Source organism: Pelobates fuscus, chromosome 2 (assembly GCF_036172605.1).
Source record: "Pelobates fuscus isolate aPelFus1 chromosome 2, aPelFus1.pri, whole genome shotgun sequence".
NCBI classification, from domain to species: domain Eukaryota; kingdom Metazoa; phylum Chordata; class Amphibia; order Anura; family Pelobatidae; genus Pelobates; species Pelobates fuscus.
The window spans coordinates 201,045,369-201,117,457 of record NC_086318.1 but is presented as its reverse complement, the minus strand read 5'-3'; the positions used below and the strand labels follow the sequence as shown (position 1 = coordinate 201,117,457).

Here is a 72,089-nt window from a genome sequence, read left to right as displayed (position 1 = left end):
GGCCCTGTCCAGGGTTGCTTTGTATCCCCAGTCCGGCCCTGCCTCTTGGGCTCCCATAAAACAAGGCAAACAGGGTATTTGCCTAGGCATTTGGGGGCGGCGTTTTTTGCCGCCCACTGGAAATTGCCGCCCAAGGCAAATGCCTTGTTTGCCTCGTGGTACACACATCCCTGACTACATCAGAAGCTACTCAGTATTCACATATGTCTCGAGATCTCCCATCAACTTTAAACACCCCCTGCAACCTCATGTCTTGAATCCCCATTATTACCTTTAAATTGTAAGCTCGCAGGCAGGGGAGGGGGCCCTTTGTTCCTTTTGTGTCAATTTGTGTTTATTGTTTGTAGGTATTCTATATAATTAGCTACGTTCTGTTTTCACAAATTGTACAGCACTATGGATCAGGGCCCACTTTTTTTATTGGTCTATGAATATTGTACTGTCTATTTTTAACTGTACAGCGTTATATATGTTGGCACTTTCTAAATAACAGTAATAATGATAATAACAATATTACTAATAATAATTTACGGTAAAAATTAACAAACTGGAAACATTCAGCTATGCTTTCAGTTCGGCTACTCTGTCCTTAAATTTGAAATTCACTTTGAATTGTCACATTATTAAATACCCCTGAGGGTTTAGCATTGTATGCTCAATAACAACCCAAATAGGAAAGTTTTCATGAGTGCCAGTTCATTTTTACTTTTTCTGTAGATAATGAACAACTAGGCACCAAGCATTAAAGGTTGTGTGGAACTGTGAGTGCAAGGTACTTTGTCTGTGTATTTATATATATTTTCTTCATTTACATATAGCCAATCCACTTTTGTATTACTGTGAGCAGATGGAAGAGGTAGACAGAGATCTATTGTGGATCACTACCCTTCTATTCCAACTAATTCTGTTATAGAGACCCAATGTGTCCACCAAGTGCCGTTTGACTCATCACTTAGGCTAGAGTGAAATTAGCATGCAAACTCTATTGTGGTTGATTGTGGAAATAAGTTAGCTCAGGTTTGGATCTGTGACTGTTTACAGACAGAGTTTAATGGCTAGAGATATTCTAGAGACTTGTGGTATATTTATCTGACTCATTTTGTATCATGTTGTAGAAAAACCTGTGGGAAGCATGATAAATTAATGTCCAAAGTTCTAACTTCTATAAGATAATGCATTTCTTTCAAACAGGTCACACCCTACTTGCAACATATGTGCTGTCATTATGTCACCTCCAACATTCATGCACATTGTGAAAGATTTGTGGCAAACCGAAGGGAACCAAGTACCAGCAAATCTATCTTTTTGTTCTGAGTTTTCAGAGAGATGAGATTTCATAATTGTACATTCCTGTACAAAGTTTTATTTTGTGTTCAGTTACATCTGCTGAGTACAACAGTACCCCCATTGTATGTCTTTGGCACTATTTTGTGAAGCTACAGTGCCAAATAGGAGACCTGCCCTTTTCAGTATTCACAGTCGAATTTTGAGAGACAGATTTAATGAGCTTATGCTTCCATTTGGGGTATTATAACAGTTTGACTGTTCAAAAAACCCCCACAAAGGCCTACCATTTGTAAAAGTAGACACTCCAGGGTATATCATAAGGTGCATATTGTGCCTTAGCATGCTCCCATTTTTTCATCAATATATGCCAAAGTATGTGGTAAAAAATAATTTTGGGCATTTTTTTTTACATACGGATTGCATTTTTGCTGGGCATTTTGTATATTTCATATGTGCCACTAAGTTCAAAACCCCCAAATTATGCTCAGCTAAGTCTTCTGAGTAAAAATACATCCCCAATGAATGTATTTGGCACTATTTTGTGAAGCTACAGTGCCATATAGGAGACCAAGCCATATCAGTTTTTACAGAACTTTGAATTTTGACGCTGGGCCTATGTGCAATTTCCAAGCATCTTCGCAGGTTTTAAATTCAAACTACCCCACAAAGGCCTACCATTTCTTAAAGTAGACACCCCAGGGTATTTCAAAAGGCATATTTTGAACCTTAGCGTAGGATCATTTTTCCGCTAGCTTGTACCAAGTGTAGTGGTAATAAGCATTTTTTTCTGCCTTTTTGACACACAAAGTGAGTTTGCACAGTATATTTTGCAAACCTTATGTGTACTACCACTGTATAATACTTCATATGTTGCTCAGCTATGTCAGCTGAGTACAAAAATACCCCCGTATGTACCTTTGCCAGGTATATGTGGACATCGGAGGGGCACATTTGGGACATAGCCATTCCAGTTTTTTTCAAACTTTAAATTTTTACGCTGTGCCCATGTCCCATTTTAGAGTATTTTACCAGGCTATATAATTCAAACTACCCCACAAAGGCATACCATTTCTTAAAGAAGACATCCCAGGGTATTTCAAAAGGCATATTTTGAACCTTAGCGTCGGATCATTTTTCCGCTAGCTTGTACCAGGTGTAGTGGTAATAAGCATTTTTTTCTGCATTTTTGACACACAAAGTGAGTTTGCACAGTATATTTTGCAAACCTTATGTGTGCTACGACTGTATAATACTTCATATGTTGTTCAGCTATGTGGTTTGAGTACAGCAATACCCCCGTATGTACCTTTGCCAGGTATATGTGGATGTTGAAGGGGCACATTTGAGACACAGCCATTCAGTTTTTTTCTAACTTTGACGTTTTACGCTGTGTCCATGTTCCAATTTGGAGTACCGTATATACTCGAGTATAAGTCGAGTTTTTCAGCACATTTTTTGTGCTGAAAAACCCTCACTCGACTTATACTCGAGTTAATGTCTGTATTATGGCAACTTACATTGCCATAATACAGACAAGGACCGCCGGGCTCATTACAAGCCCGGCGGTCCTGTTGGGGGCTGGCAGAGAGCATTAACTTACCTTCCTGCAGCTCCTGTCAGCTCCCTTCTCCTCCGTGCAGCTCCTCTGTCAGCTCCCACTGTAAGTCTCGCGAGAGCCGCGGGGTCCGCGGCTCTCGCGAGACTTACAGTGGGAGCTGACAGAGGAGCTGCACGGAGGAGAAGGGAGCTGACAGGAGCTGCAGGAAGGTAAGTTAATGCTCTCTGCCAGCCCCCCCTCCTACACAGCCCATACACTGGACCACCAGGGAGTGAGAGCCCCCCTCCCTGGCAAGCTAACAAGCAGGGAGGGGGGACGAAAATTAAATCAAACATTAAAAAAAAAAAAAAAAATACAAAAAAAATTATATATATTAAAATAAAATAAAAAACTTAAAATATTAAAATAAAAAATGTATAATAAAAATGCCCTCCTCCCACCCAGTTCTCTCTCTCACACACACACACACACACACACACACACTCTGCATTCTACACACACACACTCATACAAACACACACTCTGCATTATATACACACACACTCATACAAACCATCTGCATTCTACACACACTCATACAAACACACACTCTGCATTATATACACACACACTCGTACAAACAATCTGCATTCTGCACACACTCATACAAACACACACACTGTATTATATACACACACACTCGTACAAACAATCTGCATTCTACACACACTCATACAAACACACACACTCTGCATTATATACACACACACTCATACAAACAATCTGCATTCTACACACACTCATACAAACAAACACACACTGCATTATATACACACACACTCGTACAAACACACACACTCTGCATTATATACACACACACTCATACAAACAATCTGCATTCTACACACACTCATACAAACACACACACACACTGCATTATATACACACAGTGTGTGCGTATATAATGCAGAGTGTGTGTGTTTGTATAAGTGTGTGTGTAGAATGCAGATTGTTTGTATGAGTGTGTGTGTGTGTATAATGCAGAGTGTGTTTGTATGAGTGTGTATATAATTCTAAAAATCACAGAATTTCATAGCCCCAAGTTTTACCCTCGACTTATCCACGAGGCATAGCATATTTCACAATTGTTGGTCACAAAACTGCCCTCGACTTATACATGAGATCGACTTATACACGAGTATATACGGTAGTTTAGATGGTTGGTTATTGAAACTTCCGTACAAACACATGCTATTTATTAAAGAATACACCCTGGGGTATATATCAAAAGGCATATTTTGAACCTTAGCGTGGGATCATTTATTCTCTAGTTTGTTCTAGGTGTAGTGGTAATGAGCGTTTTTAAATGTATTTTTTTAACTTTTTAAAACTATTTTTTAAACTTTTGTTTTGCTTATTAATTTTTTTTTAACTTTCCTAAACTTTCTTAAAACTTTTTTTTACAGATTTAACATTTTTCTAAGCTTTTTTTTTTACAGTTAACCCCTAACTAGCAGTAAGCAGCACTAACTGTAAATTCCCCATTTTCCCATAACTCCCACCCACCCCAGCTAGAAAAAAATATTTAATTTTACAATATTTAAATTAGTTAATGAAATAAATTGAACCCCTGAGGATTAAAAAATAAATAAAAGTTAATCGTCAGGGGTTAAAAAAAATTAGATCACAGTATAATACTGTGATCTGTGTTTTGATCACTGTAGGCAGTGATCGACTGGCAGGGAAGGGGTTAATTTTTATTTAGACTGGGTAAAGGGGGGTTTTTTTTTTTTTTACTTAAACATTATTAAAACTTTTTTTAACTTAATCTTTAACTTTTTAAAGCTTATTTTAAAACTTTTTTTAACGTTAACCCCTAGTTAGCCTAACACCAAATCCCCCAATTCCCCACTAACTTCAACCCTCCCCAGCTAGCTAAATATATAATTTTAAAATACTTAAAATTAATAAATAAAATAAATTTAACCCCTGAGGGTTAAAAAAAAAAAAAATCAGATCATAGTAAAATGCAATCCCTGCCAATTGATCACTGTAGGGAAGGGGTTAATTTTTTATTAAAATGGTAAAGGGGGGTGGGATTTTAAATAAACTTTATTTATTTTTTTACACAGGGAAGCAGATCAGCACTGATCCGTCTCCCTGCACTTCACACTGAACTCGGAAGTGCAGGGAGGCGAAAGGTGAGTATACTAAGCACATGTGCTCGCTCTGACATGCTGTCAGAGCGGGCACATGTGCTGGGACAGCCCAATCCGGTGCTCCTGGTCTGCCTCTAATACAGAGGCAGACCGGAGCACCATTAATCCCGCGATCGCCGCAATTGCGGCGATCTGGGGTTAATTTTACCGCGTAACGGACAAGGTCCGTCACTCGTCGTTAAGGGTTTCCCCTGAGTGACGGCACTCGTCGTTAAGGGGTTAAGGGGCCTCAAAAAATGGAGCTGCTTCCTATTCATTGATTCTTGTGAGCAGAGTTACAAACAGCCTCCACAGAGCCTGTTCTACATCTGACCAGTGGAGCCGTTTTGCAATCTGAGCCCATAATTACCTCTTGTCTCTAATTTACATTAAAGGGACACTATAGTCACCAGAACCACTACAGCTTGATGTAGTGATTCTGGTGTCAATAGCCTGTTCCAGCAGGTTTTTATTTTTTATTTTTATTTTTTTAATTCTTTATTTTGTTCGTGCAGGGATAAGACATACAATTTGCACTGCCACAATAGCTGGTGCAGATCGATTGGTATTCACATATGTTTGCATGGCATCAGAAACATTGCACTTTTTTTTTTTCAACGAAAAAACAGACAGGTGTACATTGTATTCTTTCTAACCACCTAGAAGGGGCCGTTGCTTTGCCCACCGATTGGTAACGTGGTTTAGGGAAAGGTAGGAGTAGAAGTCATGCTAAGACATCGCTTTATAAAATTGAGTCGAGGACAAATGGCTTAGTACTTAGTGCGTTGAAACAAAGTAAAAAAGAAAACAGAACGAGTTTGATAATCTACTAAGAGTTAATACACAAGATAGTAGCAGTAGTTAAACTAATGGCATGCTTAATTACATGGATTAGTAAGTAGCAGGTTATATTAAACATCGTTAGGTGTAACTTTCTCCGCACTTTTTAAATTAAACACCAGGGGGCAGCGAGCCACTAAGCTTGCCAGGGAATGCATATTTTTAGGCATAGACAGGTGTAAATGATTTCCCTGCGGTGATAAATTCGACTGTATTACACGCCTAAATGATATTAAAAAGTCAATGCAAAACAAAAGTATATACAGTACTCTGCAGGATTTTCAGTCTGCATGGTTAGCATCCGCTTAATTACTGCTGCAGCTGCGCTGGGTCGGCTGGCTTCTTGGCCATCTCTAGGTTGCTTGTGTTTCCCGCTGGTTGCTAGATTGTTTCGGTACTTGCTGGCCATGGGTGTGTTCACGTTCATGCTTTGCCAGCATCAGCCTTGGGTACCTGAGGGAGCCTGCGTGCTGTGCCCGCTCTGTGTGAGCAGAGTGAGAGTCCAGGTAAGAACCCCTTGGTCTGCCGATTGCACAGGGAGTTGTAGCTTCTGCTGGATGGGAGCTCTTTCTCCGGTTTGTAATGGGCGCGGCGGCCATTTTGGATTTTGCCGTGCGGTCCCGCTTTGATCCTTTCGCCGCTCGGATGAGGAATGCGGTCACTGCCTCTCTCCGGTGGGGTCCAGGATAACCCCCCCGGCCCACAGGGGGGGGGGAACGGAGCCCTCAGTAGGCGCGCGAGATGACCCGCCGGACCAAGCACGGGAGATCGGCCGTTTCTCCCGCCAGGGCCTCGTGGCAGGCCTAAATCCCATCCACCCAGTAGTCCGCTCTGCCGGCAGGACGGGGGCTGATATTGACACCACGAGTGGTTTTTTGTGTCCTCTTTGCCTTCATGTGGCCACTGATCGCCAAGCACAGGCATAAAAATGGAATTTCTGCCTGATTGTGGTAGTTTCTTTGAGGAGCCGAGGTGCCCCACGTCCTTCCCGCTCGGCGGTCAGGCTCCGCCCCCCCAGCAGCTTTTTTATGTAAACACACTGCCTTTTCAGAGAAAAGACACTGTGTGCAGCACTAGCATTAACTCATATGGAAGATGTCAACTCATTTGTGATGTCACATGGTGGGCAGAGCATATGAGGGGGCGGCAAATTTTAGCTTTCCTAGGGCGGCAAAAATCCTTGCACCGGCCCTGATGGGAGTTATGATTTACATTAGTAAAAAACAAAAAAAAAAACATTATTAAGGGGGTTGGGGTTACACCGTGAGTTACCGCTAAATACGCACCTCCCTCCCTCCCCACCCAGCCACACCCTTTACTCTTTCAGGGTAATTAATTAGAGATATGAAATACGGTGTTATAGTGTTTGTAATAAAAAAATAAAAATATTGTTATGGTGTGATGATCCTATGTATTTACGAATGATATATAAAATACTAAGCTTTAAGTTTTCATATATAAGTATCTCCTTCTGATGTAATTGCATTATCACTGTACTGTAGTTTAAAAAAAAAATGTATGCATTTGTAAAGTTAAAAATAAAAACCTCATTGTAATTGCACAATATAATGATCTGGTATTTTAATGTGGGTCACCTGACTATAAAAATATTTTTTTGAATATAACACTGAGTCTCTACAAACAAGAATTCTATATAGATAAAGCATGTTAATGTTGTACACTATGACACCAGTTCCTTAAGTTAAACTTGTGATTATCCTATGAATGTTTTTAATCAGTCACAGGACATCTATCACATGGTTGGTAAAACCGTTATCAAGTACATGACAGATGATTATCAAAAAATATAATTTCTAACAGACTACTTACGAAAGAATGCATTCTGTCTTTAGCATAAAGGGGAATTATCACGTCTCTGAAATTGAAACCATACATTACAATTAGAGAGAGATGGCACAGACACAATAAAGTTTAACACTTTTTATTGAAAAGAAAAAATGATAGGGGGCGGAGCCTAGCATCCACAGAGTACAGTCGCAGGTCTGCAGTGCTCCAGGCCAAAATCGGCAAAACTCGACAATTACCCCAAGAATCAGCAGTGCCCTACCAATATTTTGCCAACCCACTTGCTCCACACTATGGGAAAGCGAAGCAAAAAACTAAAAGCCCACTCTGACGAGGGCACGAGAAGAATAGGGGACATATTTCTGGCGCGGCCTAAACCCAAAATGGTGGCGACGCCTGACTCAGTAGGCCTATCCTTGGAAGAGGATCCACTGGATTCCCCAGACGCCATCCCCGAAGCGGATGACCCATTCTCGACCATACAAGTAGGTGACCTCGGGGCCCCTGCAACCAAAGGAGACATCCTGGGCCTCCTGAAACACCTGCATACCTGGTTCCGCACAGACATAGCGCGGAGGTCATGGCCGGGTGAAGGCTACAGAGGACATCCCCTCCATAGCACAACAACAAACGGGTGCAATACCAAGAAGTTGTGACAGAGAGGCAAGTGGGTTTCTTTTTTGCGGGGCGGGGATTTGGGGACTGCTACTACTTGTGATACATGGGCACAGCATTCTGTAATTCAAAGGACAGGTGGAGTCAGACAGTTTATCACCCAACCCAGTCAACACAAAGTCACACTAATAATGAGGGACAAGGGGAGAAACCAGCCTTATATGTGAGCCATGTCAAAGGCATATAATGGAATCCAAGATGAAATGTATGTTTGAGCAACACTAAAACCAACTCTACATTGCAAAGCATTTAATACACATTTAAAAACTTGTCATTTTCTCAAATGACCTATGTTGTAGAGTCACAATATATGTACATGGATAGTAATAATTAAAGGGACACTATAGTCACCTGAACAACTTTAGCTTAATGAAGCAGTTTTGGTGTATAGAACATGCCCCTGCATCCTCACTGCTCAATCCTCTGCCATTTAGGAGTTAAATTCCTTTGTTTATGAACCCTAGTGTCAGGATCGGGACAGGGATCCAACACGCAGAGTACAAAGAGAGGAAAGGTACGTATACCGGGCCTTAGAATGGCCGGACTAACGTACCGAGAGTAATAGAGAATAGTCAGAGACAAGCCGAGGTCGAGGGAACGAGAAGACAGATAAGCGAGAGACAAGCCGGGTCAAGGGATAACAGAGAAGCAGGGTAGTACAACGAGCCGAGTCAAAACCAATAGAGCAAACAAGAATACCAGAGCGCTGAGTGACTAGACAAGCTAGAACCACGACAGGGCAATGAGCTGAAGTGAGAAGTAAGCTTAAATACCCTGGCTCTGGATGGTAATCACGCCTCTGACAAGTACCGATTGGATATCGGAGACTTGAGTGACAGGTCGCTCGTGATAGCGTCATGACGTCACGTATTGAGCGTCCTGCTAGAAAAGGACGTGGATTCCTCGCGGCCGGTGTTTAAGTGACTGGATGAACCGCGAGGAACGGAGGAAACAGCTCGCCTGGACGGATACACCACCAAGTCTCTACCTCCCTTAGAGGTAGAGGCCTCAGGTACCCTGACAGTACCCCCCCTCTCAGATACGCCCACCGGGCGGAATGAACCGGGGCGAGATGGGAAGCGGAGGTGAAATGCTCTGCGAAGGCGAGAAGCGTGAACGTCCTCCTGAGGTACCCAACTCCTCTCCTCAGGACCATATCCCCTCCAGTTGACCAGATATTGCAATTTTCCCCTTGAACTTCTGGAGTCAATGATGGAGCTGACCTCGTACTCCTCCCGACCCTCCACCTGAACAGGACGAGGTGAGGAGGCCTTAGAGGAGAATTTGTTGCAAATAAGAGGTTTCAACAAGGAGACATGAAAGGAGTTAGGAATGCGTAAGGCAGGTGGCAGAGCAAGGCGATACGCAACCGGATTGATACGAGTGAGAACCCTGTAAGGACCTATGTAACGAGGAGCAAATTTCATAGATGGAACTTTTAGGCGAATATTCTTGGTACTCAACCATACCCTATCCCCAGGAACAAAAACAGGAGCCGCTCTTCTATGCTTGTCAGCGTGTTTCTTGAACAGCGAGGAACTATGTAATAGAATTTGCCGAGTCTGATCCCATAATTTCTTCAGGTTGGCGACATGATCATCAACCGACGGTATCCCCTGAGAAGAGGAAACCGAAGGAAAAATCGAAGGATGAAAGCCATAGTTCATGAAGAAAGGGCTAGAGCGAGTTGAATCGCAAACAAGGTTATTGTGTGCGAACTCCGCCCAAGGAATCAGACCGACCCAATCGTCCTGGTGTTCGGAAACAAAGCAACGTAGATACTGTTCGATCTTTTGATTAGTACGTTCAGCAGCTCCGTTAGACTGAGGGTGATAGGCAGAGGAGAAGTTCAATTTGATGCCCATTTGAGAACAAAAGGATCTCCAGAAACGTGAGACAAATTGAGAACCTCTATCAGAAACAATCTCTGAAGGAATCCCATGTAGGCGAAAAACCTCTCTCGCAAAAATCTCCGCCAATTCAGGAGAAGTCGGAAGTTTAGGTAATGGCACGAAATGGGCCATCTTAGTAAATCTATCCACCACCGTGAGAATAACAGTCTGTCTCTTGGAAGCAGGTAAATCAACGATAAAGTCTATGGACAAACAGGACCAAGGTTTCTCAGGAATGTCCAAGGGGTGTAACAGACCACATGGAGATGCATGAAGTAGTTTAGTCTTGGCACAAGTCTCACAAGCTGCGACGAACTCCTCAATATCTTTTCGAAGTGAAGGCCACCAGAAATCCTTGGATATCAGAGAGTATGTCTTGCGAATACCAGGATGACCAGCTATTTTACTTTCGTGAAAGCATTGTAAGAGCTCCAGTTGAAGTTCAGGAGGAACAAAGTTTCTTCCCTCAGGAGTGTTTCCAGGAGCTAGATGTTGTGACTTCAAGATCTGGTCAAGTAGCGGAGAATGAATTTTGAGACTGGTATTAGCAATAATATTGCATTTGGGTACAATGGAGGACAACAGTGGTTCAACTGAGGCAGAGGGCTCATATTGGCGAGATAGCGCATCGGCTTTAGAATTCTTTGACCCAGGTCTGTAAGTCAGAACGTAATTGAAATGGGTAAGAAACAACGACCAACGAGCCTGCCTGGAGGACAGACGTTTGGCCTCTCCGATATAAGACAAGTTTTTGTGGTCTGTCAGAATGGTAACAGGATGTAAAGTACCTTCCAATAAATGTCTCCACTCTTTCAAAGCCTTGATAACCGCTAGTAATTCTCTGTCACCAATGTCATACCTGCTCTCAGTACCGGTCAATTTTTTAGAGAAAAATCCACATGGATGTAATGGTTTATCAACACCCAACCTTTGAGATAGGACAGCACCTAAACCAGTCTCTGATGCGTCTACCTCAAGTAAAAAAGGCAGAGAAGTGTCAGGGTGAACTAAAATTGGAGCGGAAGCGAAAAGCTCCTTGAGAGTTTTGAACGCCAGGAGAGCTTCAGTAGTCCAATTCTTAGTATCAGCCCCCTGTTTGGTCATGTTAGTGATAGGTGCGATAATGGAAGAATAGCCCTTAATAAAGCGCCTATAATAATTAGAAAAACCAATAAATCTCTGTACGGCTTTAAGACCTTTGGGTAAAGGCCACTCTAGAATGGATTGGAGCTTATCCGGATCCATCTTAAATCCCTCCCCAGAGATCACATAGCCGAGAAAGGTTACCTGGGTTTGATCAAAGCTACATTTCTCCAACTTGCAGTACAAGCCATGCTGGAGAAGCTTGTGCAAAACCCTCCTGACTTGCTTGTGATGAATCTCAATGTCACTAGAATGAATGAGTATATCATCTAGGTATACAATGACACAATCTTGCTGAAATTCCCTAAGAACCTCATTTATCAGATCCTGGAATACAGCTGGTGCATTGCATAACCCAAAAGGCATAACAGTATATTCATAGTGACCATATCGAGTATTGAATGCCGTCATCCACTCATGTCCCTGCTGGATTCTCACCAAGTTATATGCCCCTCTGAGGTCTAACTTGGTGAAAATTGTAGAGCCCTTCAAACGATCGAAGAGTTCGGTAATCAAGGGAATTGGATAGGCATTTTTAATGGTTATCTTATTTAGGCCTCGATAATCAATACAAGGCCTCAGAGAACCATCCTTCTTTTTAACAAAAAAAAATCCAGCCCCGGCAGGGGAGGAGGACCTTCTAATGAATCCCTTGTCTAAATTTTCGTGAATATACTCCTCTAGAACTGAGTTCTCTTTCGTAGATAACGGGTATACATGACCTCTGGGCGGCATGGTACCAGGGAGTAGGTTAATTTTGCAATCAAAGGACCTGTGTGGTGGTAAGGTATCGGCTTTCTTTTTGTCAAATACAGCCTTTAAATCTAGATACTGAGACGGAATTTGTGTCTCTGTAGGATTATCAGAGTTAGCCGCTGTATTGGTTAAGCCGAGAGGTGAGACTTTCCGCAAGCATTTCTCTTGACAATTCTGTCCCCACGAAACTATCTCCCCTGACTCCCAATTAATAATAGGGTTATGTCTCCTCAACCAGGAGTACCCCAGCACTATGGGAATAGACGGAGAAGAAATGAGCAGTAAGGATATGTCTTCTCTATGTAGGATGCCAACAGTTAAGTTAATCGGTATGGTCTCATGGAAAATAACAGGCTCAAGTAACGGTCTACCATCGATGGCCTCAACGGCCAGTGGTGTCTCTTTTAACTGGGATGGAATAGCATGCTTGGCAGCAAAACCCTGATCTATAAAGCTCTCAGCAGCTCCAGAATCGATTAGTGCCATAGTCTTAACTACTCCCTTCTCCCACTTTAAAGAAACGGGTAACAGAAGCCTGAGCTCTTTGTAGTTGTGAATAGAGGACAAAGTAGAAACACCCAAGGCCTGTCCTCTAGAGGAACTTAGGTGCGAGCGTTTCCCGAACGATTGGGACAGTTTAGGCGTAAATGACCCCTGACTCCACAATACATACATAAGCCCTCCCTTCTCCTGTACTGTCTCTCACTCTCTGTGAGATGAGTACTGCCTATCTGCATAGGTTCAGGAATACGTAAGTCCTCGAACTCAGAAATTTGAAAGGTAGGCGCTAGTTTAAAGGAGGGTCTACGGGTCCTATCTCGAGTGTTCAGCCTCTCTCTTAAGCGTTCATCAATACGAGATATAAAAGAAATTAAATCCTCCAAATTTTCAGGGAGTTCTCTAGTAGCGACCTCGTCAAGAATTACATCTGATAACCCATTCAGAAACACATCTATATAAGCCTGTTCGTTCCACTTAACTTCTGCCGCCAAGGACCTGAACTCTAGTGCATAATCCACAAGTGTTCGATTGTCTTGTCTAAGGCGCAACAGTAATCTAGCTGCATTGACCTTCCTACCAGGGGGGTCAAAAGTTCTTCTAAACGCAGCTACAAAGGCATTATAATTATAGACTAGTGGGTTATCATTCTCCCATAAAGGATTGGCCCATCTCAAAGCTTTTTCAATGAGTAGAGTGATAATAAATCCAACCTTCGCTCTATCAGTAGGATAAGAGCGGGGTTGTAATTCGAAATGGATGCTAATCTGGTTTAGAAAGCCACGACACTTCTCCGGTGACCCGCCATAACGTACTGGTGGGGTAATACGGGAAGAAGCACCTACAGTGGCTACCTCTAGACCTGAGACTGCAGGAGAAATAGAAGGAGTACGTGTCTCCTCAGGTGGATTACTAGCACGGGACAAAAGTGCCTGTAGTGCCAAAGCCATCTGATCCATCCTATGCTCCATGGCGTCAAACCTGGAATCCGAAGAACCAAGCTGACTGTTTGTACCTGCAGGATCCATTGGCCCTGTCGTAATGTCAGGATCGGGACAGGGATCCAACACGCAGAGTACAAAGAGAGGAAAGGTACGTATACCGGGCCTTAGAATGGCCGGACTAACGTACCGAGAGTAATAGAGAATAGTCAGAGACAAGCCGAGGTCGAGGGAACGAGAAGACAGATAAGCGAGAGACAAGCCGGGTCAAGGGATAACAGAGAAGCAGGGTAGTACAACGAGCCGAGTCAAAACCAATAGAGCAAACAAGAATACCAGAGCGCTGAGTGACTAGACAAGCTAGAACCACGACAGGGCAATGAGCTGAAGTGAGAAGTAAGCTTAAATACCCTGGCTCTGGATGGTAATCACGCCTCTGACAAGTACCGATTGGATATCGGAGACTTGAGTGACAGGTCGCTCGTGATAGCGTCATGACGTCACGTATTGAGCGTCCTGCTAGAAAAGGACGTGGATTCCTCGCGGCCGGTGTTTAAGTGACTGGATGAACCGCGAGGAACGGAGGAAACAGCTCGCCTGGACGGATACACCACCAAGTCTCTACCTCCCTTAGAGGTAGAGGCCTCAGGTACCCTGACACCTAGTCACACCTCCCTGCATGTGACTTGCACAGCCTTCCATAAACACTTCCTGTAAAGAGAGCCCTATTTAGGCTTTCTTTATTGCAAGTTCTGTTTAGTTAAGATTTTCTTATCCCCTGCTATGTTAATAGCTTGCTAGACCCTGCAAGAGCCTCCTGTATGCGATTAAAGTTCAAGTTAGAGATTGAGATACAATTATTTAAGGTAAATTACATCTGTTTGAAAGTGAAACCAGTTTTTTTTTTCATGCAGGCTCTGTCAATCATAGGGGAGGTGTGGCTAGGGCTGCATAAACAGAAACAATGTGATTTAAAGGGACACTCCAGGCACCCAGACCACTTCTGCTCATTGGAGTGGTCTGGGTGCCAACTCCCACTACCCTTAACCCTGCAAGTGTAATTATTGCAGTTTTTTTTAAACTGCAATAATTACCTTGCAGGGTTAAGTCCTCCCCTAGTGGCTGTCTATTAGACAGCCACTAGAGGACACTTCCTGCTCTATAGCACAGGTTTTCTGTGCTAGAGCGTCGCTGGACGTCCTCACGCTGTGTGAGGACCTCCAGCGTCACTCTATTCCCCATAGGGAAGCATTGAAATTCATTTTCAATGCTTTCCTATGGGGTGCGCTAATGCGCATGCGCGGCACTGCCGCGCATGCGCATTAGGTCTCCTCGGCCGGCGGGATCAGTCTCGCCCACCGGCCGACGTAAGCAGAAGGAGGAGCGGCGGGGGAGGAGGAAGCAGCGACGTGGGACCTGTCGCTGCCTCTGGTAAGTCACTGAAGGGGTTTTCACCCCTTCAGCAACTGGGAATTGGGGGGTGGGAGGGAGAGGGACCCTCCAGTGCCAGGAAAACGGATCGTTTTCCTGGCACTGGAGTTTCCCTTTAACTTCTAAATGGCAGTGAATTGAGCTGTGAAATTGCAGGGTAATGATCTATACACTAAAACTGCTTTATTTAGCTAAAGTAATTTAGGTGACTATAGTGTTCCTTTAAGGGACAAGATGCCAGATATACTTTTCTTTATTGAAAAAAAGAAAAATGAAAACAAAGTGCATCTATGTGCTACATGAGACTTGTGAATAATAGATGGCAGGAAGAAAAACCGGTTTGCCTCAGTTCTCATCCAGCTGGTTTAATTGATAACATGTTTGCTATTGCAAGTTACTGGTAATAAGCAACAAGTTAACACAGGAAACCAGAGAGTGAAGACTGCATTGCGAATAAAAATACAAGAAGAGCTAGCAAAGTGTAAAGTTGCAAAAGACAAGTCATTAAAGTGATATGTCACAGCCTCTCATCTGCACTTTGCTTTAATAAACTATAAAACATTTTAAACCAAATTACACACAATGTAATATTACACTTTAAGATATCCCCTCCCCCATGCTCCTTATGGCTGTTAATACCTTCATAGAACTGTTCTATCTCCATCTCTGTTCTTCAGGTCTCATCTCACACTCACTCATAGGAACAGCGATTGTAATAATCTCATTTTTATTTTTTTCTCACCACTTTCCACCCAGGTTCCTCCTAAATATATAGCATGCTCCTCCAGTTGTTTGAAATTCTCAATCAATTACCTTTTAATTCCCTTTACACTTTACCAATAGCTGCTTCTCTGTTAACTCTTTTAGCCATCACCACCAAATTTCCCCTGCTACCGCTTGTCTCAAATCCCCACGGATCCTTTAGATCATGGGTCGTCAACCTGGTCCCTACCGCCCACTAGTGGGCGTTTCAGGATTCCAGGTGGGCGGTAGGGATTTTCAATTTTTTTTTTTTTATAAATTGGGCAGGCGGGCGGGCGCGAGCCGGCGGTACCACTGTGACTGGGTACCGCCATCACCACTTGCGGCCCCGGCGGCAAACCGCCGGGGCCGCATATGGAGGGGTCCATCGGGTGGCCCATGCTGTCAGGGCCACCCGATGGATGTGGATTGTGAGGGGGCCCGGTCAGCGCTGGGCGCTTTAACAGCGCGACCGGCCCCCTGTGATGACATCATCTCTGCTGGGAGGAAGTGATTCCCCGGTCACTCCTCCCAGCATACTGAGAGCCCGCGCGGGAGGAAGGAGGAGGAGGGAGTCAGAGTGGGAACTCTGACTCCCATGCACCTGAGCCACCACTGGACCCCAGGGAAAGTCACCCTCCTGCACCTTAAAGGTAGGAAACAGGAGGGTGACTTAAATATAATGTGTGTTTGTTTGTGTATGTGTCTTTGTATGTATGTCTTGTGTGTGTCTTATGTAAGTGTCTTGTGTGTGTATGTCTGTATACATGTGTCTTGTGTTTGTATGTATGTCTTATGTATGTGTCTTGTGTGTGTGTGTATGTCTGTATATATGTGTGTCTTGTCTTTGTATGTATGTATGTCTGTATACATGTGTCTTGTCTTTGTATGTATGTCTTGTTTGTGTCTGTGTGTATGTCTGTATATATGTGTGTCTTGTCTTTGTATGTATGTTGTGTGTGTGTGTCTTTGTATGCATGTCTTGTGTGTGTGTTTGTATGTATGTTTTGTGTGTGTGTGTGTCTTTGTATGTATGTCTTGTGTGTGTGTGTGTGTGTCTTTGTATGTATGTCTTGTGTGTGTGTCTTTGTATGTGTGTCTTGTGTGTGTGTGTCTTTGTATGTATGTCTTGTGTGTGTCTTTGTATGTATGTCTTGTGTGTGTGTGTGTGTGTTTGTATGTATGTATTGTGTGTGTGTGTCTTTGTATGTGTCGTGTGTGTGTGTGTCTTTGTATGTGTCGTGTGTGTGTGTCTGTCTGTATATATGTGTGTATGTATGTGTGTCTGTTTCTTGTGTCTGTCTGTATGTGTATGTGTCTTTGTATGTATGTCTTTGTGTGTGTGTGTGTGCCTGTCTGTCTGTATGTCTGTATGTGTGCCAGTCTGTTATAGTGGGATACCTAGCTCAGCCTTCCTACTGGGCATTGCTATAAGGAAGGTTAAAAAAAGGGGGGAAAAAGGTGGGGAGGGGAATTGAGGAGGGAGAAGAGGGGAGCTGACGCACAGATGAGAAATCATATGCGCAAACAGAGAAATCGTCTGAATATCACCGAAAGAGGAGACCGTCGTTTGTTCCTTACAACCTCAAGGATCTCATTAATCACTAGTAAAGGTAATTTCAATTTACTTTATTGCTTTCTCATTAAACTTTTTATAAAGTTAAAAACATTATAAACATGCATTAATTGCAAATAAAAAGATAAATGTACGTACATTTATTTTTTTTAAAACACCCTCCTTTCGAAAAAAATATTCCGCACTTGCGCGAAAACTGGTGGGCGGTAAGGACATTTTTTCAACCAAAAAGATGCATTAGTGGGCGGTAGTTAGAAAAAGGTTGACTACCACTGCTTTAGATCATAAGCTCACGGGCCATCTAGCTAAGCACTTTGTATAAAAGAGCTCCAATGGCTAGTTGTCAGCTTACTGGCAGGGCCCTCTCTACCTTTTGTATTTATCATGCATATTGTACATTCTCCACTAATTGTACAGCACTGCGGAATCTGTTGGCGCTTTATAAATAACAGTCATAAATAAAATATGATGTATAGATCAAAAAGAATTGCGTAAATAAACAATTATAACCTCCCCCTACCCAATTTTTTTTTTTAAATAAAATAAAAATTAACACACACCATATGGTGTAGGAACAGATCACCTTCAAAATCCCTGAGACTACTTTTAAAGTTCTAGACTTGAAAATAATGCTATTGAGAGGTCAAGGAGACATAAAATCACAAAATCAGTGGCATATAAATATTATATATATAAATAACTTGAACAAAAAAAAAAAAAAAACACAACAAAAACCACTAAAGCTCAAAACATCCCTGAATTTTATTGAAAAAAAAAAATAAAATAAACCAAAACAAAACCAAAATGCAGTATACAAAGGTCTATAAATAGAAAATGAAATAGTCAGATGTAAGAAATCATGCAATGATGCTAAAGTCTTATAATAAAGCAGTACCATTTATTTATCTAGCACTCAGAAGTTGGCATATATTCATTACATAGTAAATATAAAATGTACATAAAACAATGGCTTTTAAAATATTAACGGACAGTGAAAATATTCAATGTACAGGGTTTTGTTCTTTCTAAATTTTGTTTTCTATAAAGCAACAGAGTTTGGTATTAATAACAAATATACATTTAGAAAGATTCCTACGCACCAATAGTGATAGCATTAACAATTATCTAAAACAAAACAAAATAACACTGTGTGAACTTTGCAGGCACTCAAAGGTTTGGAATAGAGATACAAAGGAATCTGTTATAATTTCCCCCCAAAGTCACCAGTCTGGATAGAAGAGTTTACATTGTGAAAAATAAAATGTGTGAATTTAACATGAAAAACACTGTACATTAAAGTGGCACTGGCCACCTTTCCCTGTATAGTAAAAACCAACAGGCTATGGTAATCTTCATTTGAAAAATAGACCTGTAGTAAAGGTTTTCAGAATTCTTCCTGCTCAACGGGGAGATCTATTCAATTTGATTTGTAAGTTAAAATAACATTTATAAAACTAAATTCAAGATGTGTAGAAAACACAATTTTGATCAAAACATACAGAAATGACAAATCCAGGATTAAAAAAATACCCAGAAACTGTTTCATTTCTATTTCTAATGAGCTCTAAATTGTGTCTTGATTCAGCCTTTTCTGTTCTTACAAAGTTATTATTAATTTGATAAATACAATGAGAGAGATACAATGCTGCAGCAATACAGCATGGTCAAATCCTGATTAGCCCAGTTTTCACACCCTATTATTACATGACATGCAAGCTGTCTAAATACTTGTGTGGGTAATGAAGTGAACTTACTCATTATGGGTGTCTCGAACAGAGGGCTAGGGTTTGGGTGCTATGGAATCGGCTGATTTTTTTCAAAACACTTTAAAACAGTTTGATAGTAACTAGGATAGTCTGCACCGATAACACCTTTCCACCGTAAGTACTAAAGCAAACTATGGAGTTGTCGCGGCAGGTTTTCAAGGAAAAATAAATACATTTAAAAAGACTGTAGAAAATCTAATTGCTTTCTGTTACACTGGAAATATTTTGAATAAGGTTTATTCCCGTAACTTCTAAATACTAGCATGCCCTAGTACATTAGCTGGTATTTTATACAGAAACATAGTCCTATGTCATAGTAAATAAAGAAATAGAAAATGCATAAAAACAAATGTGTTGTACACACACTATTAGTACATAGTGGGGACTACAGCCTACATCAAGGGGTGCTGTGAATGAATGAATTCTTATTTAATCTGGCAAACTTATTGGCCAATAGTCAGGGCGTTTGCATTTAACAGACCTTTCCCATTACCTGCAGATAAAACAAGGGTAAAACACCTGCTCAATAGGTCATTTATATTACAAATAAATAAATGTAAACAAAAATAAAAAAAAATAAAAAATGACTGCGTAAAAAACAAACCAAAAAAAAACCCAAAATATAACCCCCCCCCCGCCCCATACATTCTGTTTCAATTACCGCTCCCCAGGTTTTCCCCCATTAAAGAAAACCCACTGCAATTCAGAATGGGTACTGGCCCAATTGTATCCCATCTCTTTCCCTCTTTTGAAATGTACATTTCCTCCTCAAATCACATGTATGTTTTTTTTTGGATGTAATCTTGCTTTTAATGATAACCACAGCAGAGTTTTCTCTGAGTAAAATAACAATTCACTAAGAAATTGTGTATTTTTAAGCCATTTACAAGAAACCAAGCCAGCAAGACTATGGTTTATTACCAATAATGCATAGTAATAATGCATAGTATACTATCCTATCAAAAATGCTGCACCCTGTAACACATTTTGTTCTAATCTTATTAATGTATACAATCTTAAACAGAGTATTTAAAAACAATGGAATCCAAGTGTCTCCGCTATGTTTTTACTGTGCCAAGTTAGAAGGCTTCCTTCTGGCTGCAAAAGTGAATAACGATATTAACAAATTGAAAAAGCAAACCCCAAAACCAAAAAGAAACATGATGTAGTCTGCTGGGTGTCAAATGCAGATTTTGGTATCTGCATTTATAGAGTCTAACTTTTCTCTTCTTTTAAATAACTGTTCATCTAATGATAATCTTTAATTTTGTGTATATTTTATGCCTATTAACATTATTTGTAATGGTTAAGTGTTCACTAGCCAATGCTGCCCTTTGACGTTAATGATTCAGAAGTAATTACTCTGCCTTTAACTTCCTGCCAGTTTGTGTTCTTGTGCCTCATGAACAGACAATATAATAAAAAAAAAAAAAAAAAAAAAAAAGTTGGCCGGACTTCCCTTTTCACTTGAAAAGAAATACTAGATAAGAGATCAATTGCAGCAAGGAAAGCAACAACAGAAAATCTTCCGGCAGGGATTCTTCTTCTTATATTCAACTGCTTGTCTAACTTGGGCTTTTGCTGTTGCAACGTAATCTTTAACTTTTTCCATGTTTAACTCTACAACATTCAGGGTCTCAGCCTGCTCCTCTACCAGTAAGGCCATCTGTAAAAAGAGGTCATGGACTTCCTTGATCCGGGTTTCAAGTTTAAGCAGTTCCTTGTGCCGTGTTTCTATTTCATTCAAGGCTGAACGGGCAACTTTGACATCAGAGAGAAGGTTCTCAGAGAAAACATCCCATTTACCTTGTTCCATCATGTCTTCTATCTGGTTACCAGAAATATCTTTTCCCATAATCTCAAGCTGACGTTGAATACGGATCTTGAGATTTTCTCTTTGTACCATCTCTGCCTCGTTATATTCAACCATAGCTTGCTGGAAAGAACGTGTAAGGGTCATATACTGAGATTTAGACACACGTGCAATCACAGAGCTCTCTCCAAACTTGTTCTCTGCATCCTCGCTAAAAGCTTTGAGGCTTTGAAGTTTTCTATGTATTCCTTCTCCCCTCAGTTTAATGTCTTTGGCAATGCTGTTGGAATCTCTTTTGATGCTACTAAGACGTCGCATTGATGTTAGGAAGCGAGTGGTCTGTTTGCCTAAACGTCTTACATCAACAGTCATCAGGTGGTTTTCTGTCCGGATGTGCTGTATCTCCTTATACAAGACTTCCAAAGAATGGTCTGTCTCAAATACTGTAGACCCATCAGATAAGACATCTTCCTCACAACTTTGGACATACTGATCATGAAGCTTTGCATATTCAAGCAGTTCTGCCAGCCGGTCTTTCATGATTACTGGAGAAATATTAAAAAAAATACATAAAATTAGACATTTAGGAGGAGGTTAGGAACATGCTTTGAATATTATGCTCTAAGCAAAAATAGAATACACATCATAAATGCCATATCAAGATCCTTTTATTTCCAACTATACAGACCAAATACCCGCTTTGGGTTAAACACAACCACGCTCTATATTGATTTACTTTCTACCCTTAAAAATCCTGGTGGATTGTGCATGCATGATATTCCTTACTACTATTTGGCAGCAATTCTACAAATATATGAATAGTGGAGAGGGAATTCACAAAAAAAAAAAAAAAAAAAAAAAAAAAAAAAAAATTAATATATATATATATATATATATATATATATATATATATATATATATATATATATATATATATATATATATATATATATATATATATATATATTTTATCTCTACTCCTTTTTTTGTCCCTCCCCTAGCAGTAATTGTTCTTTTCTAAATTTGTCTTCTGTGTTTATTTTTTAGCTTACATATCTTGTTGTCAAAGTATATAAATTAGTTAACTCTCGTTGTGCCATATGCAGATCACATCGTAAAAAGATTCTGGGAGTGCATGTGAACAGTGGCGTAGCTAGAGCTAGTGCTGCCCGGGGCTGCCCCTGAGTTTGCCACCCCTATCTCGACCCACGTCATGTCCGGTGCAGTCACGGACATCCGTGGCTGCACCAGACAGAACTCTTAAAGGACCACAATGAAGCTTTATGAAGTGGTCTGGGTGCCAGGTCCATCTAAGGTTAACCCTGCAGCTGTAAACAGAGAAACTGCTATGTTTACAAATGGGTTAATCCAGCCTCTAGTAGCCGCTAGAGGCGCTTCCGCGCTTCTCACTGTGATTTTCACAGTGACAAGATGCCAGCGTCCATAGGAAAGCACTGAGAATCGTTCCACCGGGAGCAGGGTTCTCCTTGCTGAGTGTGAATGTGTGTGGTGTCTCCTCTTACTTCCCGGCTCTCAGTCGCCCCAGTCCCCCGCTGTCCACAACTCCCAGACCTGCTCGTGTGCTTTTAGTGTGCCTCTGACTTAGGTCGTTAGTCTGTCCATTATGCGTGTGTCTTTTATTTTATTTAGGACCCTGTTGACTTGGGGGGGGGGGGGGGGGGGGGGTGTATCTGGCTTGAGCCAACCTTGTGCCACAGTTAGTCTGACTGCTAGGGTAATTTTGTTTAGTAGTTTTTGTTCTCTCCTTGGCCAGTCTTCTTAAGTTCTGGAAAGTAGGAACACCCATGGGTCTTTTTTTTACCTTTCTCTTGAATACCTTCTCTATTATCCCCTTACCCTCTCCCAGAAGTCCTGTGCTTTAAGGCAGTCCCACCACATGTGTTTGTACGTCCCTTTGTGTCCGCACCCCCTCCAGCACAAATCGTCTGGGGATTTGCGCATGTGGTATAGTTTTACCGGGGTGGTATACCATCTGAACATTGTTTTGTATGCTTGTTCTTGTTGTGTGACGCATACCAATGTGGCCTTGTTTGGTTCCAATATTTCCCTCCATTCTGTGCCCTCCAGGACCTCCCCCAGGTGTTCTACCCATTGTGTTGTATAGCGTAGTTCTCCCCATTCAGTGTTGTTGGAGCTTATGTGGTGGTGAGGAGCCCCTTTGGTTTTTTTTCCCTGAGGTACATCTGTTCGAACCCTGTTTGTGTAGTGTGGGCTGCTGTTTTGGCCAAGTTGTATTGTGCGAAGTCTTGTATTTGTATATATTGGAAAAAGTCTGCGGGTGTAGGTCTGTTTTTTTCCATCAGGGTCTCGAACATAACAACTTGGTCACCCTCATATAGATGGACTGCCCTCTGTAATCCCATGTCCTTGATGTTTTTGTAGTCGTGTGCTTGCATTCCTGGGGGGAACGCTCTGTTCCTTAGTATGGGCATCATGGGGGAAGGTGAGGTTGTTAATTTGAATTTCAGGGCTACTGCGTCCTACACGCTGAGGGAGTTCAGAATCGCAGGGTACTGTGTGCGAAGAATCGCCCTGTGTTCTCTCGAGCCTAACCTTTTTTTTTTTTATATATTTCGGCTAGATCAAGCATGTTGAAAAAAAAAAGAAACAAAAAACAGTGTTACTCCTATAATTGTAATCATAGTGAAGCCCATCCCTGATCTCATAAACTGATTCAACTATGTGTCAAATGATTCTATTATCTATTCACATAGATAATGCTGCTTGTTTCAGTTGCCTCTTCGTGACTAAACTTTTTCCCCTATGTAAATATCATTTTAGAGGTGAGACAGACCTCTCACTCATTCAAGTATCAAAAGCAGTTATTCATAAACCAAAAATCTAATTTAGAGTACCAATATAAACAGTAAGAATTATTTAAAAAAAAAAGAAATAAACAAAATGACAAGTTGAAAGACTAGCACAGGCATTTTATTGATATAAAAAAGTACTGCAATACAGTTCATGCCATTTATAATGCCAAACCCCTTTCACAAGTACCAGAGGCGTACCTAGGTTACCTGGCACCCATCGAATCTGTATGTCTCCTGATCCTGTCTGTTAGCACCTCCCTTCACTCCTTGTATGTCTCCTGATCCCTCCTCAATCCCTTGTGTGAATCTAACCCACCTTTCACCCCTTGTGGGACAGTTCAACCCTCCTCTTACTCTTGGGATGTCTCTTAACTCTTGCCCTCTTATTTTACCCCTACTTATGCAGGGCTGCAGCAGTCATTCATGTTCCTCTGTCCAGTCTTATGGGGAGCAGCAAGCAATGTGCAGTCACCTCTTCCCACCCCCTACATTTATACATTTTAGATATTTTATCTACAATATTGTACTGTTAGCAAATACAGAATTTTCTATTTTTTTAGCAAAGTTTTGCCCCTACAACATGCGGTTATGAGCTTCAATTCCTATGTGGGGGGGAAAAAAAAAAACACAAACACCAACACAAAAACAAAAACACAAACTTTAAAAATTGTCCAAAACTAAACCCTAAAGATTCATGCTTACTTTGTGTAGTGTAGGTGCAGGATCCTCTAGGAAAGTGGTTATCCTTTAAACTTGGAGTACGGTCTTTGTTGAAATTGATCAGATCCTTCAAATGTGCATCTCAAGGTTTTCTGTTATCCACCATAAAAGGAGCAAAACAGGGAACTTCTTTATTTTTATTTTTTCTTGCCCTTGTGAAATTTGAGAAAGAGATAAGGTTGCAGTTGCAGAAAAAGAGCAAAATAATAGAGGAAGCAGTTTTAAAACAGTATTATATTAAACTCTTGCAGTGCCACAGGGGTGTGGAACAATTTTAGACTGCCTACGCCTCTGGTACCTAGACAATTAAGCAATAGGACATGCCTGAACAGTTCAATATACAAACAATGTTAAAAGAGCTGAGCCACAGACTGATTTGCCAATAATAAAATACACTCAGATCACTAAACAGTGACCTAGGTGGGATAGAACGAATAGCTGTGCTATGTCCGCTAGCAGTTTAGTGAGCAGTTCCAATCATCCGATTTGAACTGCTCTTTGGGCATTAACCACTTATTCTTGTATTGCCTGCTGGACAAAGAATTAGGGGATAAGATCATTCTCCATAAACCAGATTGGAGCAACTCATCCTGGTGAAGTAGGATCACTTTAACCCCTTAAGGACACATGACATGTGTGACATGTCATGATTCCCTTTTATTCCAGAAGTTTGGTCCTTAAGGGGTTAAAAAGGTGAATAACTTTTCAGTTTAGTATTTTTGCCAGTATTTTTAAATACATCATCTATGCAATGCATTAAACATATATAGGATCAGACAGGGCCGCCATCAGGGGGTGACAACCATAACAGTTGTCACGGGCCCGGCCGCCCGGGCCCCACACACTTAGGGCAACCCGATGAGCCCCCTCATTCAGGGGCCCGGTCAGCGCTGTGCACTCCGCGTGGGAGGAGCGCGCGCCCAGCCCTGAAGAGGGAGAGCCAGGCAGTGAAGAGGGAGCTGCGCCGACTCCCATCATCCCCAGCCATCCCCCTGCAAAGAAAAGGTAAGAGACAGGAGGGTGGCTGGAAAATGAGCTGCGTGTGCATGTATGTCTGTCTGTATACATGCATGTATATGTCTGTGTATGTGTCTGTATGTATGTCTGTCTGTCTGTCTATGTCTGTATGTCTGTATGCATGCATGTCTGTGCATGTATGTCTGTATGCATGCATGTCTGTGCATGTATGTCTGTATGCATGCATGTCTGTGTGTATGTCTGTATGCATGCATGCATGTCTGTGTGTATGTATGTGTGTATGTCTGTATGCATGCATGTCTGTGTGTATGTCTGTATGCATGCATGTCTGTGTGTATGTCTGTATGCATGCATGTCTGTGTGTATGTCTGTATGCATGCATGTCTGTGTGTATGTCTGTATGCATGCATGTCTGTATGCATGCATGTCTGTGTGTATGCATGCATGTGTGTATGCATGCATGTGTGTGTATGTCTGTATGCATGCATGTCTGTGTGTATGTCTGTATGCATGCATGTCTGTATGCATGTGTGCATGTCTGTGTGTCAGTATGAATGCATATCATTATGAACGTAGGTCTGTGTGTATGGATGTCTGTATGCATGTATGTCTGTCAGTATGTCTGTATATACGCATGTATGTCAGTCTGTATGTATGTATGTCTGTATGCCATTATGAATGTATGTGTGTGTGTGTGTATGTATGTATGTCGGTGTCTGTATGTATGTGTCTTTATGTCCTCTTGCATGTGTGTCTGTATGTATGTTAGTATGTGTCTGTCGGTCACTATGTATGCCTGTGTGTATGTCTCAGTATGTGTGTGTCAGTATGTATGCCTGTATGTCTGTTTCAGTATGTGTGTCTGTTAGTATGTATCTGTGTCCTTTTGTATCAGTGTGTGCGTTTGTGTCTGTGTGTGGACCCAGTGGGCTGTATTTGGAGGCGGGCCCCAGGGGGCCCAGACACTGAGCTGAATTAGGGGCCCCAAAATTTCTGGTGGCGGCCCTGGGATCAGATATTACACAAACAATATATTTAAAAGTCCCAAGTTTTGCAGCTTCTGAAACGATTTTCAGATAGGGAAATGTCTGAAACATTAAGCCAATCCTGGTGTTCCGGTAGTTTTCTTTTTATTTATTTTTTGTCAATCTTTATTTTATGGAGACATTTATGGCGTTCGGTACAAAAAGGAAAAACGGGGTTAAAGCACGTAAACATAGGACAAGTCCGTAGGTGACATTAACTCATGAGTGCTCATGTGCGACAACCACTGGAATATCCCAATCAGCATCTCCTCAGAGAGGCAAAATATCCCTATGGGGAGCATTGAGAGCGTCAAAATGTAAAATATAAATCTTGAATCCTGTAGGAATTGCCTGCAGTTTCCAGACATACTGTACCAGATTTGTTTTTTGTTCTTTCCAAGGAAAAGTCCAGAAGTCATCTCCTTAAGGTTCCGTGTCAGCTAAAACACGTCTGCCCAAGTGATTTGAGCCTGTCCTGTTGAGGCTCAGCAGCATGTGAGTGGGTCTATATACTTCTATTCTATTGTCACTCACTTTAAACATATTATTTTATTTTTCCCCACCCCCAGGTCATCCACAAATCCAGGGGGCGAGGGGGGGTAGTTATTTAATTCTGAGCGCTCCACCTCTTTGACTGGTGTTTGTCTCTGTACCATACAGTCAACCACTAAATAAATAAAGCTGATCATAGCCATCCCCTCTGAAAAAAATCGAATACAGCCTCTAAAAAATAGCATAGTTTTACATTATATTACTGGCAGCGGTAATTTTGCAGTGAATAAGGAAACATGGAATGAGGGCCAGAGTAAAAAGGGTTTGACCATGATGCTAATTATGTCACAAGCACACCCAAGCCCTCCCTCTCCTGATCAGGCCTGCCATAGTTGACAGGGTATCTATGTAAAACACAAATTCAACTCCAGGTAGGTATAGCTACAATATACACACAGAACAGTGATACACACAGAACATTAACCTGAACTGGATGAACAACCACACATATGCAAATCTCATCCACGTACCTAGTAGGAGTTTGAGGATACAACGATAAAATGCCATACAGGGTTTGGGAGGGATTCAGCAGTTGCTCACAGTATACCTTGACCCTGTATTTACTGCCATGCCAAAAGCCCAGGAAGATCAGATTACATACTATATCATTTTCATCTACACATTTTCCTATAGGTTTAGCACGCACAATATACAGTATAGGTAGAATTTAATACTTTTTCAAGTGATACTGATGCATGTTGGACAGGACAGTTTATTTACATGCTTTAGCCATGCTGCTTAAAGAAAAAAAATCTAAGTTAGATCTCAAAATATTGTTGCCCCTCTTTTGTGTTTCCAGGTCTTTTCTACCACAATGTCTATATTTTCTAGGAGCAATAAACATTTAATATGTAGGACTGTATGTAAAACTCAAATTTAACAGGTAAACAGCAGGAAGGGTTATACTTTTTTGTTATTCACTATAAGTTTTGTTCACCAAAAATTGAGACAGGGTATGGCCAAATAGGTAGGCATGCCACTGATGCTCCCTTTCTCACTTAGTGATTGTCTGTGAAGTTCAGGCTCCAGGGCATTAGTCCTGCAAGTAGTACGATGGGGCCTCCATTGATCAGATTTGTTGCTCCAGCAAATCACACAGATGCTCAATCGGTTTGAGATCTAAGGAATTTGGAGACTAATCCCGAACAATTTTTGCAGTGTGCATTATCACGCTGAAAGAGGCCAATGCCATCAGTGAACAGCATTGCTAAGAAGGGGTATATTTGGTCTGCAACAATCTCTAGGTAAGTGGCATGTATCAAAGTGACATACACATGAAAGCCAGGACTCAAGATTTTCCAGCAAAACATTGCCCAAAGCATAACACTGCCTTCTTCCCATAGTGCATCCTGCTACCATTATTTCCCTAGGTAAACGACGCACATGAACCCAGCCATCTACCGGATCTAAAAGAAAATGTGATTCCTCAGAACAGGCAACGTTCTTTCATTATTCCATTGTCCAGTACTGACGCTCACATTCCCACTGAAGGTGCTTTCGGGAAGAGGACATGGGTCATTCTGGGCACTCTGACCGAACTGCAATGCACTGTGTTCTGACACCTTTCTTGATCCTTGTGTCAAAGTCACTCAGATCTTTTTGCTTGCCCATGTTTCCTGCTTCCAACACATGAAATTAAACAACTGACTGTTTGCATGCTGCCTAATATATCCCTGCCCTTGACAATGTAACAATATAATCAGTTATTCAATTCACCAGTCAGTGGTTTTAATGTGGCTAATCAGTGTATGCAGGGCCGGATTAACATAGGGGCTGATGGAGCTCCAGCTCCAGGCCCAGGCCCAGGCCTAGGCCCATTGATTTTAAAAAAAAAATTATTTTTTTTTTAGATTTTTTTTTTTCCACACACTATTCTTAGGGATTCCACCTGACTTTTATTTTATTGGCACAGCCAGTATTTGAGGCTGCCTGGCTGGTGCCAATATTGCAGTGATACTGGCAATAAAAATGCTGGTATTTTCCTTAGTATAAACAGGGATTACAATACCAGCACTGGCCAGTAGGGGTCGCTGTGTGTGGAGAGAGGCAGGGATAAGAAGTTCCAGCATGTCCCTCCCTGCCTCTCTCTACTCACTGATCTGCAGGGGTGCAGCTACAGAGAGCCCAGACAGCAGCTCCCACCCTGCAGAGACAGCCTACAGCTCAGGGAAGTAAGGGATGGGGGAAAGGCTGCAAGGAGACATACACTGAGACATTGGGAGACATTATGGCAGACACTGAGACACATTATGACACAAACACATGGGGACACAGTGTCCCAATGTCTCCCAGCCAGTGTCCCTGGTGTCTCAGTGCCCCCTAGTCTCCCAGTGCCCCCAGTCTGCCAGTGTCTCACTGCCCCCATGTCTCCTAGTGCCTCCATGTCTCCCAGTGCCTCAAGTGTCTCAATGTCCCCATGTCTCCAAGCTAGTGTCCCTAGTGTCTGTGGCCCTGGTGTCTCAGTGTCCCCATGTCTCCCAGTACCCCATGTCTTAATGTCCCCATGTCCCCCAGCCAGTGTCTGTGTCCCTAGTGTCTGTGTCCCCATGTCTTCAAGTGTCCCCTATTTTCCCAGTACCCCATGTGTCCCAGCCGGTGTCCACTAGTCTCCCAGTGTCACTGGTGTCTCCGTGTCCCTAGGTCTCCCTGTGTCCCCAGGTCTCCCCATCTTCCTAGTGCCTAGTGATATAAGGACCCTGGGATACATAGGGACATAGACACATGGGAATACTGGAGGACACAGGGAGACATGGGGCATTGAGACACTGTAATAAATAGGGTCACTTGGAGACCTTGGGACACGACACTAGGGGACACTGGGAGACATGGGGCACTGAGACACTGATACATAGGAACACTGAGACCTGGAGTAATCGACAGATGGGGCACTGAGTCATGAGGGCACTGGGAGACATGGGGGCACTGGGAGGAATCCATCTATACAGCAGAATCAAACTAAGCAGTTTTTTTGGTGATTTTACAGCATTTTCTCTTATGTCACTCCTTGTGATTTACATCATGTGATGTCACCCATACATATTTAATTATGCAAATTAGTAAGGCCGGTATGTTTTTCTGAGAAAGGTGGCAACCCTAACTACTTTTCACATACTCTTACTTAAGTATGGAAACTTAAGAGGGATGTATGGGAACAAAACTTGTGTGGACTGGCTGACAATGAATATGGTTAAAGGGACACTATAGTCACCAGAACAACTACAGCGTATTGAATTTGTTCTGGTGAGTAGAATCATTACCGTCAGGCTTTTTGCTGTAAACACTGTATTTTCTGAGAAAATGCAGTGTTTACATTACAGCCTAGTGATAACTTCACTGACCACTCCTCAGATGGCTGTTAGAGATCCTTCCTGGGTCATGGCTGCCTAAAATGCATCCAAACATTCAGTGTCTCCTCCCTCTGCATGCAGACACTGAACTTTTCTCATAGAGATTCATTGATTCAATGCATCTCTATGAGGAGATGCTGATTGCCCAGGGCTGTGTTTGAATCATGCTGGCTTTGCCTGTGATCTGCCTCTTTGTCAGTCTCAGCCAAACCTATGGGGAAGCACTGTGATTGGATCAGGCCACCACTTCTAATGATGTCAGCAGACTGTTTGTTTTTCTGAGTCTAACAGCATGCAGAGTTACAGCTTCAGGCTAGAATACAGTAAGATTTTGCTATATTTATGAAGGCATGAGGGGCCCAGGGGGGCTAGATGGTGGTGTTAACACTATAGGGTCAGGAATTCATGTTTGTGTTCCTGACCCTATTGTGATCCTTTAATGTAATGCTGACTTTGGTCTCTCTAACACTGTGGCATGTTCCCTTTCTTCTACACTCACTACATACAGCTTTTCTCTGACTATATACCAGGAGCTTCTGCCTGCTAGTAAGAAGGTAAGGAGACAAGTGGACCAGCGAGTGCTAGGGGACAGTCCTTAGAAAGCGAGCGAGCGCATCATTAGATGCATTTATGCCAAGCTCAGTGTGCTGTCTGCATAGTATGCCCTTAGTTGGCCAGCTGCATGATTGGCAGGCAGCCTGACATCCATTCATGCCAGACTGGCCTTCTAATTCTTTGGGCAGACATGTCCTCTTTTTGGGAATGTTCGCCCCCTTTTGTCAGGTTGTCAGGTTACGTCATTTAAGTCAGTGGCACACCCTTTTACCGTGCCCATTGACTTTCTGCTTGACTGGACACTGCTGTTAGGGGTTATGGATTTACTTGAAAGATGAAAACATAAATTAGAGGGAGATTAGCATAGGGTATGTATTTTCTTATAGCTGCTGTTTTATTTCTCTCCAGCACCATCTCCATCAAATACATGACGCTTGGGAGTGTTTTTGGTCGATATGATTCTGTAATTAGGCCCGTCATAATTGTCAGCACCAGGCCCACTGGGCTGTTAATCTGGCCCTGAGTGTATGCAAATAATTGATAAATAAGCTTATATGCTATATTATTATCATAACAAACCTTCATTAATGAGACCGTGAAGAAGTAAAAAAACAACAAAAAAAAACTAAAGGCAACCAATAAACACACAACAACCTCAAAGACTTCCCGTACACAGTTGCAGCAAATATATGTGTTACTATTGCACTGCATGTAATCTGATTGAAAAGCAAAACAAAAAAAAATCTAATAACTGTGCAAAATTTATTTTTATTATTGAACAACAACCATGTTCTCAATGAACCCAAAAAACTCATTAATATCAAAGCTGAATATTTTTGGAAGTAGTTTTTAGTTTTAGCTATTTTAGGGGGATATCTGTGTGTGCAGGTGACTATTACTGTGCATAATTATTAGGCAACTTAACAAAAAACAAATATATACCCATTTCAATTATTTATTTTTACCAGTGAAACCAATATAACATCTCAACATTCACAAATATACATTTCTGACATTCAAAAACAAAAGAAAAACAAATCAGTGACCAATATAGCCACCTTTCTTTGGACATGGATTCTGTCAGTGTTTTGATCTGTTCACCATCAACATTGCGTGCAGAAGCAACCACAGCCTCCCAGACACTGTTCAGAGAGGTGTACTGTTTTCCCTCCTTGTAAATCTCACATTTGATGATGGACCACAGGTTCTCAATGGGGTTCAGATCAGGTGAACAAGGAGGCCATGTCATTAGATTTTCTTCTTTTATACCCTTTCTTGCCAGCCACGCTGTGGAGTACTTGGACGCGTGTGATGGAGCATTGTCCTGCATGAAAATCATGTTTTTCTTGAAGAATGCAGACTTCTTCCTGTACCACTGCTTGAAGAAGGCGTCTTCCAGAAACTGGCAGTAGGACTGGGAGTTGAGCTTGACTCCATCCTCAACCCGAAAAGGCCCCACAAGCTCATCTCTGCCCTTTACCAATCCAGCCACGGGCCCATCCATCTGGCCCATCAAGACTCACTCTCATTTCATCAGTCCATAAAACCTTAGAAAAATCAGTCTTGAGATATTTCTTGGCCCAGTCTTGACGTTTCAGCTTGTGTGTCTTGTTCAGTGGTGGTCGTCTTTCAGCCTTTCTTACCTTGGCCATGTCTCTGAGTATTGCACACCTTGTGCTTTTGGGCACTCCAGTGATGTTGCAGCTCTGAAATATGGCCAAACTGGTGGCAAGTGGCATCTTGGCAGCTGCACGCTTGACTTTTCTCAGTTCATGGGCAGTTATTTTGCGCCTTGGTTTTTCCACACGCTTCTTGCGACCCTGTTGACTATTTTGAATGAAACGCTTGATTGTTCGATGATCACGCTTCAGAAGCTTTGCAATTTTAAGAGTGCTGCATTCCTCTGCAAGATATCTCACTATTTTTGACTTTTCTGAGCCTGTCAAGTCCTTCCTTTGACCCATTTTGCCAAAGGAAAGGAAGTTGCCTAATAATTATGCACACCTGATATAGGGTGTTGATGTCATTAGACCACACCCCTTCTCATTACAGAGATGCACATCACCTAATATGCTTAATTGGTAGTAGGCTTTCGAGCCTATACAGCTTGGAGTAAGACAACATGCATAAAGAGGATGATGTGGTCAAAATACTCATTTGCCTAATAATTCTGCACTCCCTGTAAGTCGTCAATACAAATTATCCTCTTTTCAACTTCCATCCAATCAACGATACATAAACAATAAGGAATCAATTAGCAGCCACTGTCCCTTTAACCCCTTAAGGACACATGACATTTGTGACAGGTCATGATTCCCTTTTATTCCAGAAGTTTAGTCCTTAAGGGGTTAGGACCAATGGCTTTGCTTTAAATTTATAAAATATTCTGCATATTTGTCTTCATCTTTTGGAGTCTTTACCAGAAAGCTCAAAAGGATATGAACACGTGGACTATTTTTGTAAAAAAAAGAAATTGAGCCAGCGTAATAGATTCATTTTGGTTTAATGAAGACTGGTTCAACATTACGCACTTTAAATACCCAGGGAAGTACTGGTCTGGGTGCTCATGGTAAGTGGTAACATTGCACTTCAACATTGCAATTGAATGCTTTGAAACTCTCACTTCCTTTTTTATGTGGCATTGAACAGAACAGCCCAAAGCAAATTGCCCAAAATATATATATATTTTTGCTAAAACCCACTCATTTTGCCTAGTATGAGATACACTGCACCCAGACCACTTCATTGAGATGAAATAGTCTGCGTGCCACCAGACGCCATTTCCACTCACTCCCGACTAACTAATCTAATCCAGGCAAAATCCGCAAAACTGACACCCATCCAGCCCTACCACCCACACAGCCAGGACCAGCAAGGCAAGAGGCACCGATAGATGCTGTTTTTTCAACCCCACAAGCTCCCCAAGCGGAAACGCAAAACCGGGGCCTACCTCACGCCAGCGATCCAGGACCTAGAGGAACTCCTGTTCTGGCCACGAACTGAGAGGGAAGGGCATCCACCACCTCCCTCACCTACAGAAACACCGGCTCCCTTACCGGCAATGGGACGCAGATCCCAAAAACCAGCGGCTGACGGCAGGGATATAGGCGCGCCGCAGGTATAGCCTACAGGTGGGGAGCAGGGGGCTCCATGGAAGTTACCCGCGCAGGGACAACACGTCCTCACATCGCCTGAGGAAGCCTCCAAATATTTGAAAACCCTAGGCTTGCCGAACCAGACCCCGAAACGCCAAGGAGAACACATAGAACACATGACCGCCTCTCCTAACGCCCCGGGAACGAGTGGACTGGGGGTACAGGGCCTGTGAATACTAACCGGTCGGTAAAACCGAAGTTTTGATTAAGACGGACTGATATCCCACACCGTCCTTATCCCAACGAAGGAGAAAGCCTCCAACATTACACTAATGTTTCATGTTTATTATGCTTTTTACTATAATTTGTTTTTCTTTTCCTTTTGATTTGACTAACCCACTGACACTACCTGAGCCCTACTACCTCTTGGATTAGATACCACAGGAGACGCCCAACAGGACACACAGTCCACAAAATCATACATCTCCTGCCCCTACGCCGCCCCCATGGTTAGGGGTCTCTTACCTCAATGCATAGGCAGAGCAAGACACCCCAGCACTGCCCAAAGCCCTGCCGCACCAGAACCTATCATAATGCCCACGCATCCGTCTTACTACACTCACAGCAGAATAGATACAAGCATGGGAGCCTAAAAAACACCCACAATGCCCCTCCTGAGAGCATACGACTGCCCAAACACGCCGCTGACACAAGCCATTGTAGGGCCTTTAAACTACCTGCCCAGCACGTACGTCACACCACACCCAGCTAGTCCCACGGTAGACTGCAACGCATCACACAGACTACATGACTGAATACCACACACAGCTAGACCAACTTCACGGTGACTAACTTAACTGTTAAATTTTCCTGTTATTCCGTATTTGAAAATGTGCTTCTTACCTCTAAGCCATGTAATGGTCGTTCTAAACATGTTATATCTAAGCTTGTTACCACTGAAATGGCAGCACATGCTTGTTTGAAAAGCTATGCACAACAAAATAAAGAATTTAAAAAAAAAAAAAAGAAATAGTCTGCGTGACTATAGAGTATTGCTGTAAGGTAAGAGAGCCTAGGATTTCAGGCAGAATAGCAACGTCATTGACTGCGAGTTGTTTTGGGGCCAGAGTGATCCTTACCCAGGTATTAATAATTTCTTAAAACCAAAATTTAATTCAGAATTGTCGAATTATAATTAATAATAAACAAAATAAAATGCTGGCATATTCTAAGCCCGGTCACATCTGTACCACTTCTAACAAGGTAGACTTTTTATTTCCCTTATACCGTATATACTTGAGTATAAGCCGACCCGAATATAAGCCGAGGCCCCTAATTTTACCCCAAAAAAACTGGGAAAACTTATTGACTCGAGTATAAGACTAGGGTGGGAAATGCAGTAGCTACTGGTAAATTTCTAAATAAAATTAGATCCTAAAAAATTTATATTAATTGAATATTTATTTACAGTGTGTGTATATAATGAATGCAGTGTGTGTGTGTGTGTGTATATAATGAATGCAGTGTGTGTGTGTGGATATAATGAATGCAGTGTGTGTGTGTGGATATAATGAATGCAGTGTGTGTGTGTGTGTGTGTGTGTGTGTATGAATGCAGTGTGTGTGTGTATGAGTGCAGTGTGTGTGCGCAGCTGAGCCTTGGTGGGGGGTGGGCAATTTTATTATTTATTTTTTTAATTATTTTTTATTATTATTTTTTATTTCATTTTTGTTCGTCCCCCCTCCCGCTTGATACATGGCAGGGAGGGGGGCTCTCACTCCCTGGTGGTCCAGTGGATGGGCACTGTGTAGGAGGGGGGCTGTATGAGAGTTTACTTACCTCTCCTGCAGCTCCTGTCAGCTCCCTCCTCCTCCGCGCCGGTCCGTGCAGCTCCCTCTGTCAGCTCACACCGTTAGTCTCGCGGCCGCACTATGACCCCGCGGCTCTCGCGAGACTTACACTGGGAGCTGACCGAGGTGCTGAACGGACCACCGCGGAGGAGGAGGGAGCTGCAGGAGAGGTAAGTAACCGCTCTGCAGCCCCCACAGCCCCAGTCTGTATTATGGCAATGCAAATTGCCATAATACAGACATTGACTCGAGTATAAGCCGAGTTGGGGGTTTTCAGCACAAAAAATGTGCTGAAAAACTCGGCTTATACTCGAGTATATACGGTATTTTCTTTTTTTTTTTTTTTAAACTGATTGCACATTTCTATTTTGATTCAAAATGTTTGATTTACACAATTGTCCCCACATTGCTCACCTCTTAATATTTTAAGTTGACAATGAGGGACACTTTCATTTAAATGGTAGCATGGGGGTGTGGCCAAGAAGGGGGCTATTCTGAGAAATTTTAGGGGACTTACTAACAAAAATGTAATTTAGAACAAGAACAGTGCATGTGTGTAACAATGTACCGATTTCTAAACATATTTATTGTAGTTTAGATACCCATTACTGTCAGAAATATTGCTGTGGAGCTTTATTATATACTCAGGCACAACAGTAGGTTTATAGAAATGAGGGACAGATGGGTTTGTGCCCAGTGGCGTCTCCAGAATTCATAATTAGGGGGGGGGGGCACATAAGAGGCCAGGGACAAAAGAAGGGAGGCACATACTTACACATGTATACATACACAGGGCTCGACAAATTCCAGGCGCCAGGTCAACTAGACATTTCACCCTGGCATTTGTCAGCCCTTTGCCAAGCCGCGCAGGAAACATTAGAGCCGGCCGCCACGGGGAGCATTAAGATGGTGCGTGAGGGAGCTGTAACCTTCCTGCAGTTCCTCTCTGCTCCCTTGCGCGCTGTTTAGTGACATGACATCACTCCGCCGCCGGCATCACTTCAGAGAGCGCGCAGAGGAGCAGAGAGAAACTGCAGGAAGACCGAGTAGACACACTGGACGCCAGGGAAAGATCCACTCAGCTCTTCCAAAGGCTGGGTGGATTTAAATTAAAATAGCAATTTGTGGTGGGAGAGTACTGTATGTGGGGGATTCACTGTCTGTGAGGGTGTACTGTGTTCAGGGGATGTAGAGAGTGGGACAGTGAAGAGTTTTACAATTTTTACTTTAATAATGGTTTACAAAAAAAAAAAAAAAAAGAAGAAGAATATTCCCCTTTCTATCATCTTACCTTGCCGGGAGGGGGTGTCACAATCAGATTCATGGTGGTTGAGAAGGCTGGTCCATCGGGTACATGGGAGGTCACAAGATGAGAGTTCTTTCTCTTGGAGAGCAAGCACTTACAGAGACTGACCCATAAAAAACCCACAGAGAGACCCATACACACAGACACACTCTGCCCCCCCCCCCACACAGACAGACCCATATACACACACACACACACACACCCATACACACTCTGCTCCCCACACACAAAATGACCCATACACACACACACACAGACTGACCCCCCCCACACAGACTGACCCATACACACACACACACAAACAAAGAATGACTCATACACACAGAGACTGACCCCCCCCACATACAGATCCATACATACACCCATACACTCACAGACTGACCCCCTCCCACCCACACACACACAGAGACTGATTAACACTTACCAGCAGCGAGGGGGCGGAGCCAGCTGCAGACCAGCAAAGACGCACTGTGCACAGCTCCGTACCAACCCGAGCAAAATATCCGATTTACCGGCGGAGATCAGGCACCTACCTTTTCCAGATCTAGCCCACGGGTGGGAGAAGCACACATGGGCAAGAAAAACAAAAAACCGAGGCCAGACAAACCTCCTTTCAGCCAGGATATCGGCGAACTCCTGCGGAACTCGCAGAAGGCCGCATGGGAGAAAATGGCGCTGAGGAAGCTGAATACTCCGACTCCTCAGAGGATTTCTATCCGGACCTGGGAGAAGGTGCAGTAGCAGCCCAGCCCACCGGACACACAACCAAAACAGCCACAGCAGGGGAACCTGTCACCGTAGCCCTGTTCACAGAACTCAGGCAGGACTTAGCTGCCGACCGGGTAACCTTTAAAGAGGATATGGAAAGGGCCAATACAAGGCTTACCTCTCTAGAGACCACCACAAGTGCACAAGATGCACGACTAACTACTCTGGAACTGAGCCTGTCAGATCTCCGCAAACAACAACTCGACACTGCAGGAAAAGTGGAAGCCTTGGAGGAACACAGACGGAGAAACATAAAGCTCAGAGGGGTACCCGATGACATTGGGCTTGCCAACCTTCCACACTACGTAAGGCGCCTCTTGGCAACACTGATACAGCCGAAAAAGGCTAAAACTGTGAAGTTAGACGGCCTGTTCCGCCTGCCCAAACCGGCAAACGCACCGCCAATCGCCACGGCTGACCTCATCCTGAAATTTCAAACATACCAAGACAAGACCACAGTCCTGACTGCGACCAGGGGGAAAAACCCTCTATTATTTGAGAACTCTCAGTTAACATTGTTTCCTGACCTTACAAGGAACACACTAAGCTGGCACAAATCGTTTCAGCCGAACCTACAACACCTGAGAACCAACAATATCCAGTACCGCTGGGGTGCACCGCGACTTATCACTTTCACCTTCCAAGGGACTGTATACCGAGCAAAGAATCCGCAGGAACTTGACACCCACTTGGCCCGGCTGGGCCTGACCGCCCTGCAGAACGAATCCACGACCACCCTGACCCGGCTAGACCCCACCACAGTACGGGAATTTGTGCCCAGATCGTCCCGGCGCGCTACACCAGCAGGCAACACAACCAGAGAGGGTTAAACAGAAAGGATGATTCTCCACCCCGTAGGATGCTATTGATCCCGCCGCCACACTCAGTGACTATACGCAAAACGTTATTTTGCTTGATGATATCTATGATAGCACACTGTTTATGTTTTCACAATTTTTATTGTTTATTTTTAACATGCCGTACCCAGCCCAGCTAGAATGGGCCACTGTACCACCTATAAATAGTCTCCCCCTTTTATAGATCAGCCACACACAAAAGGGCCCGCACTAAACGCGGATACTAGACAGAGAAATTCAGGATCACGCTGGCCCTGGTATTTTTTTTTTATTTTTTTTTTAAATGTGTTTTTTTTGTGTCAGATTTATACAGCTGTAGGCTACAAAGACAACAAATTACAGAACTTAAAAGACAATGGTCACTTATAATAATCCAGTCATCAAGTTTTGACCTTTAGTATATAAGATGATCCTTCAGCCATATACATGCACCTTGGGTCAGAGTCCGTTTTTGAGAACCAAACACCCTGCACAGACACAGGGAAGATCACAGAGAATGATGGTTTTAATACACTGTTCAGCCAAACGTGCAAATTATGTGAGTGAAGAATCCGGTCATATACAGATTTAATTTAATTTTTTTTAACACATATACTGAATTTTTTTTTTTTTTAACAATTTCCTTTCAAAAACTTTATAAAAGGATTATTATATTTAAGAGTATTTTTGATGTGACAGATGTAATTTAAATATGCCATAAAAAGCAACAGGTTATGAACCTTCCAGACACCATGTGAGCCTGTATAGCTCTTATTGGGAGGGGGGAGAAGTTCTGAGCAATCCAAAATGTACTTAATTAATGCTATCCTTGCAACAAGTAATTGCATTGATTTCAGGAGAATTTTATACATACATACATACATACATACATACATACATAGACTAAAAAAGGGTTGATTTCATACGGAATGACCCTATTCGAAAATTGTCAGCTCTAAGAATGAACAATAAGGTCTCTATATTGGACCTATTATGCAACATTATTCTAATGCTGAAAAGCTCATTCACATTATCTCTTCTCTTGACTCTACTACATTATCTTAGCACCAGAAATGTAAATGTGACCATTACAATCCACCTTTCATACAACACGGGATGACAAATATCTGAGCCAGCAAGTAATTATGTAAATCACATCCAAAACCTAAACAAATACCTTGGTTGTCCGCCTCCCGCCAGACAAGGTGCACACCTGTTCTACAACACAACATGGTAAGCAAAGAGGTAAACTGATATAGTGAACAATGCATGCAGTTTTGTTGACTTGGGTAACTTCAGCTGGAAGTAAGATTGGCTGTTTTAGCTAGATTATAATACAACATGTAATTATAGTGCGGTTTAGTAGCCTTGGGAAATAAATAAATAAATCACTGAAGATCAAATAAAACCTAATTGATCAAAGACTCAGAATGCTAACTTTACAACATGCAGATGATATTGCCCATCATAAAATAACCTGACTCATTAACAACAAAAAAAGTAATACATGAAAAAGTCAATGAAAGTTTACATGTAGTTGTGGCAGTAGCTGAAGGACCACTAAATCCACACAGACCACTTTCTTAACCACTTAAGGACTGAGCCAAATGTACACGTTTTGATCAAAATAAAACAAACAAAACTTGGAATTTGCACTATATGTCTGTTTAACCATAATTCATCTCTTTCATATTAAGTGCACCGACACTTATTATATATCATTTTATTCAGGGGAAATAGGGCTTTCATTTAAACATCAAAAATTTAGCTATGAAACGTAATTTAATATGAATAAAATAGAAGGCCATATTGGCCAGTGTTTGTGACTATGTTGCTACTAAAAAATACTGGACATACCCCATTTGCAATACCTTGGGTTGTCTACTATTGCAAATTGTATGCCATCATGGGGGGTAATTCTCATACCTGGGCTACCATAGGGTCTCAAAGGCAACGTAACCAATCTGGTGAATTTCAATGTGAAAAAACTGAAATGCAAGCCTTAGATTTGACTCGAACTTTTGATAACACCATAAAAGCTGTACACAAGGTTCAGGAGACTTTGCTGAACACAGATATTAGTGTTTCAAAACCGTAAAACGTATCACAAGAATTATATTGTGAGTGCAAGTGCCATTTGTGTGTGAAAAATGCCAAAAACGTCACTTTCACTAATGATATCATCGTTGTAATACATTTTACTGGTTTGAAACACTAATATGTGTGTTCAGCGAAGTCTCCCGAGTAAAACAGTAACCCCATGTACAGGTTTTATGGTGTCTTGGAAAGTTACAGGGTTAAATATAGTGCTAGCAAATTAAATTCTCTGGACTTTCTGTATATATATATATATATATATATATATATTTTTTTTTTTTTTATGTATACCTCGCGATCACATGGCCTAGGAGGGCCGGATCGGCAGCAGGGGGACTCCCTGGGATGCCAGGTAAGTCCCCCCATCACGCTCGCCGGCGTGGGATTGCCGGCGAGCAGGTAAGTCCCCTGGACGGCGTGGACGTGCAATGCCGCCCACCGACGTTTAGAGCCGGGTCCCAAAGGACGGCATAACACGCCCGCCATCCTTAACTGGTTAAAAGGACCTCTAAATGCACTCAGACCACTGGAGGTGCTTCCTATGCAACGACCAAGTGAAACTGTCATGTGACCAAGTGCAGTTCATAGAAAAGCACGGAATTCAATGCTTTCCTATGAGAAACATTTGAATGGGATGCACATGCACACTTCGCCCAGGGCCGTCTTTAAGGAGGGGCAAACGGGGCAGCTGCCCTGGGCCCAGTTACTCATGGGGGGCCCAAAGCAGCTTCCCCGTGGGCCCCGCTGCCTTTTTTTTTTTTAAATATTTCCCTACCTAGTATTGCGGCTGCACCGGGGCCCACACACTAAGGGGGCCCACCGGGTGGCCCATACCCTTAGGGCCACCCAGTGAGCATGTTCCAGCAGGGATCCGGTCGTCGCTGTGGCCCTTTAAGTGACGTCCGCGAATCTCTTCCTCCCACCTCAGACATCGGGCCGCGCGGGAGGCTGCTGAGCCAGGATCCAGTGAGGAGGGGGAGCAAGCAGAGCCAGACTCCCAACTACCACAGCCAGCACACTGGACCCCAGGGAAGGAAGCCTCTTTCAAAGGTAGGAAACTGAAGAGTGTCTGTCTGTGTGTGTGTCAGTATGTATGCATGTCTGTGTGTGTGTGTCAGTATGTCTGTCTGTGTGTGTGTCAGTATGTATGTCTGTGTGTGTGTGTCAGTATGTATGTCTGTGTGTGTCAGTATGTCTGTGTGTGTCAGTATGTCTGTGTGTGTCAGTATGTCTGTGTGTGTCAGTATGTCTGTGTGTGTCAGTATGTCTGTGTGTGTCAGTATGTCTGTGTCTTTATGTATGTCGGTGTGCCAGTCAGTATGTCTGTGTGTGTGTCTTTATGTATGTCGGTGTGCCAGTCAGTATGTCTGTGTATGTGTCAGTATGTGTGTCTGTCACAGTGTCAGTATGTGTGTCTGTCACAGTGTCAGTATGTGTGTCTGTCACAGTGTCAGTATGTGTGTCTGTCACAGTGTCAGTATGTGTGTCTGTCACAGTGTCAGTATGTGTGTCTGTCACAGTGTCAGTATGTGTGTCTGTCACAGTGTCAGTATGTGTGTCTGTCACAGTGTCAGTATGTGTGTCTGTCACAGTGTCAGTATGTGTGTCTGTCACAGTGTCAGTATGTGTGTCTGTCACAGTGTCAGTGTGTCTGTCACAGTGTCAGTGTGTCTGTCACAGTGTCAGTGTGTCTGTCACAGTGTCAGTGTGTCTGTCACAGTGTCAGTGTGTCTGTCACAGTGTCAGTGTGTCTGTCACAGTGTCAGTGTGTCTGTCACAGTGTCAGTGTGTCTGTCACAGTGTCAGTGTGTCTGTCACAGTGTCAGTGTGTCTGTCACAGTGTCAGTGTGTCTGTCACAGTGTCAGTGTGTCTGTCACAGTGTCAGTGTGTCTCTGTATGTTGTCAGTATGTATCTGTGTGTGTGCCAGTGTGTATACCTGTGCATGTATCTGTATGTAGCCAATGTGTGTATCTGCATTTGTCAGGTTATGTATCTGTGTGTCTGTATGTTGTCATTGTGTGTGTCTGTGTATCTGTATGTTGTCAGTGTATCTGCGTGTGTGTCAGTGTGTGCATCTGTGTGTCTGCATGTGTGCCAGGTTGTGTGTGTGTGTCAGGGTACCTGAGGTCTCTACCTCTAAGGGAGGTAGAGACTTGGTGGTTTATCCGTCCAGGCGAGCTGTTTCCTCCGTTCCTCGCGGTCCATCCAGCCACTTAAACACCGGCCGCGAGGAATCCACATCCTTTTCTAGCAGGACGCTCAATACGTGACGTCATGACGCTATCACGAGCGACCTGTCACTCAAGTGTCCGATATCCAATCGGCACTTGTCAGAGGCGTGATTACCATCCAGAGCCAGGGTATTTAAGCTTACTTCTCTCTTCAGCTCATTGCCCTGTCGTGGTTCTAGCTTGTCTAGTCACTCAGTGCTCTGGTATTCTAGTTTGCTCTATTTGGTTTTGACTCGGCTTGTTGTACTTCCCTGCTTCTCTGTTCTCCCTTGACCCGGCTTGTCTCTCGCTTATCTGTCTTCCCGTTCCCTCGACCTCGGCTTGTCTCTGACTATTCTCTATTACTCTCGGTACGTTAGTCCGGCCATTCTAAGGCCCGGTATACGTACCTTTCCACTCTTTGTACTCTGCGTGTTGGATCCCTGTCCCGATCCTGACATTACGACAGGGCCAATGGATCCTGCAGGTACAAACAGTCAGCTTGGTTCTTCTGATCCCAGGTTTGACGCCATGGAGCATAGGATGGATCAGATGGCTCTAGCACTACAGGCACTTTTGTCTCGTGCTAGTAACCCACCTGAGGAGACACGTACTCCTTCTATTTCTCCTGCAGTCTCAGGTCTAGAGGTAGCCACTGTAGGTGCTTCTTCCCGTATTACCCCACCAGTACGTTATGGCGGGTCACCGGAGAAGTGCCGTGGTTTTCTGAACCAGATTAGCATTCATTTCGAATTACAACCCCGCTCTTATCCTACAGATAGAGCGAAGGTTGGATTTGTTATTACTTTACTCATTGAGAAAGCTCTGAGATGGGCCAATCCTTTATGGGAGAATGATAATCCACTAGTCTATAATTATAATGCCTTTGTAGCTGCGTTTAGAAGAACTTTTGACCCTCCTGGTAGAAAGGTCAATGCAGCTAGATTACTGTTGCGCCTTAGACAGGACAATCGAACACTTGTGGACTATGCACTAGAGTTCAGGTCCTTGGCGGCAGAAGTTAAGTGGAACGAACAGGCTTATATAGATGTGTTTCTGAATGGGTTATCAGATGTAATTCTTGACGAGGTCGCTACTAGAGAACTCCCTGAGAATTTGGAGGATTTAATTTCTTTTATATCTCGTATTGATGAACGCATAAGAGAGAGGCAGAACACTCGAGATAGGACCCGTAGACCCTCCTTTAAACTAGCGCCTACCTTTCAAAATTCTGAGTTCGAGGACTTACGTATTTCTGAACCTATGCAGATAGGCAGTACTCATCTCACAGAGAGAGAGAGACAGTACAGAAGAAGGGAGGGTTTATGTATGTATTGTGGAGTCAGAGGACATTTACGCCTAAATTGTCCCAATCGTTCGGGAAACGCTCGCACCTAAGTTTCTCTAGAGGACAGGCCTTGGGTGTTTCTACTTTGTCCTCTATTCACAATTACAAAGAGTTCAGGCTTCTGTTACCCGTTTCTTTGAGGTGGGAGAAGGGAGTAGTAAAGACTATGGCACTAATCGATTCTGGAGCTGCTGAGAGCTTTATAGATCAGGGTTTTGTTGCCAAGCATGCCATCCCATCCCAGTTAAAAGAGACACCACTGGCTGTTGAGGCCATCGATGGTAGACCGTTACTTGAGCCTGTTATTTTCCATGAGACCATACCGATTAACTTAACTGTTGGCATCCTACATAAAGAGGATATATCCTTAATGCTCATTTCTTCTCCGTCTATTCCCATAGTCCTGGGGTACTCCTGGTTGAGGAGACACAACCCTATTATTAATTGGGAGTCAGGGGAGATAGTTTCGTGGGGAGAGAATTGTCAAGAGAAATGCTTGCGGAAGGTCTTACCTCTCGGATTAACTAATACATCGACTACCTCTGACAATCCTACAGAGACACAAATTCCGCCTCAGTATCTAGATTTAAAGGCAGTATTTGACAAAAAGAAAGCCGATACCTTACCCCCACACAGGTCCTTTGATTGCAAAATTAACCTACTCCCTGGTACCATGCCTCCCAGAGGTCATGTATACCCATTATCTACAAAAGAGAACTCAGTTCTAGAGGAGTATATTCACGAGAATTTAAACAAGGGATTCATCAGGAGGTCCTCCTCCCCTGCCGGGGCTGGATTTTTTTTTGTTAAAAAGAAAGCTGGTTCTTTGAGACCTTGTATTGATTATCGAGGCTTGAATAAGATAACCATTAAAAATGCCTACCCGATTCCCTTGATCACCGAACTCTTCGATCGTTTGAAGGGCTCTACAATTTTCACCAAGTTAGACCTCAGAGGGGCATATAACTTGGTGAGAATCCAGCAGGGACATGAGTGGATGACGGCATTCAATACTCGATATGGTCACTATGAATATACTGTTATGCCTTTTGGGTTATGCAATGCGCCAGCTGTATTCCAGGATCTGATAAATGAGGTTCTTAGGGAATTTCAGCAAGATTGCGTCATTGTATACCTAGATGATATACTCATTCATTCTAGTGAGATTGAGACTCATCACAAGCAAGTCAGGAGGGTTTTGCACAAGCTTCTCCAGCATGGCTTGTACTGCAAGTTGGAGAAATGTAGCTTTGATCAAACCCAGGTAACCTTTCTCGGCTATGTGATCTCTGGGGAGGGATTTAAGATGGATCCGGATAAGCTCCAATCCATTCTAGAGTGGCCTTTACCCAAAGGTCTTAAAGCCATACAGAGATTTATTGGTTTTTCTAATTATTACAGGCGCTTTATTAAGGGCTATTCTTCCATTATCGCACCTATCACTAATATGACCAAACAGGGGGCTGATACTAAGAATTGGACTACTGAAGCTCTCCTTGCGTTCAAAACTCTCAAGGAGCTTTTCGCTTCCGCTCCAATTTTAGTTCACCCCGACACTTCTCTGCCTTTTCTACTTGAGGTAGACGCATCAGAGACTGGTTTAGGTGCTGTCCTATCTCAAAAGGTTGGGGGTTGATAAACCATTACATCCATGTGGATTTTTCTCTAAAAAATTGACCGGTACTGAAAGCAGATATGACATTGGTGACAGAGAATTACTAGCGGTTATCAAGGCTTTGAAAGAGTGGAGACATTTATTGGAAGGTACATTACATCCTGTTACCATTCTAACTGACCACAAAAATTTGTCTTATATCGGAGAGGCTAAGCGGTTGTCCTCCAGGCAGGCTCGTTGGTCGTTGTTTCTTACCCATTTCAATTACGTTCTGACTTACAGACCTGGGTCAAAGAATTCTAAAGCCGATGCGCTATCTCGCCAATATGAGCCCTCTGCTTCAGTTGAACCACTTATGTCCTCCATTGTACCCAAATGCAATATTATTGCTAATACCAGTCTCAAAATTCATTCTCCGCTACTTGACCAGATCTTGAAGTCACAACATCTAGCTCCCGGAAACACTCCTGAGGGAAGAAACTTTGTTCCTCCTGGGGAGGCGTGGCCTGGACACCAACCAAGATGGAAGCTTAGGCACCGTGCTCCGCCGCACCCGTACCTGTTTCCAGCGATCCCGCATCAGCCAGCACGACAAATGGGTCGTAACCGCCGCTCCGATCACCCGCAAGCCCAGAGGGACCCTCAGTCAGGCTCGCAGCAAGGTACGATGGACGGCTTTCTGCAGCCGCCACGTGGCAATGGCGGCGGGGATGAAAGCCCGGCCCCGGCCGCACACCAATCAGCCCTAGCCACGGGAGGAGAATCCACGGCCATAGACAGGATTGAGGGGGAACTGAGGCGCATAGCAGCAGCTATGGCTACCAAAGCTGATCTCCTCACCCTAACCACCACCATACAGGATGCACTGAGGGCAGAAATAGCGGGCCTCCGTACAGAGGTAACAGCCCATGCGGGCAGCATCCAGGCCCTAGAACAGGCGGCAGAAAATAACTCCACCAGGATCAACGCGACAGACGTCGCCATAGCCAGGCAAGGGGACGTGATCCTACACATGCGCAGGAATCTGGAGGACCTCGATAACAGAGGCCGCAGATGCAACATAAGAATAAGGGGGATCCCTGAAGCAGGTGAAGGAGAGAAAGCTGAAGAGGTATTAACAAACTTATTCCGCTCTATCTTGCAAACTGATACCCCGCCAGCGTTTGAATTTGAAAGGGCACATAGGGCCCTACGCCCACGCTCCGCTGAGGAGGGCCCAAGAGATATGATCTGTTGCCTACACTCGTTCCCGATTAAAGACGCGATAATGAGAAAAGCCCGGGAACGCCCAACATGGCCCTTCCAGGACACTCACGTATCCCTGTACAATGATCTCTCTCCTTACACGCTGGAAGCCCGGAGAGCACTCAAACCAATAACCAATGCGCTACGTGAACGCAATATTAAATACAAATGGGGATTTCCTTTTGCCCTGATGGCCAGACATCAAGATAAATGGCTGACGGCCAGCTGGCCGGATGACATCCCACGACTCCTTGACGCCCTGAACATACCACATATCCAGTTTACGGACTGGGTTCTGGACGCTTCCAGACCGGCCCCAAGGATACAAAGAGCAGCCCGCAGACGAGGGGGGCAATCACCGCCGGGACCTTTGCAACGGAGACGCCCGGGGAGAGGTGAACAGGCTGAGTGAATACAGTACACCACACACCAAGCGGATGATCGGCCCATGGCAGCACCTGGTAAGGTAACTCACCACCCCTGAACTACATATGGGCCCCCCACCACACAACAGTACTTGGTAAACAAGGGGAGTCACACGACACTACCTAGCAACCCTCATGGGGACAGCGGCCATTTCATCATCTACCACCCCCCACGCACGTACACATAGCAATCATACTGTTGGCTTTGGGAGGGGGGTTAATGGGGGAGGGGAGGGAAATACAAGTGCGCCAAGAGTTGGGACTCTGAGGTGGGGATTGAAGGAGATCTGGCTGCCAACATGAGACCTCAGTGGCGCGACACTCCGATGGGGAGCCCCGCGGGGCGGCATTGTTCACACTCGGGGATATCTGCAGGAGCCCCTTATTAGGGGAACTGGCCAATGGGACTCTGGAGGGCCTCCAATCTGCCTCTATGTGGCTGCCTACACCCCTCCTGCATTCCTTTGGGTGGTGTGGGTTTGGGGGGGCGGGGGGGGCGCACCGGGTCACTGGGCCAATGCACACTTGGAAGAACTAGGCTATCCAGCCAATGCTAACCCACCGGACCACCAAAAGACGTAACCATGGCGCCACCTTGTGCACTACCACTTATGTTATTAATAGCCCTTACGCCCGAATCCCAAAGGACGTATGCCCCTGAAGCATGAGAAAGGGTCACGGACACTTTTCACAATGCATGCTATATAATGTTGAGCATCCATGCAGGGATGGTGGGCAGAATAAAGGCAATCAATAGTAAGGGTACACGCTGTAGCATGAGGAAAAAGTACCACTAGGACTCGCACACGTGAACAGCCATAACCGACAGACAGGGTCAGGTAGAGCAAGAGAAAGTAGCAAGGAATCAGTGACTGACACAAAGCGAAAGAATGGGGGGGAAGGGGGGGGGGAGGAGGGAAGCCTAACAGGGGACATTCACACACTAACTGGCAGAGACACCACCCGGGACGTACACGACTGCATCGGACTACAGGGGAGGACGGAGCCCTTTGGTAGACGAGACTTAGACAACTACAGGACGATAGGGAACAGAACGCAACGCTGACGCTTAAGGTGACCACAGAAGGGGTATGACTGCTACACACTCACTGCAACCCGAGACTCAATAAGGTGACGCATGGGAAAGAGGGGGTCAACGCACGTAGTGAAGGACTGATGACAACCCCTATAGCACACATGTGATTAATGCTGTACTGCCCCGCAACAGCACGAGATCTGAGGGGGGCCCGTGAGGGGGATCAGGGCGCAGGCCAAGGGAAATCCACTGGCACACGCCAGACAACCATGGAGCCGAGATAGACGCAATCACAGGTGTTCTGTATTACAAAAAATGTACCCTATGTTGTTGTTTTATTGTTAAATATGGCTTTGGCCAAATGTTTGAGATGGATCTTTTATTTCATGTTAGAATGTTAGCCACCACGGGTAGCGGCGGATACGAGCTCTCTGAACAAGACACACACTCTTTCCAACTTGGACAGGTGCGGACCACTCACCTCACACCACACTCGTGCTTACACATATACGGCGGCACCCTACGGGCTTTGACCTACTGGTCTGGTTACTGGGGCAAACCCACGGGGCTACTGTCCGTAGCACGAGCCACCTCTTCACCAGAGGCTGACAGACCGAGATATCTCCTATCCCGGTCACAGTACCCGCCTAGTCGGGCAACTGTTCAATCTCCTTCTCTTCTCTCTCTCCCTATCCTTCCTCTCCACCCTATTACCCACTGTACCCTCTCTCATACCCCTCCCATCCCAGCCCTACTACTGCCCTCTTACCTGGGGGGGCGCGACGGGGGTCCGGGCACCTGAAACGGGCTGACCACAACGGGGGTGGGCACCGAACGATGGCCAACGGCAATGTACCCAATGACACGAGGGCGTATCGCCCTGCTCCCCTGACTGTCCTCACCCTTAATTGTCGGGGCCTGAACGCGCCCGAACGGAGAACCCACATATTACGAGACATGAAGAAGAGACGCGTCTCGATCGCGCTATTGCAAGAAACACACTTCAAAAAGAACGCCGCACCTACACTCCGGAGCCGACATTACCCGATTAACCATTTCTGCAACCACCCTATGACCAAAAGGGCGGGCGTGGCCATCCTGATCGCTGGAGATCTGGAATTCACGCTGCTAGACAGCCTACAGGATGACCAGGGACGCTTCCTGTTCCTGAAAGGGACCATTGCGGGGATGCTTTACACGCTCGCTACCGTTTACACACCCAATAAGAGACAAGCCCAATTTCTCAGGACGACACTGGGCAAACTCGGAGAATTCTCCGAGGGCACGCTAATCCTAGGGGGAGACCTTAACACCACCTTAAACCCCATCGTAGACTCATCAACGGGCCATAGCAGCATCACCCAACTTCATATACGCTCCATACACCGGACCCTGGGAGACATGGATCTTGTGGACTGTTGGAGGACTCTTCACCCCACCACAAGGGATTACACCTACTACTCCTCGCTACATAATAGATACTCGCGTATCGACTACATCTTCATAAGACAAGCGGGACTAACGCGCCTCCTCTCCGCCAAAATCGACCCGGCAACGTGGTCAGATCATGGTCCCGTGACCATTGAACTCGAATCGCCACTCTTCCGACCTGGCACTTGGACATGGAGACTCAACGAGGCCCTCCTTCTGGATCATGGGGTGCGCGGGCAAATATCGGAAGAACTGATACGATACTTCCAGGAAAACGACACGCCAGGAACCTCTCCGGTCTCTATATGGGAGGCCCACAAATGTGTTATCAGGGGTGTCCTCATTCGGATGGCATCTAAAAGGAAAAGGGAAACCACTCGAGAAATGGCAGACCTCTACAAATCGATTACGAAGCTAGAGCAGCAACACAAGAGGACGCAGCTTATGGAAACATACGGGGAACTAATGCAGGCAAGACGCCAACTGAGGGACCTCCTTACAAAACGCCACCTACGTTCCCTGCAACAATCGAAGGGCTTCTTCTACACCCATGCCAACAAAGGTGGCAAATACTTGGCACGGCTCCTGAAAGGCAATACGCACCGCACGCAGGTTCGCACCCTACGACTCCCCTCGGGCGCCACGACGGCATTCCCGGACCAGATCGCTGAAGAATTCCGACGCTACTACCAATCGCTGTACAACCTACAGGACCGGGACGGAGAAATGGACGGGATACCCGAACATGGCAGTACCCAGGACTACTTAAGGGAGGCTGTGACGAAAACCTTACATCCAGACGTTGCAGGAGACTTGGACGCTGCAGTCACGCCGGAAGACATCCAGGCAGCCCTGAAATCCACCAAAACGGGAAAAGCACCAGGCCCCGATGGCCTACCCTCCGGGTATTATAAGACCTTCTCGCCGATCCTGCTGCCCTGGCTGACTAAAGCCATCAATGCTGTGGCGGAGGGGGAAAACTTCGGAAAAGAATCTTTAGCAGCAATAATAACGGTACTGCCAAAACCTGGGAAAGACCTGACGGCCTGCGGCAGCTACCGCCCGATTTCATTGCTAAACGTGGACACCAAGTTGTTCACGAAGGTTTTAGCAACCAGACTCCAAAGGGTCCTCCCATCGCTGGTACACGCAGACCAGACGGGGTTTATACCCGGCCGAGAGGCACGTGACAGTACCCTGAGGTTGTTCGCAATCCAGCGCAGGGCGAGAACGATGCGAAAACCACTCCTATTGCTTTCCACGGACGCCGAAAAGGCCTTTGATCGGGTGAAATGGCCCTACATGCTCGCCACCTTAGGCCACTTGGGAATGGGGCCTAAACTCCTCACCTGGATACGCGCTCTATACCATGAACCAAGGGCAGCGGTGAGAGTAAACGGAGCGCTCACAGCACAGTTTAAGATCTCCAACGGCACGAGACAGGGCTGCCCACTCTCACCGTTACTGTTTGCCCTCTCCCTGGAACCGTTACTACAGACGATCAGACAACACCCAGACATTCAGGGACTCTCCTGGCGGGGCACAGAACATAAGGTGGCCGCATACGCGGACGACCTTATGTTTTTTGTAACTAACCCCAGAATCACGATGCCCAACATCATGGCAGTGACGGAATACTTCGGCAAATTGGCAGGTTTCAAGCTTAACCTTTCCAAATGTGAAGTACTTAACGTCAACCTACCGGAGGAGGAATACTCAGCTCTAGCATCTCTGTTTCCCTTCAGGTGGTGCTCCGGTAGGATGAAATACCTCGGGGTGTGGATAACGAGAGACCCGAACGACCTGTACTCACAAAATTTTACGCCGCTACTGGAAACTATAATGGCGGACCTAAATAAATGGGCATACCCACATGTATCTTGGCATGGGCGGATCGCAGTCTTGAAAATGAACATCCTACCAAGACTCCTATATCCGTTCCAGACGATCCCATTAGCAATACCCCCATCATTCTTTGCCAAGCTAAAATCAGCGGTCATCCACTACATATGGAGAGGCGAACGCTCGAGACTTCGTCATGACATTCTATGCTTGCCGCGACACAGAGGAGGCATGGCACTACCCGATTTTAAAAGGTACCACCAGGCCACTGTCCTTCAATGCATCCTAGACCTACACGCAGACCCACAAAGGCGCAAACAATGGGTTAATCTGGCACAAGAGGAACGGGGGGCACATCTACAGGCTGCGGTTTGGGGGACACAGGTGAACGCAAACCTGGACCGGGAAAAGGAAGATATCGTAGCACAAACGCTCACCAACTGGAGACGCATGAGGGAACAAGTACACATTTCACCCACGCCAAGCCCCATGTTGTCCATCACCTACAACGACGCAATAGGGGGGGAGCTCACATTGACGTCCCTCCCTTTCAGAGGAGGCTGCGAATATGTCCCAATCATGAAGATACTACAGGACGGCAACATAAAGGCACTGGACACCCTCCTAGGGGATACTCCCTGGAACCAGCTCATAGCATTCAGGTACATGCAAGTGACACACTTCTACAAACACATGCGTAATAGAGAACGCCTACACCGCACCCTGACGTGGTTTGAAGCATTGTGCGAAAAAGGCAAACCCGTGGGAAAAGCAATCTCCATATTTTATCAACACCTCTTAGTTGGACACCTTACGGAAAACAACACCTTCCGCAGACAATGGGAAACCATGCTCAACACTACCTTCACACCCACACAGTGGGAGAACGCCTTGATCTGGCAACACAAGAGCACCATCAGCTCACTATACCAGGAAACAAACTACAAGATCATCGCGTCCTGGTACCGAACACCGGCGCTCCTCCACAGGATCTTCCCGCCAACCCCTCCAACTTGTTGGAGGTGCCAAGAGGAAAGGGGCACGTTGATCCATATTTGGTGGGAGTGCAGCGCTCTTGCTCCCTACTGGGAGTTAATACGACAAAACATAATTGACGTCCTGGGAGAGATACCCGAATGGAACGCGGCCCTAGCTCTACTGCATATTTCACAAATGCCGATAGCACGGTATAAAAAATCGATCTTACGCCACCTACTCAACGCTGCCAGGGCTCTGATCCCTATATATTGGAAAAAAACAGAGACCCCCGGTGTGGAGGAATGGATACGCAGAGTGGAGGACATTCAGGGGGCAGAGGCGATGCAGGCATCTCTACTAGGCAGAGGGGACAGACACGCAGAGCTGTGGCGCCCTTGGTTCGCATATGTGTCCAGAATTCGATAAGGTGGCACGGGGGGGGGGCCCGGAGCCTCGGGGCGGACCCCACGTCTCAATTCATAGTTCAATACCCGCAACCTTACCCTTTTCCCTCTCCCTTCTTCTAGGTCACGACTCTTGTGACTATAATACACTCACCTTCCATACCATATACAAGCACCTACATTTGATTTTACTGAAAACAAGCCACGATCACACGACCAGAAGAAAAACAAACAAGACACACTACCACTGTAAATGCTACCCATGGACACACATTCAGATACGGCAGAACTGAGAGCAGACATACGGCACAACGACGGAGAGGGCAGCTCGGACAGGGTGCACATGAAACCCCACCAGACCTAATATACCGGGACATGAGAGCAGAGAATACATAGGCAACTGACATGACGCAGGCCCACTACGTACATATCACGTGCGAGGCCACCCGCCATAGGTCCTCATACAGAATGTGGACACCCATAAGCGACAGGGAGAGCTCGTAGACGCTGTCTACTACAAACGAATTACATAATACATATGACGTTGGGACAAAAATAAAAGTTGACCCACAACACTGCTAATATGCTTACAGAGGGCCATAAGGCGTAAACATGTCCTGAAATTATGTTTGTTACTACTGAAGGCCTGCGAGCCTAACCTCCCCGTTCTACTCCCCTTACATGTCTTGAAACAACGTTTGTCATTACCAAAGGCCTGCGAGCCTAACCCTCCTGTTATATTTCCCTTAGTTGTATTATCCCAAAAAAAAAAAAAAAAAGAGGGAAAATGAAACAAATCGCAACAATATAATGGAGCTCTGCTACTTGGAATGATGATTTATGATTCAAATTGTCCGAAACCACATTTGTATGTCAATTGTTTTTTCATGACGGCCTGCGAGCCGACTTGTTATCTTATCCTACAACCAACAAATAAAGAGATTTACAAAAAAAAAAAAACTTTGTTCCTCCTGAACTTCAACTGGAGCTCTTACAGTGTTTTCACGAAAGTAAAATAGCTGGTCATCCTGGTATTCGCAAGACATACTCTTTGATATCCAAGGATTTCTGGTGGCCTTCACTTCGAAAAGATATTGAGGAGTTCGTCGCAGCTTGTGAAACTTGTGCCAAGACTAAACTACCTCATGCATCTCCATGTGGCCTGTTACACCCCTTGGACATTCCTGAGAAACCTTGGTCCTGTTTGTCCATAGACTTTATCGTTGATTTGCCTGCTTCCAAGAGACAGACTGTTATTCTCACGGTAGTGGATAGATTTACTAAGATGGCCCATTTCGTGCCATTACCTAAACTTCCGACTTCTCCTGAATTGGCGGAGATTTTTGCAAGAGAGGTTTTTCGCCTACATGGGATTCCTTCGGAGATTGTTTCTGATAGAGGCTCTCAATTTGTCTCACGTTTCTGGAGATCCTTTTGTTCTCAAATGGGCATCAAATTGAACTTCTCCTCGGCCTATCACCCTCAGTCTAACGGAGCTGCTGAACGTACCAATCAAAAGATCGAACAGTATCTGCGTTGCTTTGTTTCCGAACACCAGGACGATTGGGTCGGTCTGATTCCTTGGGCGGAGTTCGCACACAATAACCTTGTTTGCGATTCAACTCGCTCTAGCCCTTTCTTCATGAACTATGGCTTTCATCCCTCGATTTTTCCTTCGGTTTCCTCTTCTCAGGGGATACCGTCGGTTGATGATCATGTCGCCAACCTGAAGAAATTATGGGATCAGACTCGGCAAATTCTGTTACATAGTTCCTCGTTGTTCAAGAAACACGCTGACAAGCATAGAAGAGCGGCTCCTGTTTTTGTTCCTGGGGATAGGGTATGGCTAAGTACTAAGAATATTCGACTAAAAGTTCCATCTATGAAATTTGCTCCTCGCTACATAGGCCCTTACAGGGTTCTCACTCGTATCAATCCGGTTGCGTATCGCCTTGCTCTGCCACCTGCCTTACGCATTCCTAACTCTTTTCATGTCTCCTTGTTGAAACCTCTTATTTGCAACAAATTCTCCTCTAAAGTCTCCTCGCCTCGTCCTGTTCAGGTGGAGGGTCGGGAGGAGTACGAGGTAAGCTCCATCGTTGATTCCAGAATTTCAAGGGGAAAATTGCAATATCTGGTCAACTGGAGGGGATATGGTCCTGAGGAGAGGAGTTGGGTACCTCAGGAGGACGTTCATGCTTCTCGCCTTCGCAGAGCATTTCACCTCCGCTTCCCATCTCGCCCCGGTTCCTTCCGCCCGGTGGGCGTATCTGAGAGGGGGGGTACTGTCAGGGTACCTGAGGTCTCTACCTCTAAGGGAGGTAGAGACTTGGTGGTTTATCCGTCCAGGCGAGCTGTTTCCTCCGTTCCTCGCGGTTCATCCAGCCACTTAAACACCGGCCGCGAGGAATCCACATCCTTTTCTAGCAGGACGCTCAATACGTGACGTCATGACGCTATCACGAGCGACCTGTCACTCAAGTGTCCGATATCCAATCGGCACTTGTCAGAGGCGTGATTACCATCCAGAGCCAGGGTATTTAAGCTTACTTCTCTCTTCAGCTCATTGCCCTGTCGTGGTTCTAGCTTGTCTAGTCACTCAGTGCTCTGGTATTCTAGTTTGCTCTATTTGGTTTTGACTCGGCTTGTTGTACTTCCCTGCTTCTCTGTTCTCCCTTGACCCGGCTTGTCTCTCGCTTATCTGTCTTCCCGTTCCCTCGACCTCGGCTTGTCTCTGACTATTCTCTATTACTCTCGGTACGTTAGTCCGGCCATTCTAAGGCCCGGTATACGTACCTTTCCACTCTTTGTACTCTGCGTGTTGGATCCCTGTCCCGATCCTGACAGTGTGTCAGTGTGTGTAAATGTGTCTGTATAGCTGCATCTGTATGATTGTGTATATCTTTGTATCTGCAAGTGTTTGTGTGTGTATGTGTATCACTGTGTGTGTGTGTTTGTGACAGTGCATGTGTATTTATGCATACATCTCAGCATTCAACACTACACGCAAATACACACCTGCATTCAAACTTCAATACTACATATAAACACACCTTTTTAAAAACAACAAAATTATATATAGACACACCAGTGTATTCATAAACCAACACTACACATAAATGCATACTTGCATTTAAATGCCATCTCCACATAAAAAAACACCCCTACATTCACACAAACATACTCCATACAAAAACATGCTTACACTCAAACACACAAATACTGCTCAGTGCTAAATACAACCCTACATGCATGGGAAAATGGTAGCGCCCCAGCTGACAAAGCATTGTTGGAGTTGCATGACAGATGGGGATCTACCTTTTGCCCCCTCTTGCCCAAAATAATTAATGCACCAGAGCCCTCTCTACTTTACGTCCGCCTCTGCGTTGGGGTGGGGGGCATGATTGCATGCCAGGGAGGGGACGACAGGGTTCAGGGGGCCCAAGCAAATGTTTGCCCAGGGTCCAATCCATATTAAAGACAGCCCTGACTTCGCCCCGAATGCTCCTCTATAAGGAGCAATTGATTTGACATTCATAGTGGAAGGGATGCTTCCCCTAAGATGTAATGGGAGGCGGACTGGGCAACAGCACTGAAGGAGTCTCGGCACTGGGATAAATGTGGATAAAAACTTTTACTTTGAAGGTGGAGCGAGCTGAATCTAAATGTGCTCTAAGACACTGTAGCATTTGGAACACAATATTGTATTCCTTACATTGTAGTGTTCTTTTAACCCCTTAAGGACAGAGCTTCAGAAGCTTGACTTACACTTAATGACACAAGCAATTTTAGCATTTTCTTGCTGTTTGCGTTCAACTGCAATTTGCATCTCTCTCATTTATTGCACCGACACATATTATATACTGTTTTTTAAAGGACAGAAAGGGCTTTAATTTGATATAACATATAAATATATAAATGCTTACTTATTATAAAAAAAATACAGAAAAATGCAAAAAAAATGAAAAATATTGTTTTTTTTTACAGTTTTTGCAATCATAATGTGTGCATAATTAGTGCAGGTTAAGGAAAGTAATTAAAAATAAATTCATTTGTTCTGATTTACAGAATATATAATGTGTCTGGGATTTTAAGTTTTTTTTGGTAGTTACAGGTCACAAAGCACAAGGAGTAAAATAAAATTTTAATATGGAGCGATTTTAGAATTTGGTATGTTTGTCTTGTAAGCCTAATAGCCATAAAATAAAACAAAATTGCCACACAAAAGTATATATTTATATAAAGTAGACATCACAGGCTATTTACCTAAGGTTGTTTTGACACTTTCTACGTAGCCATTTTACCGCCAACCTCTGCTAAATATTGGAGTAAAATTGTGTTTTTGGGGGGTTTTCGCACACAAACGTATAACAAAGAACTTCTCATGTGTATTTTGTAAAGTTGTTGTGTGCTATTCCTGTACAAAGTTTTATTATGTGTTCAGTTACTTCTGCTGAGTACAACGGTACCCCCATTGTATGTCTTTGGCACTATTTTGTGAAGCTACAGTGCCATACAGGAGACCTGTCCTTTTCAGTATTCACAGTAGAATTTTGAGAGACGGATTTAATGAGCCTATGCTTCCATTTGGGGTATTATAACAGTTTGACTGTTCAAAAACCCCCACAAAGGCCTACCATTTGTAAAAGTAGACACTCCAGGGTATCTCATAAGGTGCATATTGTGCCTTAACATGCCCCCATTTTTTTACCATTACATGCCAAAGTATGTGGTAAAAAATAATTTTGTGCATTTTTTACATACGGATTGCATTTTTGCTGGGCATTTTGTATATTTCATATGTGCCACTAAGTTCAAACCCCCCAAATTATGCTCAGCTAAGTCTTCTGAGTAAAAGGACACCCCCATTGTATGTCTTTGGCACTATTTTGTGAAGCTACAGTGGCATATTGGAGACCAAGCCATATCAGTTTTACAGAACTTTGAATTTTGACGCTGGACCTATGTGCAATTTCCAAGCATCTTCGTAAGTTTTAAATTCAAACTACCCCACAAAGGCCTACCATTTCTTAAAGTAGACACCCCAGGGTATTTCAAAAGGCATATTTTGAACCTTAGCGTGGGATAATTTTTCCGCTAGCTTGTACCAGGTGTAGTGGTAATAAGCGTTTTTTCTGCCTTTTTGACACACAAAGTGAGTTTGCACAGTATATTTTGCAAACCTTATGTGTACCACCACTCTATAATACTTTATATGTTGCTCAGCTATGTCGGCTGAGTACAAAAATACCCCCGTATGTACCTTTGCCAGGTATATGTGGACATCGGAGGGGCACATTTGGGACACAGCCATTCCATTTTTTTTCAAACTTTACATTTTTACGCTGTGCCCATGTCCCATTTTAGAGTATTTTACCAGGCTATATAATCCAAATACCCCACAAAGGCCTACCATTTCTTAAAGTAGACACCCCAGGGTATTTCAAAAGGCATATTTTGAACCTTAGCGTGGGATCATTTTTCCGCTAGCTTGTACCAGGTGTAGTGGTAATAAGCGTTTTTTCTGCCTTTTTGACACACAAAGTGAGTTTGCACAGTATATTTTGCAAACCTTATGTGTACCACCACTCTATAATACTTTATATGTTGCTCAGCTATGTCGGCTGAGTACAAAAATACCCCCGTATGTACCTTTGCCAGGTATATGTGGACATCGGAGGGGCACATTTGGGACACAGCCATTCCATTTTTTTTCAAACTTTACATTTTTACGCTGTGCCCATGTCCCATTTTAGAGTATTTTACCAGGCTATATAATCCAAATACCCCATAAAGCCATACCATTTCTTAAAGAAGACATCCCAGGGCATTTCAAAAGGCATATTTTGAACCTTAGCGTGGGATCATTTTTCCGCTAGCTTGTACCAGGTGTAGTGGTAATGAGCGTTATTAAATGTATTTTTTTACTTTTTAAAACTATTTTTTAAACTTTTGTTTTGCTTATTCATTTTTTTAAAGTTTCCTAAACTTTCGTAAAACTTTTTTTTACAGATTTAACATTTTTCTAAGCTTTTTCTTTTACTGTTAACCCCTAACTAGCAGTAAGCAGCACTAACAGTAAATTCCCCATTTTCCCATAACTCCCACCCACCCCAGCTAGCAAAATATTTAATTATACAATATTTAAATTAGTTAATTAAATAAATTTAACCCCTGAGGGTTAAAAAATAAATAAAAGTTAATCGTCAGGGGTTAAAAAAAAATTAGATCACAGTATAATACTGTGATCTGTATTTTGATCACTGTAGGCAGTGATAGACTGGCAGGCAAGGGGTTAATTTTTATTTGGACTGGGTAAAGGGTTTATTTTTTTTTATTTTTTACTTAAACGTTATTAAAACTTTTTTTTAACTTAATTTTTAACTTTTTAAACCTTATTTTGAAACGTTTTTTTAATGTTAACCCCTAGTTAGCCTAACACCAAATCCCCCAATTCCCCACTAACTTCCACCCTCCCCAGCTAGCTAAATTTATAATTTTAAAATATTTAAATTAATTAATAAAATAAATTTAACCCCTGAGGGTTAAAAAAAAAAAAAGAATTAACCCTCAGGGGTTAAAAAAAAAATCAGATCATATTAAAATGTAATCCCTGTAGTCAGTGATCAATTGGCAGGGAAGGGGTTAATTTTTTATTAATATGGGTAAAGGGGGGGTGGGATTTTAATTTAACTTTTTTTTTTAACACCAGGGGGCAGGATCACTGCAGATCCGTCTCCCTGCACTTCACACTGAACCCGGAAGTGCAGGGAGGCGGAGGTGAGTATAGAGAGCACATGTGCCCGCTCTGGCATGCTGTCAGAGCGGGCACATGTACTCTGACAGCCCGATCCGGTGCTCCCGGTCTGCCTCTAATGCAGAGGCAGACCGGAGCACCATTAACCCCACGATCGCGGCGATCTGGGGTTAATTTTACCGCGTGACGGACGAGGTCCGTCACCCGTCGTTAAGGGCATCCCCAGGATGACGGACCTCGTCCGTCACCAGTCGTGAAGGGGTTAAGAAAGTAAAAGGGGATAGTTCAAAGATAGGCTGGAAACGTTTGGCTGGGGCACTGCAGTTGTGATGGTGCTTGCAGTGTTTGTTTAAAGGGTTAGTCCAACCCAGGGCTGGTGCCACCTACAGGCGAAGTAGGCGCCTGCCTAGGGCGCATATTTGGTAGGGGCGCTGCTTCTACATGTGCCGCGGCAGCATCCACGCCGCAGCAGCACTGAAGAGAGCGATTGAGGCGCCCGGCGCTGTGTCACCCTGCCTGCCGAAACTGTATTACTCCCCTACCCACCCTGCTATATTGGGCTGAGGGGGAGCTAACTTGAATCTCCCTTCCCACCTTGTACGAAATAGAAATTTTACTACTTTCCACATAAATTTTCTACACATCACATATTGCCGCACATAACACTTACAGCAGCCCAAACGTATTACTAACAGATACTCACAGTGCTGCACATACCACTCACAGCAACCCACTCGCAGACACTGATAGCTATACACACACACACATTACACAGCCTTATACATCACTCACAGAAAGCCACAACATACACGTCACACATAGCTACAACACTTTCATCCATCCTACACAAGACACACACACACCACACAGCCACTAAACATTCTAATAAATGTTCACTTACCTAACAATAAAAAAATAGCACAGGGAAAGAATTTCCTGGTGCACACCCTAATAAAATGGGCTGCACATGCCTATGCGCAGCATGTGCTGGCTTTACTGCAGTCTGGGCAAATGAGCAGTCCAGGCAGACCAAACAATGAGCATTAATACTGGTCAGTTGCCCAGACAGCTGTAGAAGCAGTCCCTCAGGGATGGGGCATATGTGATGTCATAACATGGGCAAGACATTGTGAGGGGGTGGCATATAATTTTTTTGCCTAGGGCAGCAAAAATCCTTGCATCAGGCCTGCTCCAATCACCATGATCACTTCAGTGATTTGAAGTGGTCATGGTGCTAGGATTCTTGATGTGCAGTGTTTCTACTTGGAGGAAGGCCTACTCCAAATCAGGCAGGTGGTTTTACTATTGTGGCTGATCAAGGTATGGCACGTGTGCAGCAAACACTGATCCACCAACAGCAGAGAATCACAGGAACCAAGGCTTCCCTATGAAAGTAATTTCTGCTGTAAACTACAGTTCATAATATATATATATATATACACACAAGTTCGAAATCTGGCACTCTACCTGGACGAAAAGTTTCTCAAATAATGCCTCGGTGCTGCAGAGCGTGGATATGTAGAAACACTGATGAGACAGAGCACTCCAAAGGACTTGGTGAAAAATTATTTATCTGTGTGCAAAGGAATCGACGTTTCGTCCCGCAGGTCTTTATCAAGATCTTGATAAAGACCTGCGGGTCGAAACGTCGATTCCTTTGCACACAGATAAATAATTTTTCACCAAGTCCTTTGGAGTGCTCTGTCTCATCAGTTTTTCTATATATATACATATACATATATATATATATATATATATATATATATATATATATATATATATATATACACACATACACACACACACACACTTAAACACCTAAAGCTCGTCAGAAAATTAAAGGGTTTTTGGTGTTTGCAGTGTTACTTTAAAGGGACTCTCCAGTGCCAGGAAAACAATCCATTTTCCTGGCACTGCAGGTCCCCTCTACCTCCCAATCCCTGGTTGCTGAAGGGGTGAAAACCCCTTCAGTTACTTACCTGAGACCCCCTTACCTGTCCCTCGGCGGTGGTTTGGGTCCAATGGGCAGAAGTGGCCTGGGTGCCTGGAGTGTCCCTTTAACCCCTTAAGGACACATGACATGTGTGACACGTCATGATTCCCTTTTATTCCAGAAGTTTGGTCCTTAAGGGGTTAAGCATATTGAAAACTGTACTTTTAAGGAAAAATTTGTGTAGTAGATAAAATAGGGTTTTTTGTGACTATGACTAAGAGGGTGTTATTGCCATAACGGTTTAATAATAATAATAATAAACAAAAATATTCCGAAATATGATGAAGAGAATCACTAAAAATCACACAAACCATAAAAGCTCATTAGCCATAAGATACTAAATACATAATATATAACTCATAATAAAAAACACAATTCTAGCCTAAATGTAACGCAGTACAATGCATTCTTATTAATAAAATGTTTCAAATCTACCTTTTACTTTGTTGGGTGTTCAGTTTCTTACACAGCTATTTCAAGTCAGTTGTGTTGACTTTTACATGTCACTTAGAAATATAGAACAGCTGAGCGTGAGATGAATAAACCCCTTCCTGAGAGACTGAAGGAGGAGCTATGGTTTCTTTTTACATTTTTCTTGTTACAACCATATATTTCAAGTCATCAGGGCTGTGGTATTCCTATCAAGCAAAGTGGACATGTAGATCCTGGAACCATACAGGGAGTTTCCCCCCCCCCTCTTCTTTTTAGCCTTGCCACGGACAAGTCGATCACAGAATCCGCATTCCATTTATGTGTGGGGTTGTGAATGCCAAGAAGTTGGAAGCTAATGGAGGGGAGGGTAAAAGAAACAGACCAGTGGCATGATTGTGTCTTGCCTCTGCCCAAAGAGTTGGACCCATTCCAAAAGGTGGCTGCTTACCAATCAAGCATGCCAGTTCCTTGGTGTCCCCCCCCAAAAAAAACAGAAGACCATGGAACAGTTGGGACTGTCCTGCTGAAATCTGTGCAAGTCACAAGGAGCTTCACTGAATACCACAGTATACTCTGCAGGCACTAGAGATGTATGGGGGGCAATGGAAATGGGCTAACTGGCTATTGGTTATGTAGGACTATAGGCATACTGGCTGTTTGAGGGTGCGACAATAGGTAGTAGGCTATGGACATTGAAGAGGGATATTTTAATTTTTTTTTTTTTTTTTTAATATGTACATTTTTATACAACAGGCCTTTACACACGGGAGCCTGCCCACACATGAGTCAAGTGGATTTGGCTACTGCACGTGCCCCTCACACAAGTACAAATTTTATTTTATTTTTTAATTCCCCAACCTTGACAAAAAAATACAATTTAGGGTGAATTATCTTAGCATGATGGCTTATCTAAATGTTACAGCATAGGTAATAAGTACTATAGAAGTACAGTCACAGGAAATCTTGCATGTAATGGGCAAAATTACAACGTGATTCATTTCTATTAGTTGAACTTCTAAGTTATTATAGGGCAATCTATAGTGGTTTAATGCAGCTTATTCTGTTAACATTTGACAAAGCTGGGGGGCGGAGCCTAACCTTGAGCCGAAGCGGACGCCATCTCACATCGCTCCGATCGCAAAACTGAAAAAACTGTGGGTTTTCGGGGGGGGGGACTCACCCCACAAATGCTCGCATAAACACCGGCACACTCTACGGAGCACACCAAGAGACACCACATGCCGTTTCTACACACCGCTAAAGCAAAACGACAAAAGCGGAGGCCTGGGGCCTACAGATCACCCACAAGCCTAGACCTATCTGCATTAATTGACTGCCTGGAGCCCCTGGAGGACTCAGACAGTGAGGCTTACCTGCCCACTCCCCTCCATAACCGGACACCAATCATGGGGCGACGGACACAGAGGCAGAACCAGGAAAGACCCTCTGGGACCAGAGATATAGGGTCCATGCTCCAGCAGCAGCCATTGACCAAAATGGCAGCGACGGCGGGACCCGAGAATGTGCCTGACTGCTCAGAAGGGACACAACCTGCCCCGACCTCTGAACAGGTACTTCACCCTGCAGGGGACACGGAGGGATCGGCCCCGGTCACACAACGTGACTTTCGTAACCTGATCATGGAGATAAAAGGCATACTAGCAGCCGATGTGGCAGGGATAAAAGCAGACCTACAAGCTGTAACAGACAGGGTAGCAACCTCTGAGGGCGACATCACTGACCTCAAGAGGGGCCGGTCTACCCTATCGGACACTGTCTTCACCCTACAAGCGACGCAACAAGCCCTAGCACTCCACTACACGGCCCTAGACGACAGGTCACGGCGCAATCACCTGAAAATGAGGGGCATACCCGACCCGATCACACCCGAAGAGCTCCCTCACTATATACGGAGGATGGTGGCCACAGTGCTTCCACCAAACCAAGCAAAGAAGTTTTCCCTAGATGGGATATACCGACTGCCAATCTCAGGCAAAGCTCAGGCGCCAGTGACAAGAGATGTCATAGTCCGCTGCTCTACAGCACAAGATAAACAATCCCTGCTGACAGCACTACGGGGCAAGTCACCTCTAACATTTGAAGGCTCCTCACTCTCCTTCTACCAAGATCTTACCAGGGCTACTCTGCAATGGAGAAGAGCCTTGAATCCTGTAACCAACCGGCTCCGATCGGCCGGAATGGAATATCACTGGAGATCACCCAGGTTCCTAGTAGTGTCGCATGAGGGGACTATACACAAAATATCTACACCGGCCGAAGCTCCACAATTTTTACTGAAACTGGGACCTACTGACCCGAATACGGACCCTGCACAACGACCCAACCCGCAGGCACGAAACCCACAGAGAACTGTCCCCTCCACGTCTGGGAAGATACCGACCTCCTCACCTGGGACTTGAATACAGAGGAGATGGACAGCTGCGAAGCTGTAGTCCGAACTCTTTGTGTGTAGTTTAACTGTGCTTACTAATTTTCATATTCTGTTTCACTATCCATATTTTAGACTGTTGTATGGCTAGACATAATACATTTAGAAAACTGGGCAGACTAGATGGGCCGAATGGTTCTTATCTGCCGTCACATTCTATGTTTCTATGTTTCTATCTAGCATCCACCCGTTGATAGAAGCTCCGGCTTCTAGTAGACAGGGCACTCACCCATTTAGTACGGGGATTGCACTAACACCCACAATCCTCCCCCCCCCCCCCACTGCCCCCTTGGTTAGGGGTACTTTTAGAAGGCAGTTGTACCACTCACCTGACCCTTAGTCACAATAAAATGTACATTAGCTATGCCGCTGTTCTCCCAAAGCTACTATGCTCTCATGTTCCGATGTCAATGTTTGGTTGTCACACTCTTGACCAGTTTGTCATCTCAAGACTTAAGTTGTCACCTGTAATATATCTTATATGCCCCATGTCCCCTTATATCTCCCCCCCCCCCCCCTTTTAAAAACCTGGAGATGCGTGCAAAGGGAGGTTTTTATTATTGCCATTTAAACAGTCCCTTTAATGATGGCAACCTATTATTGCATAGAGTTGTTTATGTATTTGCCGCGACTATAACCGAATTGTGAAATGTGGAAGACCTTAATGGAGACTTTAAACAAAAAAATACATTCTACCAAAATCAAAGAGAGGCAATGTTTATTTAGTTTAAGAAATAGATTTAAAAGACTACTTTTTATTCTGAAACAGATACATAGTCCTTGACTATTGCAGAGCAAAATTACAGCTCTATTATTATAAAGCAATGTCTAAGTAATGTGTGCAGAGGTGTGACATGTATTCCTCACACTATAGTTCCGGAATAAATGTTTATCCCCCCCCCCAACCCCTCTCTCTGAAGTGGTCAGGTAATTTTACTTACCTTTTCTCCATCACTGGACTAGTCTTGCTGCGGCTGGCCTCGCCTCCATGGCTGAGATAATTAATCTAGATGAGCTCAGGCAATCCAATGCTTTCCTGTAGGAAAGCATTGGAAGGCTATTGCGCTTGTGCTGCAAAACGTCATGTTGCACCAGTCGGAACCTCCTCAGAGATGCACTGAACCAATGCATCTCTCTATGGGGAGAGTTTAGCGGAGACGCTGAACACTGTGCAGCACAGAACTAGGAAGCAACTCTAGCGGCCATCTCAGTGACTGTACCTAGAGAAGCAGCAATGTAAACAATAAAATGCCTGCAGGGACACCAGAGCCACTACATTAAACTGTCCCTTTAAATGTGAGAGATTGACTGAAAATAGCATAAACTCTGCTACAAGTTCCACCGACTCTGTATGCAAGCAGCATTTCCATTTGGTTAAAGGTGAATATGAGTCAGAATCAGGTGGCACAAGATAACTTGTCATATTTGCATACTTTCCCTGAGTGACTTCAGAAAAGATAATTATGCTAAATCACATGTTAACAGGCCTATTGCCTGCATATGTGTTAATGTACTTATTATTGAAACTGTATCTGCCAGAATACTTTTCCAGCCACAGTTTAGGATATCCACAGCTTCTATGTCAGTGTATTTAATCTTTTTGGAATACTTTGAAAGGGTACTTTAAAGCACCCAAACAGATTTAGTACAATATGTAGGTTAAGGTCCCGTTGGGTATTAAATCATTATGTTTTGCTCCATACCCCACCCCTTTCTGACCCTCTACCCAAATATGCATGGTTTCGGATTTTGCTACAAAGTAAATAAACAAATACTACCAAACAGAATGTTAGGTTTCTGAGAGTTGCAGTTCAATTGTCACTTTTTTTTCCATGTGGAACTACAACTCCCATAGCCATTGTTGTGCCCATAAAACACGGCTTATGAGATAAGCACAGCAGACCTACAAAACATTAACAGCAGAACTGGCTGAAACACTTCCTGGTTTGAGAAGAGATCTCTCCAGAAGAAGCACATTTTAAATAAGAGATTATTATATATATATATATATATATATATACACACACACACACCTCCCAGTATTAGACAGTATGTACTTGGGGTAGCAGAGTGGAGTAGACAGTATATTGTACAACATGAAGCTGCAGGGAATTCACAGATATTTCTATAATAAAGTCCCATGGGTGCAAAAGTGTAAACTGGGACACAGTGCCACAAAACAACTTCATAGCAACGGTCACAATTTACACCTTTTCAAAACAGGTCTAAAACCACAGTAGGGAAGAGTTAAAGGGCATCAGGTATCTCCATTCACTCGTTTATGCCAGAGTACTCAGCAAATCCTTTTACATCAGGCCAATCCCAGCAAGGCTTCCGCAATGATGGGAATTCATAGTTGTAGTTTTGGCAGTACTGTAGTTTTATTTAGGTACCAACAGAATTTATAATACGATTAATCACACATCATATATGCAGTCTGTCTCTGAGTCTACTGGCATTGATGGAGTTAATCATTTGATTACAAAAAGGTGCATGCAACAAATTGACACCTTTCTTGGGAATAGAAATCAGTGTGTGCTTGATCATTAGATGGGAATATGTGATGCTTGCATTGGCAGAGTAATCCAATCCCATGAGTTCACTAGCAAGACAGGAGCTCAAAACACACAATGATATATTTACATACGTTCTGACTTTAGTTATCAATAAAAAGGACAACACTTACACTCTCTAAACTAGTGCTAGAGGCTTTTAAAATCATTCAGCATACACTCAAACTGTATTACTATGCCTTATCCATTATAGTGAGTGACGACAGTCACAAAACCAGCTCTATTGGGGACCTCAGCACTGTACAAGGGAGAATACAAGGGGTAATAGTTACATCTAGAAGTTACGTATTGACTTTGGGTGTGTAGTTTATGAACAGATCAAGAAAACTAGGTTCTATTGTGGTCTAGAACGCTAAACATTTAGAGACATTACAACGGTTTCCATGGTGATTGCGCTATGTAGAACACTTGGTCCTAAAGCTGCACCTGTTTTGACTCCATTTTTGTAAGAAATCTTGCAGTATGGAACATGCATAACTTATTAAGGCGTCAGAATTGCTAGTAGTTTGTTTTACATGTCACAGTCATTTTAAAATATAAAAACTTTTTTTGTTTTACAAATTAAAAGAGACAAGACTCCCACCTTGTACACAAAGGGTTAACTCATCACTGTACGTAAAGTAGTTATTCACATACATTCTAATTGGAATGCTGCGGCATGTATCTCAGCTGTGACAACAAAGTGCTTTACTGAGCACCGACTTACCTCGAAAGCTAGATCTGTCCGCCTTGGTTTCTGTCCTCTAATGTCTTCAATCAAAGGTAATGCAATACTCCACAAGCCATGTCCTCCCCATACTCTTAATATATAGCAGTCTAAATAGCACAACACTGGGCTTCCCCTTTCTAAATGAAGCCTTCCTCTTTTCAAGCACAGCAGCTAATGGAGTTCTTATTTCCCAGGCAGATGGGAGGTAGTGTGTACCATGTGAGGAAATAGGAAGTGAAGCTAACACTGTAGCTGCCTGTTAAGACTTTATTAAGTCATTGGTTTCACTCTTAATCTGCTCATCTTGCTCAGGGATACTGTGTGCTTGTGAAGAGATAAGACATTCTGAAGAAAAGGCGCTTTTTTATTATGAGTATTCATGAAACGTTTAACAACTTTCTATTAACCCCTTAAGGACCAAACTTCTGGAATAAAAGGGAATCATGACATGTCACACATGTCATGTGTCCTTAAGGGGTTAAATAAAACATCTTCATCACCAGGAGGTTCTGGTTATCCAAGCTGGAGCTGACCCATTCGTTATTAATGCATTATATAAATAATAATGCTTTAAAATTTCACATAAATTTTTTTTAACAATAATACAGAGTAAAAAAAAAAATCATTGTACAGCGCTATGGAATCTGATGGCGCTATATAAATAATAAAATAATAATCACATGTGGAGTTCTTGCATTTACATGTGGAGTTCTTGCATATAACTAAAATCACTGAGCCAATCATGTTAACCTTAAGTGGAATTCTATGAACCCAAACATTCAACATGCTTCCAGGTGTTTGGGGATCACCCACATTTTACAGAATTAAGATTTTTGCAATCAAACACAATTTCATTGAACCCGGGCGATTGTGATTGACACACAGGGTTATTCACTAAAGTGAGAATTCGAAGTGAATTTCAAATTCAAAATAGCTAAGCTGAAAATATTCACTAAATCAGCTATGCTTCCAGTTCAGCTACTTTAAATTTAAAGGGACACTATAGTCACCCAGACCACTTCAGCTCAATGAAGTGGTCTGGGTGTTAGGTCCCCCAGGTTTTAACCCTTCAGGTGTAAACATAGCAGTTTCAGAGAAACTGCTATGTTTACATAGCAGGGTTAATCCAACCTCTAGTGGCTGTCTTCCTGACAGCCGCTAGAGGCACTTCTGCGACGCTGGATGCGAAAATCGCATCCAGTGTGCAGAACGTCCAAAGGAAAGCATTGAGAAAGGCTTTCCTATGGACTGTTTGAATGCGAGCGCGGCTCTTGACGTGCATGCGCATACCACTCCACTCGGGAGCTGACTTCGGCTGGGGAGGAGAGGTCACCAGCGCCGAAGGAGCCCGGCGCTGGATTAAGGTAAGTAACTGAAGGGGCTTTAAGGATGATATAGTGTCAGGAAAACAAGTTTGTTTTCCTGACCCTATAGTGATCCTTTAAGTTTAAAGGGTCATTCCAGACCCCTTAGCTTGCTGAAAAGTTTGATGTGTGTAGTGTGTACTCTTTATTTCATTTTGCAAAAAGTGCAGATTTTGTGAGAAATTGACACTTTTATAAATTAATCTGGTTACACCCCCTGGCTTTCAAGCAGACAACAGGTAATGCTACTTCCTGGTTGCGTTGGTTCAGTGGAGCTAAACTCAAGAGGCAGCAATTGCACAGAGCAACTGACTTACAAAGACTTGCCATTGAGCTGCATTGGGAAGTCTGTGGCTGGACAGCATTGGACAGCCACAAAAAGTCTGGGCGGGATTTGAAGGGGAGGGATTGCAAAGGCACAACTGCAATTTTTGCAAGCTGTTTTTAGATATACCTCAATGAAAAAATGCATAATTAAATGAATCCAAGTTTTCATTAGGGATATATCTACTAAACAGTGATATTTATTTATTTTGCATTTGGGCATTGGAGTGCCTCTTTAAAATTCACATTGAACTCTAGTAAATAACCCTGAACGTGAATTCAAAGTGAATTTTGAATTTAGGCCGGAGTAGCCGAACTGTAAGCAAAGCTGACTTGAGAGAATTTTTCTAGTTTGCCACTTTTGACCTTAAATGAATTCACTGTGAATTTTCAGTTCAGTAAATAAGCCTTTTAGAGTGTTGGGGGAGGTTGGCCAAACTCACAGTCAATCAATGCTAGAGGAAATTGATATTAACATAGCGGAAGTTTCTATTCAGCCGAGTTGTGGATTGTCCCTCTGATCAAGGAAAACCAGCAGTTCTTCAAACAGTTCTCAAATGGCTTGATATTAAATGGACACTCAGGTCCGGTGCAAGGATTTTTGCCGCCCTAAGCAAAAAAAATATATGTTGCAGACCCATTCGCTCCACAGTGGTGGTCCTGTCCGTTTAATCCTACAAGTTAAAACATTGCCTTACCTTGAAGGGTTAGCCAAACCTCACATTGACAGCCAGTAAAGGTGCCTCCGTTATTATGCCATGTTTAACTGGATGTGCATAGCGCTTGCCACTTATGTGCATCAGGTGTCCAATGCTCCTGTATGAGGAACATTGGACTGGAAAAGTGTTGCCCCATCAGTGACATTGCGTGAGGTAAGGAGGCAAGTACAGAGGGAGTAAAGCAACGTAAGTAAACCCCTCAATTTTTATTAGAAGAATCCTTTTTATGGTGTGTTGGGGAAGGGCTTGAATCTATCTAGGGACAGAGGCACTATGGTAATCGGAATACAGGTTTATATTCCTAACACTATAGTGTTCCTTTAAAAGTATTGATCCCACCCTCCAATATAAATCATCCTTTGTGCCCAAATGTAATCACTGATACGTACACACACACACATACATACATACATTCACACACGGAAATATCAATGATCAATGTACAGCTTTCCAGATTAATAAATAAAACAACTCGTTAGGATTTAGCTTTATTTTAGAAGTGTAAATGTGCAGCTTTGTGGATTAGCTAGCTAGTTAATTGCCATCAAACCACTTTAGATTCCGTTTTTATTAAACTGTGTTAATGGCATCTTCTCACTTCCGTATCTATTTTAGGCACATAAAGCCAAACCCCTTATGTGATTAATTTATGGTCTATTCCAACCCTTCATCCTCCCACCACTTGCAGTTCTGAGCACAGTGTGGGGACTTTATGCTATATACAGTGAATGGAAACTCCCATGAGACAGTATCTTCAGATGAATTGGCTTCTCATCTTGCTGTGAACAGATTTTAATCATTCACTTAAAAGAAGTACAGTGTTCTCAGAATTAATTTCTACGTTCACATTTTCCATGAAAAACAGCATATAATGGTTAATTGTTAAAAATAAGATGCGTATAAACACCAAAACAACTTAGGACATATAGTATGACAAGCATGTTTAAAGAAAGCTGTCACAATGGTTGTATGGAGGACTTGCAAGTGTGTAAATAGAGCTCTTAGTCAACAGGGCTCCTGGGGACAACAAGCCCATCGTGACAACTTATAGAGTTATTCACTAAAGTGAGAGTTCAAAGTAAATTTCAAATGTAAACTGGGAGGGCAGAGTGTTCTTTGTGAGTACTTATAGCACAGCTAATGTGAGTGCACTGACTTGTATAGTGTCAGCAGGCAGTGTGTGCCCATGTTTGTAGAAGTTTTGGAAGGCCAAATGTTGGAAGCTAGACTTTTCCATATGAGTTAGTGAGGAAGCTGAAGCTCAGAAGCTGCAGACCAAGACAAATGTAAAGAAAATTGAGTTATAGAGACTTTTGCACTATACCCATTACAGTAAGCTGTAGTGTATATCGTGCGTGGTGTATTCCTTT

General features: G+C 43.6%; 1 protein-coding gene across 2 annotated transcripts; it reads right to left on the bottom strand.

Moving 5' to 3' along the window:
- Window positions 1-19,732: 19,732 nt before the first annotated feature.
- Window positions 19,733-68,441, bottom strand: STX11 (syntaxin 11). 2 transcript variants are annotated; one of them, XM_063441156.1, is made up of 3 exons: window positions 68,310-68,441; window positions 24,437-24,606; window positions 19,733-21,445 (listed from the first exon to the last, which is right to left on the bottom strand). In XM_063441156.1, exon 3 carries the CDS (start codon window positions 21,438-21,440, stop codon window positions 20,580-20,582), a length of 861 nt encoding a protein of 286 aa, XP_063297226.1. In that variant the 5' UTR covers window positions 21,441-21,445; window positions 24,437-24,606; window positions 68,310-68,441; the 3' UTR covers window positions 19,733-20,579. The 2 variants fall into 2 exon arrangements, with proteins under 2 accessions (XP_063297226.1, XP_063297225.1); XM_063441155.1 differs by having other exon boundaries at window positions 24,437-24,546.
- Window positions 68,442-72,089: the final 3,648 nt, after the last annotated feature.

Bases quoted from the DNA above. Each gene is read 5' to 3' on its own strand.
- STX11 (XM_063441156.1), bottom strand. From the start codon at position 21,440: ATGAAAGACCGGCTGGCAGAACTGCTTGAATATGCAAAGCTTCATGAT.